The 72,089-nt window shown below is 31.1% G+C and overlaps 3 protein-coding genes and 2 pseudogenes across 3 annotated transcripts; 1 reads left to right on the forward strand and 4 right to left on the reverse strand.

Moving 5' to 3' along the window:
- Positions 1 to 1,712: 1,712 nt before the first annotated feature.
- On the reverse strand, positions 1,713 to 3,217 carry LOC111292153 (putative galacturonosyltransferase-like 1 pseudogene; annotated as a pseudogene).
- A 6,314-nt stretch (positions 3,218 to 9,531) lies between these two features.
- LOC111292154 (uncharacterized) lies at positions 9,532 to 10,966 on the reverse strand. The gene is made up of 2 exons (XM_022884395.2): positions 10,810 to 10,966; positions 9,532 to 10,342 (listed from the first exon to the last, which is right to left on the reverse strand). Exon 2 carries the CDS (start codon positions 10,329 to 10,331, stop codon positions 9,663 to 9,665), a length of 669 nt encoding a protein of 222 aa, XP_022740130.1. The 5' UTR covers positions 10,332 to 10,342; positions 10,810 to 10,966; the 3' UTR covers positions 9,532 to 9,662.
- Positions 10,967 to 23,526: 12,560 nt separating this feature from the next.
- On the forward strand, positions 23,527 to 24,658 carry LOC111292570 (fatty acid elongase 3-like). Its single transcript, XM_022885014.2, has one exon. The coding sequence runs from the start codon at positions 23,697 to 23,699 to the stop codon at positions 24,549 to 24,551; it is 855 nt and encodes a 284-aa protein (XP_022740749.2). The 5' UTR covers positions 23,527 to 23,696; the 3' UTR covers positions 24,552 to 24,658.
- Positions 24,659 to 52,218: 27,560 nt separating this feature from the next.
- On the reverse strand, positions 52,219 to 54,835 carry LOC111292472 (calcium uniporter protein 3, mitochondrial-like). Its single transcript, XM_022884878.2, has 2 exons — positions 54,143 to 54,835; positions 52,219 to 52,906 (listed from the first exon to the last, which is right to left on the reverse strand). The coding sequence occupies exons 1-2, from the start codon at positions 54,734 to 54,736 to the stop codon at positions 52,421 to 52,423; spliced, it is 1,080 nt and encodes a 359-aa protein (XP_022740613.2). The 5' UTR covers positions 54,737 to 54,835; the 3' UTR covers positions 52,219 to 52,420.
- A 9,593-nt stretch (positions 54,836 to 64,428) lies between these two features.
- Positions 64,429 to 67,113, reverse strand: LOC111293266 (pentatricopeptide repeat-containing protein At2g01390 pseudogene; annotated as a pseudogene).
- Positions 67,114 to 72,089: the final 4,976 nt, after the last annotated feature.

The raw sequence follows: 72,089 nt of genomic DNA on the forward strand, positions 1-72,089 counted from the left end.
CTACCTAATTATAGTGGCTTCTGAACTGCAAGGTTAGGTTAAAACTCAAATCCTCAACCCCTTTCTTTGTATTTTCCTTTTACACAAGTCAATTTGAATATATCCTTTTGGTACGATCAAATAGACTATAGTTGTTTGGAAAATCAAAGTCTCAAACAAACAAAAACAAAATATAGATTGTGTACATTATTGACTTATTTGGGTGGACTTTAGATTCTGGAAGTGCTTATGAACCGATCTAGTTTAAAATTGGAGATTATTGTGGATTATTATTGGCACATACGGTGGTTAGTGAAAGATTTGACCGAGTTGTATGATAAATATTTCTTTAACAATTTATTAGATTAATTATTTATTCTTATTAAATTAATTAATGCATGATATTTAAAGCATATTAAAATATTTTTTTCTACATTGATAATATTTTATTAAATTAATAACATTCTCCCCAAATATTTATTTAAATTATAAATGACGGCAGCATAACATGATAAATTGGGCCAAAATAAGCCCTTAGTAAATCACTCATAAATATATCAAATTTATTATTACATTATAATATTGGCATATCATGTCATCTACATGCTATATGCAAGATAAACTAATATATATGCGAATATAAGTTTACCTAATAAGTACTAACAAAGACTATTAGCTGTGAAATGATATTCCTAGTAATTTCATGTCACTCAAAATCAAAAGAGGCCACTTGCCTAAATTCAATACTCTGCTAATTAAGTAATTTGGCCACCAAATAAGAGAGAAAAGCTTTCATTCTTTCACCTGCAATCTTAAATTTTGTATCAACATTTTAGTTGGTGCCTTTTCTGATAAGAAAATTCAAATTCAAGGCGATGTGATTAAAGGCTAAATGGAAAATAAAGAAAAACTAAAGGCCTTGGGACCCCATAAAATTTTGCTCACAATATCAGCTTAATTTGCGGTGTAAAGAGAGATTTGGGAATCACCTCGGCAGGAAATGTGCCTTGAATATGTAAATGATGCCCTCGAATCCGCTAATCATAACGGGAAAACGGTAATCAAATTAGATTAAATGAGAATAGTAAGTATTTTTAGACCGTCTTTAATTGATATATAAAATGCCGTAATTTGAATAAAAAGATTATAAATTTAAATTTTATGAAATGGTATCTTTCAAAAACAATGTTATAAAATTAAATTAAAGATCAAAATTCTATTCTTAGGCACTTTTTGTCATACGCTACTTAGCCCATCAATCATCATCATTTTGGTCAAAGTATCGAAGTTAAATGTTTGGCTTTGACATGACAATAGACACCAAAAGGAAAAGCAGAGGAAGCAAACAAAAACCATTAAAGCTATAGTAAATGATTTCTAGCTACTAGTCATGACTGTATGACTGTATCCCAATCCCATCACAAAGCTTCCCCTTAAAATTTGGAAACGGCGAGAAATATATAAATAACAAAGTAATGGGGTGGAGGTAAAAAAAAAAAATGGAAATCATTTACTGCACGTGGATGTATTTCAAACCTGTCTCAAATTGTGTAGTAAAATAAGGTACAGATGTACAGTTCAATTAGACCGGACATTGCACCAACATCATAGTTTTCAAAATTTTCATAATCATAATCAATGCCCGGGATTTCTGCATATTATTATCAGAAAAGAAAAAAAGAAGATATATAGATGCAATTATATCAAGCAATTCAACAGACAAAAAGGGGAGATGAACATGGAAATTGAAAATATTTTGATATTGTTTCTCTTCTTTTGTAGCCGTAACTGTGATATATACTGTTCTCAGATACATAGATTTAAAAAAAAAAGGATTGTAAGATTGTTAATAGTCTGCTCTGCTGTATAATCTATGAACACCTCCCCACACTTCTCACCATCTGCAGGAGAAAAGATCTTGATTTTTCGCTCAGATCTCTATTCTCATAAGTCTATGGTTTCATTGAACCTAAAAATCTCAGCCCAGAAAGGGAAAAAAGACACCCCCTCCCCCATGAAAAAGAGAAAGATTTATTTTAGAAAATAATATACCAAAATTCTAAGACTCCATAGCAAAGGGTGTTTGCAGCAAATCATAAGGAGCCCATAAAGCATCCAAAGGACAAGGCCTGTTGGCATCTAGTCGCACCCATGGCTTCCCTTTCCCACTCCAATGTAACAAACTGACAGGACCAGGATGTAAATCTCTACATAATCCTCTGTAATTGTCTCCTCCAAGCCCATGTTGGTTCCATCTATGATCAACAGGCGCTATGTTCCCTGCAAAGACCAGCAAGAACGGTGGCAAGGACCCTAACTCATAGATCCTCATCCTCTTTTGAAGCTCCATCCATTCTATAATCTTTGTAGTGTAATCTCCTTCACGCCATCTTTGCAAGTCTATCACCATTACCCCAGTGTTGAAATAACAAGCTTTGCGCCCAGCAAATGTTAAAGATAATGTAGGGTTTGACCAGAAAGTTGGGGTGAAGTAGGAAGTGAAGTTGGCGTTGCAATACTCAGGTGCAGCTAAAACAGAGTGGTCGCCTAGTGGGGTTGCGGCGAGTTTAGCAATGTCATCTACGAGGACGAGGTCGGAGTCTAAGTAAACGACTCGGTGTAGACATGGAGGGAGGACGTTGGCGAGGTAGTTGCGGGCGTAGTTGAGAGGGCAGTCGAGTGCTGAGCGGATGGAAGTGGAAATAAGGCCCGACACAGCGGAGGAGTCGTAAGGGTAAATTTGGAATTTGAGGGAAGGAAAAGAGCGGGAGATTATGCGGCGGAGGTGATGGTTGTTGGTGGTGGCAGAGGCAATGAAGTGGAAGAGGATGTTTTGAGGGCAAGAAGAGTGCTGGAGGGCGGATAAAATGGCGGCCATTGAGCCACGTAAGTAGGCGACGTCAAGGGTCATTGCCACATGAACAGCTTCATCAGAGCACATTTCATTAATGCCACTTGTTTCAATGGAAGGGCAGGTTGGAGAGTTATAAAATTGTGGAGCTTCTTTGAATCTTTGATAACCAGTGCTAGTAATAGCGGCGGCACGGGTAGCATTGGTGGCCGAGATGAGGAGGAATAGGAAGAGGAGGTGGTGGTGGTGTCGGTGGAGATGATCCTGTGGTGAAATTAATGCAAGTTGAGGCATTTCTTCTAGATGGGAAAGGATGCGGATGTAGAACTTAGAAAGATTGTGGCTTTTAAACTTTTAGATTGGGGCCGGGGAGGGTACACCTATTTGAATTCTACACCCTTTGTCTTTGAGCCCATGTTGGCCGAAAAAGGTTTTTCAACCAATTTCAAGTCTTCGGATTCACATTTCTTTCTTGCATTTTTAAATTTACTCTCTCATTCATCTTAATTGACATTATAAAATGGAATAAAGTTCACTTGCAATTTTTTTTATTATAATTTTGCAATTAATAAATTTAAAAAAATTTTATATAAAAAATGTACTACTTAAAAATATAGGCTATACTTAATTTTTTTTATAAATTTTGCACAATATTAAATTATAATTAATTAATTACACTACAATAATTATATATGATATATTTTAAAAAATTAATAGTGTGTAATTGGTATTCTAATGGGTGTAATTAGTTTTAAATATGCTAACAAATGAAATCTTTGCAAGATAAAATAAAATAAAAGCCACATCATCCCCTACACGTAATTGGAAGGTGAGTTGAGAGTTGAGACCAACAAAAAAATGCCACGTAGCTGCAATATGTGGGCCCATAAAGTGCCACCTAAGCAAGACATAGTTACCAAACAGAAAAATTGGATCCTGGCTTGCCCCTTGGTAGAAAGTTTATTTTGAATTAACAAGAGATAGGGACATGGAAACAAGAAATTGGTGGAGAGTGCTTCTCTTAACTACACATTTGCCCTCATCTCTCTCCTTATCTAACTTTTGATTGTGTGACCAACTTATGACCTTGTTCTTGTTGCTTAGATGAAAAAGAAAGGATTACGTTAATGAATATTTATATATAGACATTGGTTAATAATAATTAAAATATTAATTCCTTTAAATTTATATTTAATGTATTGTTAATGAGATTTTGGTTTAATGATAATGAATAAACCTTAAAATTTTGAGGTTTTAACTTCAAGTTCCACTATATAAAAAATTTGATTGTCTAGTTATGTTTTAATTTATTAATTGATTACTTGGTTATACATTATATATAAATGTAATAGTTGATTATAATTATAACTTCTCTTGTATTTGTTATTTCATAAAGTAGAAGATTACAAATCAATTACTATTTTAAAAAATCAAATTTAATGCATTAGTTTCATTAAATTTTTTTTTAAAAAAACACACATTAATTACAAATTTTTTCTTAAATATTAGATCAATCCATGCATCTAAACACCCCTAACATTTCCCAAAGAAAAATCTCATGTAGTTTTCTTATTTTGAGAAAAGAAATGCAATTTGGCCATAGATTTTGGTCCACCATCTTCCATAATAATTTTCTTATATAATAGTATATAATATAAAAAAAAATCATAGCTTGTCATATGGTCAAAGATCCAAGCAAACTCTTTCTAAGTTTTCATTAATTTCATCTTTCTCTTATACCCCAAAATAGCCAACAAGCCCTTCTATTTTCCTCTTTGCTTCTTATCCAAATCCAACTATATATGACATATTAAGCTTGTGTACGTATGAATATAGTTGCGAAAAGCTATAAATTTTTTTTTACAAACGAGGCCGTATGGAGATAAGGAATAAATTTACTCTTTTGCTTATGTGAGCAATCTTAGTTAACTTTTAATCTTTCAATTGAAGCAATTTTACCATTATACTTTTATTTTGGAGCAAATTTATTAATGTACTTCTAATTTTAGAGCAAACTTGGTCAAAATATAATGGTTGAGAAATATTTTGTAAAATATTTTATTAAAAACTATTTTATAATTCAAAAAATATCTTTAAAATAACATGATAGAGAAAAAGTGTACGGTCTACTAAAAAAAATATGATGTGTGGTACTATATTTAGTAAAAAAATGTCATGATGAAAGAAGAAAAAAATAAAATAAAAAATGGATTATGTAGCATTATATTTTGTTAAAAATGTCATGATAAAAGAAAAAAAATTAATAATAAAAAGAAAATTTCGTATTTTAGTTTCATGATTGCTTTTTCCCTACCAAATAATTTTTAAAATTATTTTATATACTGTGAAACAGTTTCTAATAAAAATTTTACTGAATATTCTTTAATTATCTTAAAATTTGAAGTATAATGGGAAATTTGCTTCAAAATTAGTTGAAAATTTGGTGATATATTTTGAAATGCTCACATAAATACAGTGATAAATTTACATCTATTCCAGAAATAATTATATGAGTTCAAAAGCAACTTATTCATGATCATTTATAGCAATTAGCTCAAACATTCAATTCATCAGGACATTTTTTCACTCTCTCATCAATATGTTCAAATATATATAAATTACTATGGAATAAAAGATGAATTTATCAACATTGCTTGAAGAATAATTGATGCATTAGTTGGTGATACTCAACTTATAGATCACCATATATCTCAAAGAGAGAATTGCTCATTTTTCATGGGAAAGGGACACAATTTTTATATATCAATTTGGATTTCAATTTCGTTATGAATTTAACACTTACCGGGTTAAGAATGGTTGAGATATCATTTACTTGCATAAATGAGGTTTCTCAAATTACAAATTGACTTAGCTAATGAAAACTTGAAACTAGGGTACTCCAAAATAGGAATTTAATTAAAATATAATTTCTTCGGAGCTTAATTTCTAACAAACCAAAATTTAAAAAAAAAAAAGAAGTGGATGTTTATGTTAACATGAAGAAATCAAAAGAAGGAAAAGAAATGGAAAAAGAGAGGAAACATGCATATGTGAACCCTCAAGTAAGTTATTTGCCCTTATCAACAGAAATGTTGGGAAATGCATGCTTTCCCTTTCTCATTATTGGAGTTTCATTGAAGCAAAAAAAGTTTTAAACCAAACATGCATGCATGTGCTGCACGTGACAAACTCTCTCCCAGCCTTCTCATTAGTGTTCCCTTTTTATTTTCTTTCCCCTTCTAATTTCTTCTTTGCTAGAAAAAGTTGAACCCCATGCAACACTTTTCAAGTGATCGGCAATTTTCTGCTGTGTCGGCACTACTGGCTATCACAACTTAGTTTTGAAAATTAAGTTTTATCAGTAACGTCATATGAGAATTCGAATCCTGTTTTTTTCTTTTTCAAACTTTTTTTCACTATGGATTGACAAAATATATTCTGTGTTGATAACCAGGGCCACACGGTTTGTCACCGACAAACAGCAGATGATGGGTGAAGAGAGATAGAAAAGAAGTAAAAAGAGTCGGCTTCAATCGGTAATCCCAATAGTCTCTATTCTCAAGCTAGCATTGTCTGTTTGCTATATATTGACATTACAATTTTCATATACGCGGCATCTAAGTCGAATATTTCGTAGAGGTTTAGATTTTTTATTATATATATTTTTATATCTTTTGCTACCCTTTTCAATGTAGTAATAAAATAACATCAAGTGCGAAGCCTTTTATAAACAAAACATAGGTTTTTTTTTCTTTTTTGGCCATGAGAAACAAAATAAAGTTCAAGTTCTACAATTTTTATATAGTTTTCAACATTATTTAGACCTTTTAGCTAGTGAATACCATAAAAAGTTCATGATGTTAGCAATTTGATTATGAGAAGTATTCGGGTTAAAACAAAAGAGTACTATTGAAAGGTAGGATCAATGATTAAAAATCAGATCGGATTGACGATGAAATCGATGGAATCAAGAATCGAAAGTTCAATAAAACAGAATTAAGTTTTAATGACCATGTCAAGAATCGGTTGAATCGGATTAAACCGATAATTGAAACGGTTTTAGAAAGTGGTGGGATTTTATTGGACCGATGAATTAAAGTTATATCTCTGCCCTTACCGCCCGCCTGCATGCTGAATAAATTCATATTACTTTGACAAGACAAGTCCGCCAATGTACAGTCCATTTAAGTGACTTTCCATTCAAGAACTAGTTTTTTTTTTTTGGGGGGGGGGGGTAGGCATTCAAGAACTAGTTGCAGTTAGGCATAAATGCAGCATAATAAATTTGGTTAGGGCCCCTTGAATCATATATATCAGAATATATCCGTACAATTTAAAGATACAGACAGATACGAAACTACAAGTCAAAGAAAAGACTCGAATTTAACCACACAGTGTAGCAGAAGACATGGAGATCGGCAGCCCCCAAGAATTAATTCAAAATTCCCCGGTCCTTGCGACTGATTTTGACACGGTTTGGAATACGAAATTTCTACGAATATCGATCCAATGTGAACCAGCTGACTAGTTTTGTCAAATACTGTGACAGAACTCAGTCTTTTAAGCTTGATTAAAAGAAAAGAAAAGAAAAGAAAAGATCAATTAAAATTGCAAAGAAAGGCACCTAAAAGCAAAACTTTTACGCAATTTGATGGTTCAGATTCAAAATAATTAGAGAGTACGGCCGCTTTAATAGGTATATTTTTTACAGGTAAACTGAAAAAAAAAAGTGACATTTTATCGGCCGCAAAAGTGACACTTTTCTGAATATTATCATGGTGATAAAATGAAGTCCAACTGATTAAAGTCGGATTCGGGCACAAGGCTGCTTTAATGCTTTGCATTTTATCACTAAACTTGTGCTATGCTGCAATGTTCTATAAAAACCGAATCGCAAGTTGAACCCATGGAAGCTCAAAGATTAATCTCCGATAGAAAAGAAACTAAGAAATGTTTTTCCAGCAGGCTGCCTTTGACGTGTAGGCTGAGGTTGAAAACTTATGGTCCATGAGAAAATAACCCTTGACAAGGGCAACAGACCCCTTAACCATCGTGTGATCGGAGGCAGTACTTTTCTGTATCAATAGTGCGGGATCAAGCGTTAGACTGAAGCTGTTTTGTTAGGAGCTTCTCAACGACGACAATAGAAATCTAGAAAGTGAATTCTAAGCAGTAATTCCTAGTGCAAGGAGTAATCTTTTGATTTCAAAGGACCAACTTTAATAGGATTTCATTTTCTCCATTCCTGAGAGATAACAATAAATATGTTCCAGAAATTCTTATTACCAAGGCCATTTTTCGATGAACGAATCAACTGAGCTATTACGTATTTCCCTGCCCTACCATGTGGAAACGTGCATGCTATAACATCAGAACCATCAATGATTCAACAAAATTGTGGCTGAAAAGAAACTCCATATTTCAATATTAGTTACTTGTTTGAACGCGAGCGCTTATCATATTTCTCGAGTATTAGAATTGGATAGCACCAAAGTATAAGGGGAGACACCTAGCTTTGAAGAACATGGAACTTTTGCAGACAGATATACAAGCACTTCGGACAGCGCAAAAATACCACACAACTTTGAAACATTTTTGGGCTGGCATTGCTAGCAGCAATAATGTTCACTATCGTTCAATTTGTTTTTAAAGGCACTCCAATTCGAGTCTATTGCTCGATATTGGTCCATAAACCAACGTCCCCTTCCTTTAAAAGTAAAAAACTAGAGGTTTCAGTGCCAGACGCAAACTCATGTTCAATATGGTTATCTGATGAATCCAGGATGTCCAATAATTGGCTAATCGGAGGCATGTATCCATGTTCAACACCTATTGTGTCCAACCAAAGATGTCCAACAATTGGATTGCCCAAAAGAAAAATACCAAGTAAAATTTAGCTGTTCCTTTTAATGATTCTAACATGATTCACACCAAATGACAATTTAAGAATGTCTCAACATTTGATCTGATATACCGCCTGATCATGTTTGACTTTATAATGATCTATAAGACTTCGGTTAAACGAATTCCAAAACCTTAAACTAGCTATTAATAAATAGATCCACTGATGTTGAGGAAGTTTCTATTATCAAAAAGGTATGTTGGAGAAGGTGAAGCCATACAAGGACAACAAAAAAAAAAAAGAAAAAATCGTCAGTGCAACACCATATGTGGACTATAGCCAAAGGAGATATAATTTGCGAACCTTAAAAGGTGCCAAGATAAAAAATGTCATTCTCCCCACCATTGACAACAACATTCTCAGGAATGTCACCTGATTCAAACTCGGTTATTGGACAAGATGATACACTTTAGCATACGACTTACTAGAACATTTCATTTTCACATATAGAGGAAGAAGAACCAGTTTTCCATGCCACAGTATAATAGGCTATGCACAACCACTTCTTCAACTGCTAGTTTTTCATTTCATTTTCACTTATAGAGGAAGAACAACTAGTTTTCCATGCCACAAAGTATAATAGGCTATCTACAATCACTTCTTCAACTACTAGTTGTGATTATATTCTACCAACCAGCTACATATGGAACAGCCAAGCAGCCAATCGACACAATGTCTCCATGTATGTATATATATATATATATATATATATATATATATATATATATAACCTTCACTTGTTTTATTTTGGAAAGAGAAATTAACACTGGTGTAAGTTGTTGCAGATGCTGATGCTAAATGGAACAAAAATAACAAAGTATCATATAGACGACTTTTTCTCAAGCCAAAACATAATTGCCAATGCAGCTAACATTTACACAGAGACAGACACTAAACAACCGGCACTGAGGGCTTAACTGGCAAACTATTTCACCAACAAAGCAGAGCAAGAACCACAAAGACCCCAATCAACAAAAGAAGATTTTTCAAAACATTGTCTGCCTGCTGTCCCCGAGTAGTTGGCTGGGGAAACCCTTGAGCATGACCAACATGAACTGTATTGAAACCATGAGGAAATCCAGAGGTTGTTCCATACACAGTGGCATCTGGAAATCCATGAGACTGAATATTAAACAAGGATGGCAATAGGCCTCCAAAACCCATTGTGAAGTTACCAATCCTTGCAGTGGCCATTGGAACAAACCCCCCCATCGATCCAAACCCGTAATTGGCAAACTGATTTCTTTCTGGGGGAGGAGGAGGAGCAGTTGCCGGTCTTTGCCCTGCTGGACGATTTGGGATTTCTATGCCCGGATATGATTTTGAACGTGGATCAGTCTGATTTTTACCCCTGCCATAAAGAGGAACGAGTTTTTCCTCTTCTATGAGGGCCTTGCAAACCGGGCATTCTTGACAATGCGAGTGATGGTGCAACCATCTGTATAGGCATGGCCAACAGAAGAGATGACCACAAAGAGTGATGATCGGGTCTTGAGCTAATTCGAAGCAGATATTGCATTCGAAATCACCAGCATCACTACCCGAGCAAGAAGGACTTGGGGGCGGTATGCTTGTTGATTCCCCAAAACCACTGGTCATTCTCTATATACCTAACATAAAAAATCAACAGAATCATAAATAAATAAATATATAATCATTTGGGAAATACACAATTAAAAAGGCAAAATGAGAAATCTAAAAATTCAAGTTATGGAATCAAAATCACCACTTTCAATCAACCAAATAAGCTAACTTCAAAACCCAATTCCCAGTTTTTTTTTTTCAAAAAACACTAGGAAATTTGAGATGCAACTAACCATATAACGATAAAAGTCCTAAAAATCGAATCTTTCTGAATATTTCATCAAATTATCCCGCAAACGGCATTAATCAAAAACCAATCCCAACAATTTTATTAGTCTAAAAAAAGAAATCTCAAATCTAAATCAGAAAATAAATCAAATAACAATCAATTCAAAACTCAGGAAAAAAATGTAAAAACAAGATCGCATATATTATAAATATAATCAACAAAATATCAAAATTAAGATCCAAGAATTGGGTTAAAAGAACTAACCTGAGAATTGAAAGAATGAAATGGATCAGTTTTTTTTTTTTTTTTGTTAATTGTTTGGGAAGGGTTGAGTCAAAGGAGATAGCAATTGATGGGAAGTTAGCAACTCGGGAAAGATTCGAGGGTTTTCCACATTTTCCTTGTTTTTTATTCTAAAGCCGAAGGAATTGAAGATTATTTGTTTATTATTTATATTTTAAGAAATGAAAAAGAAAATCAGTTACTGGGACAGTGGGGACACGTTGTATGTCTCATACTTTTCGCTTGGTTTTGGAATTACCTAAGCATTGAGAAAGTAAGGTACGTTTGCGTTTTGAATAAGTCATAAACAATTATCGCTTTATATTTAAAATTTATCAAAATATTACGTAGAGATCATATTTATAAGTGATAAATTTTTATATAATTTTTAATTAAAATTAATATTATACATATAGGCTAATACTTATCAATTTTGAGCAAAAGTGATATATTTGGATTAATGTATCGATTTGTTTTCCGTGTTTATTCATATTGATTGCTTTAAATTGTACAAATTATATCAATTAATAAAAAAATATTTTTTGAATTTTTTAATATTTTTATTTGTTTTATTTTTAATTAATTCTTAATGCTTTTTTTCATGATATTTTTATATTTTTATAATTTTATCTAAAATAATATATATTTCAAATTATGTTTTTATAATATTTTTATATTTATTTAATTTGAGGTTTGAAATTTTTGGATTTTAAATTTGAATATAAACTTATAAGTGTGTAATTGAGATGTATTGGTACATGTACATGTATTTTATTGGTAAAGTATTAGGTAATGTCGGTAAACTCAAAACGATATGCTAAAATAAACATACTGTTATGCCTACAAAAACACTATTGACATCTTTAATTGTGATAAGATCATTATAATATTATAATAAAAAAATATTGTTAATTAGATGAAAATAGAAAAATAATTAGAAAAAAATTTTAAAAAATTTTGTGAGTTAGTATTTGATTGGAAGAAATAGATTGAATTTTTTAAAAAGACTTGAGTAGATTTGACACTACTTTTGCCAATAAAATTATTTGCCTGTGAGGGTGATTAAAAAAGGGAAAAGGAATAGAAAAACACCCAACCCAATAATTAAAATAATATTCGTTGGAATATTGCAAAGTAAGTTAGAATTAGCAAACGCTGGGGAGTCTTCCGAGAGCTATACTCTGTAGAAGTAAGTCAGTCTTGTAAGTGCAAGTGGGTAGATCTCAAGGCAGCTTGAAGGTTGATCTTTGAGGTTTAGTCGGTTTACAATAGAAGGAAAGAGAGTCAGCACATTTACTATGAGTACAGCAGAGGATCTAGACTATTTCTGGCAGAACCTACCTCTAACAGAAGAAGAAAGGGAGGGGGTTGAAACAACTATGGTTGAAACAAGAAACAAGGCAGAATGAACGGAGGCATGGATGGTTACTAAATTGCTTACACAATGATCGTTCAACAAAGAGGCAATGAAAACAACGTTGAAGCTGATATGGAGGATTGCAAGGGATGTGGATATAGCAGATCTGGAAGACAATTTATTCCTGTTTAAAATCTCCTTAATGGCGGACAAAATGAGAGTTATGGAAGGATCTCCATGGAGTTTTGACAAACAGTTAATTTTATGTAGTAACTACAAGGGGGAGCTAAAACCTGAAGACTATGTTTTCTCACAAGCACTATTCCAAATTAGTGTTAATGGCCTGCCTGTTGGTATGAGAAATTAAGAGACAACAAGGAGTATCGGCAACAAAATAGGTACTTTAACAATGATGGATTAAGCCTGGAGAATGGAGTTTGGGCAAGATTTCTGAGAATTAGGGTGGAAGTGAATATAACCAAGCCATTAAATACGGGGCTAGGAACGAATGAGGCATGGGGCAGTCTCAGCTACAAGAGATTACCTAGCTTCTACTACATATATGGGAGCACGTTGACGATGACTGCGAGAAAGGAGGATAAGAAGAGGGCAATGCAAAACTGATGGCTTAGCAATATGGAAGTTGGCTCAGAGCCTCACCGGTGAAGAATAGACAAACAGCATAAGAGAGAAGACCAATAAGGAACGGACAAGGCATGAGAGAGGGTGATCGGGCTAGTGGTAGTACGGTCACGATGGCGACAGCCGGCGAAGGGGTGGCTCGGAGGCCAAATATGGCAGGAATTAGTGATAATCATAAAACGCATGATTTGCGAGATAGATCGGTTATAAGATCTGGATTTTGTAAAGGAAATCTTGCAAAACAACGTAACAGGTGGAGCCAACCAATGATGGCATCAAAGCATGTAGATCCAGCTGGTGAATTGGGCTTAGGAAACAGACCAATTGGGGAAGAATTAAATTTAAGGGCTATAGGAGTATAGGACTCTGGTATATAGGGGAGCCCAAAAGAAATGGGCCATAGAGATAGGAAGGGAGACATAAATCCCATAGGTCTTGTACTCACAAAAGCCCACCCATTTCAACAGGATTTTAAAAAAATGCATAAAAAAAAACATAGCGTGAAAAGAGTATAGAAAAAATAGAGAGGGAATTGGATTATGGGATTACTATGAGTGGGATCGAGAAAGTATAGTAGATGGCACATATAAATATAGTAGCAAATAGAAAGTGTTCAGTTAGGTCGAATAAACTCACATCGATTAAAATATCTTAGCTCCGTCAAAATGACTCATTTTGGCTAAAATAGCTCACCTTGATTAAAAAAATCATCTTGATTAATTATTTTCATAAAAGCTTAACTAAGTTACATCGATCAAAAGAACTTAGTTTGGCCAAAAGAGCTTAGCTAGGTCGAAAGAGCTCATCTCGACCATTTTAGTCAAATAGCTTATCTTAGTAAATTGCAAACATAAAGGCTTAATTGGGCTACCTTAGCCAAAGTGATCAACTTGGCTACAATAGCTCAATTCAGCTACAATAGCTCAATTCAACCACAAGAGCCCAACTTAACCAAAAGAGCTAATCTCGATCACATCGATCAAAAAGCTCATCTTGGTGAATTATCTCCATAAAGGTTTAGTTGGGCTACCTCAGTTAAAAGAACTCAGCTCTACCAAAAGAGCTTATCTCGATCAAAAAGCTCATCTTGGTGAATTGTTTTCATAAAAGCTTAGTTAGGCCATCTCGACTAAAAGAGTTCAACTTGGTCAAAAAAACTCAACTCTATAAAAAAAAAGCTCATCTTGGCAAAAGAGCTTACATTGATCAAAGAGCTCATTTCGATAAATTACCTTCACAAAGGCTTAAATCGACCACTTCTATTAAAAAGCTTAACTTTACCAAAAGAGTTCACCTTGATAAAAAAAAAAGCTTACATTGGCCAAAGAACTCATATTGAAAAATTGCCTTTATAAAGGCTTAACTAGACCCCCTCAGCCAAAATAGCTCAACTCTACCAAAAGAACTTATCTCAACCAAAAAAGCTTACCTCGATCAAAAAGCTCATCTCAGTAAATTACCTTCATAAAAGCTTAGCGTGGCTACTTCAGCTAAAGAGCTTATCTCGGTCATTTTGGCCAAAAAATTCATCTTGATAAATTACCTTAATAAAAGCTTAGCTGGATCATTTCGGTAAAAAAAGCTCACCTCAACCGAAAGAGCTTACCTCGATCAATGAGCTCACTTTGGTCAAAAGAGCTTAGGGCAGTTCGATTAAATTTCTTAAATAAAGTATTAACTCCACCAAATTTCTTTCATAAAGGGTTAGTTTAATTAAAAGAACTTAGCTCAGTCAAATTTTATTAATAAAATATTTATTTTGCTAGCTTAATAAAAAATACTCAGCTCAACCAAAAGAGATTAGCTCAGCTAAAATAAATTAGCTTAGTCAAAAGAGCTCGACCTAATCAAATTTCATTGATAAAATAACAGTTTTGCTATATTTTCTTAGCAAAGGATTAGCTCAATCAAAGAGCTTAAATTGACTAAAAAATTTCAGTTTGATCTAATTGCTTAGCTTAGTAAAAAAACTCATTATAACAAAAGTTGCCTTCAAAAGAGCTCACCTTGATAAATTTTTTTTCAATAAAGCTTCACTTAGCAAATTTATCTTTATAAGAGTTCAGATTCACCAAATTCACCTCGATAAAAATTATCTCGGCATAAATTCATCTCGATAAAAATCACTTTGGCACATATTCACCTCGTTGTAAATCACCTTGGCACAAATTCACTTTAGTATAAATTTTTTCAACACAAATGAATTAAGAATCTTATTATAAAATCTATCAAGTATCACATCGATTATTAGGTAACTAACTTAGACAATGTAAATACCTTCATATCTACCGTCTATTAACCTTGACCAAAATTAAATAATTAGTAAACAAAGTCAAACAACTATTAAGATACCAACAATCATCCATGTTTGATAAATCATAAAATGATATCTCATCATGTCGGTATCTTAAACCATCTGTGTCATTAAAAGGTTAGACGACAAAATCAATATTCAAAGTCTAAACTCGAATATATCTTTGAATTTCAACAAACTGACTAAATCCAAAGTAGATCGAACATTTTGGCTCATCCTTCATCTGACTCTTCAAACTATTTTTTGGGGAAACATAATGTTGGGAGCATTTTTTGGTCATAAGGGTATAATTTTCTTTTACCCTAAAAGAGTAACTCACAATTAGACTAGGGGCATTTTGGTCATTTAGTTTGAGATAACTTGTATAAATACTTCCACTCCCTCTAAGTAAAAGAAGGCCAATTCTTATTCAAACTTTCTTATACTTTCCTTAGAGCTTTTCTCTTCAACTTTTTCATTTTTATCAAAAAGCTTATCTTCGAGCTCTTCCCCTCAATCCAAACTTAGCACAAACAAATTTAGGGTGAATAGAGGGAGAAAAGGAAGAATATTTAGTTGTTGATAAAAAATAATAAAAGCATCTATGTACCGAATAAAATTTAGATGAGTTGAGTGATAGTCAAATTGTGATAATTAAAAATTGAAATGAATAAAAGATGAAATGGAAACTTTAGACCGGCCATGAGCAAATCCCAATATACGTAAAACTGATATGGCTCCAGTCTATCAGTGACTTGGTCTAAGGAGTTCAACGTTGTTATATTATACCCTTTTTTGGAAAAAAAAATGGTACCCAGAGCACGAACATGATTGCCAAGCACATGTTAAGATAGTCTTCTGGATTTGCCGTGCCCTTTAACTCGCTCATGACATCTTTAGGGATCACGCAGAGGTCACACGAAGAATATACAAGAATATCAGTAAGCTCGTCTTGCACCACAAGACTCTCTTTTTTGTCATCACTTTCTCTAGTCGAGGTGCTTCTTTTTTTTTATTCCTTTTTGGAATTTCCCTTGTCAGAAGAATTTGACTTTTGGGTAAAAGACAGATCCTAAGAGAGAGTAGTGGATAAAAGCAGCTCGAGCTTAGAGAAAGAAAGATGAGGTGGAAACCTTTCAGGAAAGGATGAGATGTCTAAAAAAATTGATTAAGAGAAGAGAGTAAAAGTAACAGAAGGTGGATGAGATCAAACCCCAAAAGGGAAAATGATCAAAGAGGAAGGATGGTCAGCCATAGAAGATGGATCGACTTGAGAGACGAAAAAAGCGAGTGGATGTTAAGGATTAAAGCCAATCTAAGCACATAGCTTTTTCATGCTCAAAACTCATTCGCCTTTTGCCTGAGCATTCTCTTCATTGTGTTGTTCCCTTTCCTCAGACATTAGGTCGAACTAATAAGTCGTCTTTGCATAGTTATGGCCCTCAATAAGAGAGGAGATCAAGTCATCATCTTGTTGCCCTCGCTAACCTCACCTTGGCTATACTCTATAACTCTCAACCTCTTCAAAACTCATATTAAAGGACATGGTTGGAAATACGTACCGAAGTGGGTGTGGAAAAAACTTTGAAGGCTAGAAAGTTGTTGAGATCAACAATTGTAGGTAGGATTAAGAGCAAAGAAAAAAATGTGAAAAATTAAAGCCCTACTAGCCTTTATATAAATGTGTTGTAGATTAGATAGACGACACATTTCGCGTCATGTGTTAGAGCATGGGTGAGAAAATGTTTTTTTGACTTTTCACTTTAAATTTTCTTGCTTAAACTACCTCTCACCTCATTTAATGATGTTGGATCAGCCTAACTAGATAAACCTCAGGTTAGACCATTTAAACCAGATAACCATCAAGGGTAAACTGAGCGCCTGGTTCACCTCTAAGGTCTAAAATAAAGGCTCAAATCTAAATTTTTGAAAGAAAATATAAGTCTCACCACGACCAGACGAACTCGAACACTAATATCGTATCACCTCAGACAATTATTACCTTGGCAACATTTAAACTGATTATACACTCAATCCAGAACACACGCTCGAAATTAGATAACCATCAAGTCAGATCGTGGGTCAAAGCTAGTCGTCGTCCAAAATTGACCTCCTTCTACAACATCGACCTTCAACAAATCAAGCTGCCAATCTGTTCTTTTAGCTAAAATGTCCTACACCAGATATATTGGTAATAAACTTAGTGATTTGATGCTTAGATTGCCTGATGGGGGATAAAGTGATATGAGCATTTGATGGTCAAAAGGATATAGTAGTCTTTTTCCCTCTCAAAACTTTCAGTAGATAACCAGGTGTATCTTTATCATTTGTACCGACTTGACCTAATATGATCAGTATCACCTCAGCTTAGTCCTGTCCTAATTATCTCCATACGGTCCCCTCAGCTTACCTATAACTATGAAAACTCAAGCACATTGAAAGCAGGTTCATCCCACTCATTTCTCTCTCTCTTTCCTACTTTATTATCGACTTGATCTTTACTAACTTATGCGTCGGAATACAAACGTAAGAAACACCTTTTGTTTTTGGCTCTAACCGTTCTTCTTTTTTGCATCCACAGAAATACTCTCAGATTAGAGCTTGACACCAACAAATATCTCATTGAACCTTCGTAGCCACTCAAAACACCACATTGACATAGATATTACGGATACAGAGGGAAGAAGATGGAGAATGACAAAGTTCTATGGAAAGGTAGCTACTAGAGAGAGAGGCTTTGCAGGGGATCTGTTAAAGACACTAGGAGGACACAACAATACTGCATAGATCTGTCTAAAGGACTTTAATGAGATAATGTGGAGCAATGAGAGGGAAGAGCGACACGACTAAAAAAGCAAATGGAAGAATTTAGAATGGTGTTAGAGGGGACGGAAGTAAATGATTTGGGATACCAAGGGTTTTGCTTTACCTGGAAAAGAGGGAGGTTTGAACAAAATCGAATTTGTGAAAGACTAGATAGAGCAATGGCTACGAATGCACGGACTGATATTTTTCCACATCATTTGATGAAACAGCTCATATGTTCTGTATCAGATCATAGGCCAATCCTCGTGGACACGCTAGGGACAAGACAAAAGTGGCAGAACAGATACAAGAGGACAAGGAAGACGTTTGACGAAATGTGAACATGTAAACCATAATGTATGGTAATAATAAAAGAAAGCTGGTCAGATGTGGGGTACAAGAAACTAAAGGAGAAAATAGAAGTGGTAATGGATAAACTCAAAGACTGGAGCAAGATGAGATTTCATGGAATCAGTACAAAAATCAAAAACCTGCATGATGACTTAGGCAAAATTCAACAAAGAAGCACAAACGGGGACACGTTGGCAGAGGAAGAGAAATTGAAGGACCGGTTGAACTGATTATTAAAACAAGAGGAAGTCTACTGGAAGTAGTATGCAAGAACAAATTGGTTCTGAAAAGGCGATAGGAACATAGTTTTTTCACACACAGGCGACAGAAAGGAAACGCACCAAAAAAATATATGGGGTGGAGGACGATGATGTAGTATACCTTGAGGAAGAAGGATAGATTTCCAACCAGGCAATGGGATACTTTAGAAAACTATTTAAAACACAAGTGCAGCGCATGTGAATGATGCTATCGAGACAATTATACGTTGTGTAACAAATGAGATGAACGGGTGTCTAGTATCCGAGTTCACTGTAGAGGAAATCTACATGGCAGTGAAACAAATACATCCAACAAAGGCCTTAGGACCCGATGGTATACCGGCGTTGATTGAGAACCAGATGGAGGAAGTACAGATGGATCTAGCAAGCTTTCTTCATTGGCAATGCAGACATGTCCAGAGTGAAGCAAACCAGGCAGCGCATAAACTAGCAAGAATTAATAGCAGTGGAAAGTATGACAAACAGACACTGGTTGAATGAATATCCAGTTGATATAGAAAGCATTGTAATCCATGATGCTATTGACTAATCAATGAAAAAAAAATAGATATTCTTTTCATTGGTGAAAAAAAAATCAATTAAAATGAATAATTAAAGGGAAAATATCCTTTTCTTTGGTTAAAATATTAAAAAGCTTTTGAACTATTTCATTTTTCTTAAATAAAGTTTTTATATTTTTATTGTATCAAAATAAATATTTATACTTTAATTTGTATTTAAATAAGTTTTTATTTCAAATGAAAATCTTATTTATGTTAAGAATTTATTTAGGTACAAATTAAAATTTTAAAGACTTGTTGGGATACAAATTAAAGATTAAAGATTTATTTAAATACAAATTAAAGATTAATCATTTATATAAATATAATAGAAAATATAAAAACTTATCTAAAGAAAATTATAAAATTCAAAGGGTTTTTTTTAATTATTTTAACCCTTTTTTTTCTTTTTGCTTAATACCAGGTTTCATTTTCTGTGGACTGGAGTCACTGGACAAGATCGTTGGACGTTAGTCAGTTTAATGGATTCTACAGGGCTTTTAAAGCTCATTGTTATATGTAATTCAATGAGACAAATTTTGGGTCACAGGTTAGCCCACGTCTTAACGCAACGAAAAAAAAAATTCTTTCGTTGAACTCGTCCAGGCGATGGCATAACTAAATAGATATATATATATATATATTATAGAAAGGTTTCTAACTCAAAATTTATTCCAATGATTCATGTCGTTATGTTTAATAAATTTGAGATTTAAATTTTAATATTTATAATTTTTTTCTCTATTTTTATATTAAAATAATTTTTCTTAAAAAATAATAATAATAAGTAGCCAGATTTGGAAGGTTTGATTAATTTGCTTTAAATGAAACATGTTCCTTTTGCATGACCCTGAATTTCGGAAACAACTTTTTATTGGATTGGCTTTGAGTGTTAGGTCAGTTGGCACAAAATAATACTTTTTTGCATAGGTAAAACTTCCATGCACTCAGCAGAAATTCAGTGCTGTTTAATTCTATTTACTTCCATTCTGTCTTATGAACTTCATAATAACTGCTCTTTGCCCTTTTCTACAACTTAGTCATGATTGACAAGCGCGTTCGATGCCGACGTTCCATAGGTTATGGTATTCTGCAATTTATTTGTTGTTAACTCATGATTAGTGTCATATACAAGTTTGAATGGGAATAAGTTTAATTCTTTTAAAATTTTCTTCATATATATTTTATATTTGTGCGATATGTATTGAATACGAATATTTAAAAAAAATAATAATAATAATATAATACAAGCTATTTTATTAATAAATTATTTTTCTTGTTTAATTCTTATTGTCTTATTCTGGGTAGGTGAAGCAGAAAACTTTGAAGAAAACTATGATTGATTTCATACGCATAGGTCTAACCTACCAATTTTCTTACTGATCTGTCTTTGTTATGTTTTATTAGTCTCATTAATCACCACATAATTATTACAATCCGTTGGTTGGATTTTGCTTAAATTTTAATTAGAGCTTGACCAATAAATTGTCTCGATAATATTAGAGTCAATTCTAAAATTAAAAATTTCAAATCGACTTTTTAATTATAATTCAAAAAGATTAAAAAATTTTAATTGCAACTTAACCCAGGTTCAACAAAAAGGTTTTAATTAGCTTCTGTTTATTTCTGACAAGAAGATGGATCCTGCTTTACTTTACTAACTGTATCAAATACTATAAACTTAAGGTTTTGCCAAATGAGAGAAGAAGCTTCTAAACGTACACATCAGGGCATTAATTCCACGTGCTACCGGTCGTTGGAAATTTGGGCGTTGAGACTTATGAGTACTAAAACCAAAGGCATTACTTTCCAATTTTTTTTAATGACTAAGGTTTTTTTTATTTTATCTAATATATTTTTTAGAAAAATTAATTAAAATAAATTAATTTATGTTGAATTTAATGAATTTATAAAAAATTATTTTTTTTAACATTCTCGAAACAAATTTCAGTCCTATTAGTCAAGGGAGTAACAAATTCACTTATAAACCGACATTCGTTTCTTATTTTCCAATATTTTTCAAAAATTTTGCCAACAAATGTACTTTTTTTTTCAAAACCGGAAAACCCCGTTGAGAAAACGCAATTATAATTGTAAAATAATTTTGCTTTTTTATAAAGTTTTTCCCTTTATATAGTCCACAAACAACAGCCCCAACATTGCCGTCAAAACCATTCAAATTCCAACTTTTTTCAGCCCGTTTTTAATGAAATTTGAACGATCTTAATTCTGACATATGTTTCCTCAACAAGAGTTATTGAAACTTGGATTTGTACATGTTTTTCGCAATGATCACATTCAACAAATGGTGTTCTTTTCTTCTACATTTTGGAAAGCATTTTTCTTTAGATTCAATGAAAAAACTAATCATATTTAACTTGCTCCAACCTGATCGTCATTCCACCTCTCACTATATATTAATGTTTCCACTCAATTCATAGGACACCAATCATTGAGTAACACCATAACTATATATATTAGATCATATTTCGCACGTTGTTACAGATTTAATGCATTTATTTGATATATATGTATTTATACTAATTAATATAAATATGTTAAACTTAAATTATATTAATCATTAAGCATATTTATTTATAATTAATTAGATCATAAATATCATAAATTCAAAAATAATCAAGTACGTGAAAAAATAATTAATTAATTGTAGCTTTTGCAAATGAATAAATAATTATTTATCAAAAAAAAAATTACAAAATGATAGCTACAAGTCGGAAGACGGCCCCCATTTATTTTATAAGCTTTCAAATATTGTTCAAAGGAAATTGCTTGCAAATTTGAAAAAGAAAAAAGCTAAATAGGAAAAAGCTAATATAAATCAAAACAAAAGCACTCTTGAATAGGATATAAGCATTACGCATAAGCATTGATCATTTTCTAATTTTCCGGAAAACTGTATATTTATATATAGTGATTATTACCAGGATGGTGATGTGATATTTTTAATGCAAAAAAAAAAAAAACTTTAATTTGAAAATTAAAAAAAAAGGAAAGATATACCTAAATTTTACGGTTCCAATAATGCCACATGTCCCAACAAACTTGCAATTCACTAACAAAAATTGAAACGAAAAGCAGTTTTGGAGGATATATCGAAATTGAATAGCAAGCGATAAATTGTACTGAAAGATCGTCGGCACGAATTCGTTGAGTTCCTTTGATTGTCATCACGTCTTCTTCTCTTTTTTTTTTTTCTAATTTGGAGACTTCATTGTACAATTATGCACTTCTCTAATTTATCCATGGTTCTTAAAAGAAGCTTTAAACTGTTTTCTGTCTCGATCTAAGGTACTTATTCTGGCCTATTTTTAATTTCGTATGGACAACTAATAGCATCTTTCCTCTCAAAGAATGAGATACTAATTGAAGAACTAAATATTAAAATTTCATTGAATTTTGTCATTGTACTTTTAATTTTATTGATATTTTAAAAAATAAAGGAAATAAAATATTTGACGAAATATTTTGTTAATGCAAATTGTAAAATTTGTCATCTAACTTCTAATTTATGTTAATTTTTAAACAAATTAAAAGTAACCAAATTAAAATATTTTACGGAATATTTTATTAATTATTAATAAATTTTCATCAATTTCAGTATTTTATGTAAAAAGTTCAACAAAATTTAAAGTAAAATAAAAAATTTTAATAAAATTGAAGTACAATGAAAAAAAAAAATGGATGTGGAACCGTAATACAATGATAAGTTTGACCTTAATGGCTTGAAAGAATATCCAAATATATAGCTGATGAAATGGGTCAAATAATATATATATATATGATGAAGGCATTAAACACAGGGATAACTAATCTAATCATATAGTATGTCTTTTTTTACAATGATGCCATGCATGAACCAACTATAAGCTTTTTTTCAAGGGGTTGGCTGTTAAAATAATTAAGCAAAGTAAGAAATCCAAATCATAATTATTTTCTACTTTCTAGCCGACTAGTTTATAAACAAATTAGAGAAAAATATATATATATATATATATTTTGCTGTTAATTTTGTTTGTGGTCTCAAATGAGACTAAGTATGAACATCAGAAAATCTTCAAGCTTTCAATTTTTTTTAACCATCTTAAAAATATTTATTAAAATTAACCATTAATTTACGTAGCTTTCTTTCTTTTATTTATTTTTAAATTTTTTATCTTTCACTCAAATAATGGGTGTTGCATATTCTAATTTTAATAATCTGACTATTCTTGGAGTTAATATATACATATATATATGTTACTTTACTAAATATTCTATAATAGTGAAATTAGTTATTGTTTGACCAAGAAAAAAGAAAAGTAGGTTACTATTCACACATGTAAATTCGACAAATCACACGCCCATCGAATCGATTTCGACCACCTCATACGACAACAAACTCAGTCTCCTAACACCTCAAACTTCATGGCAACCAGAGGTTCCCCCATCCCAATTTAATAATTAATACCCCTTAAAACCTCAGCCCCCACCATTATTTTACCTTAAAAAACCATCACTTTTTTTGTTAATTCACAAAAAACATGTGAAATAGACAGACAAGCTCAATCCCCAACCTCCTGCTCCTCCGATCAGCCGCCGTTATGACCGCCGTTGTCACCTACTACCTCTCCCAACACCCTTCCATCATCACCTTCCGTTGGAGTCATACCCAATCATGGGGCTCCACCTGGTCATTCCTAGTCACCTCGATCGCCCTTTACCTCACCCTCTCTTCCCTCCTCCACCTCTTTTTATCCCTCCTCGTCAAACGTGGCAAGCCCGTTCCGCTCGGTCCAATCCCCGCCCTCCACAGCCTCATCATGTCTCTCGTCTCCGCCGTCATCTTCGCTGGAATCCTCCTCTCCGCCGCCGCTGAAATCAAGGAAACCCGATGGTTCTGGCGCCGTTCTAAAACCCCATTCCAATGGCTCCTCTGTTTCCCTCTCGGAACCCGTCCTTCGGGCCGTGTCTTCTTCTGGTCCTACGTCTTTTACCTCTCTCGCTTCCTCCACATGTTCCGTACAATCTTCACAATCTTCCGAACCCGAAAATTAACTTTTTTCCATATTTTCAACAACTCCATACTGACGATCATGTCATTTCTGTGGCTAGAGTTTTCACAGTCGTTTCAGGTTTTGGCGATCATGTTTACGACCCTGGTTTACTCAGCGGTTTATGGATATAGATTCTGGACGGGAATAGGGTTACCAAGCGCTTGCTTTCCATTCGTTTTGAATTGCCAAATCCTGTTGCTAGGCTGCAACCTGGTTTGCCATGTCGGGGTTTTGATGTTGCATTTAATGAAAGGTGGGTGCAACGGGATTGGAGCCTGGGGTTTGAACTCGATTTTGAATGGGGTTATTTTGTTACTGTTTTTGAAGTTTTATGTTCAGAGCAGAAGAAAATATGGGAAACAAGCTGAGGTGAGGGAAATTGTCAAAGACAAAGATTTGTGAGTGATTTAAGGTTCTTGGGGTTTTTTTGTTAGTAAAAACAAGTTCTGTAACTAAATCGCTGATAGTACTATAACTATAATTAATGATATATACTTCTCCATTTCTCTCTTTTCGTGTGTTAATTATTTACTTGCTTTTTGCTACAAATTCCAAAAAGCCGCAGATTGATATCTGAACCGAAAAGATTTTATCAGCAAATGTTATGTTTAGTGGAATGAGAAATTAATGCAACTGGAGTATCTTTAAAAAGCACATATAAATATAATGGATTATTTTTAATAGAATTGTCCTTAATGGCCAAAAAGTGATTTGTGGGTAAAATATCACATTTGTTGTCCGGTGATGTCATAAATTCTTTTACCAATGATTAAAGATATAGAGGAGCGAGAAAGGAATATCCTATGCTGGCCGCAATTCACTGATCAGGATAATGCTGTATGGTGGAATTGAGTGTTTTGGTATCTCAAATGCAATCTTAGAGGTTCACCTTTTGTGGAATAATAGAAGTGTCAGTATCTTGAGGGAGGGATCTGATCTCACTGTTTGCAAATGGTTGCACATTATATATAGGACACACACCACACTGACTTTCTGTGCAATTTTCAGACTTCAGGTGGAACTGGGTAAGAGAAATGCTTTTATTACAAGTTCCAATTTGTAGTGTGGAAGTTAATGATTTGAACTTTTGTCTTGGTAGCCAATAAATCTTATTTCGTTTTTTTTTTTTTTGGGCCATCAATAAATCTTATTTCTTCAAACACATGGAAAGTACTGAATTTTAGCATTCTCATACGAACGAATGGTAATGAGTGGTGTATCCGTGTCATGAAACTTTGAAGGACTTGGCAAAGTTAAATTTTCCTTCTGTTTCTTGGGAAATACTTGGGGTGAATAAAGGAGAAAGGATTCCTGGTTGAAATATCTTCAGTTAAATGTAAAGTGCAAGTACCGTTGACACAATGTTTCAGCCACAAAGTAATGTTAATTCTAAATTCCAATGCATTTTATTTTTAACTAACCTTTCTCCTAAAAAAAAAAAAAAAACTAGGTTTGATTTTCATAATATGATGGTGATTTGAAGGATTTGATATTCAAGCTATTCAATTTGCAATGGCACAAACTTGGCTTCCATTTGGGCTAATAAGATTAACAAGGAGTCCAACATCTACTGGCACCCAGATCTAGAAAAGTTTGGGGCTAACCAAATAAACTAAACCCTGATGGCCGGAAAACAAAAGAACTACACCCAAAAAGTCCTGACGGATTAATTACATGGCTTTAGTCTTGATTCATTGCAATTCAAGTGGGCTAAGACCATGCTAACCTTTCCTCCTTCCCCATTCTCTTTCTAAAGGGTGTCTTGCCTCAAAACCTGATCAGTTATTCAGTTATCAATTATCATCAAACCCTTCCTCTTTTTCTATTTATTTCCTTTTATACATGTAATGTTAACCATCCCAATATGGAGGAGGCTAATTGTTATATGCTAGCCCATGTTTCCTAATTAACACATTTTCCTTCTTTATTCCAGATACCAAAGGAAAGAAATCTAACCATATATAAGAACATACATAATATACGCTAAATTCTTTGCTTGAAACATATAAAGTAACCCTAGACCAATTAAGTAAATATTTTTAACCTTGAAATACCAGTAATGGAAACGATCCAGTCATAAAATATTGTACCTTCCAATGTGGCGAGAGTCTTTCAATCAGATTCTCAGATGGATTTTTAGTCAATAACTTTAGTTCCAATCTGAGTCCTTGAATTCCACTAAATTTGCCAAAGTTCTACTTACGTTGCTGTTGTTTTCATGAATTCTGACAAAGAAATTTAGACAAATAAAATTTCTTTGTTTTGCAATTAGTAGTATTCATGACTATTGAAAGAGAAAAAGGGCATATTGGGTTTCAAACATACAGTAGCTTCATCTATTGATATTTGATAATGACAAGCACGGCTAGCTGGGAAAAGTGGAAAGTGCAGAAGAAAAGAAAGAAGCAAAAAGAGATGAGAAAAGCCAAACCTATGACGATAGTAAACACTTCGCCCACCCAAAAACAAAGAGGTCCAAATGTGGCAAGAAAGAGAACAAGAAAATATCTATGCGCATGAAGTCATAATTTAGAAAACATAAGAAGCACTTACATGAAAAAGAAAAAAAATGAAATAGAGATAAGAAGCACTTACATGAAAAAGAAAAAAAAAATGAAATAGATGTTTATACAAGAATCAATTTTTTTTTTATCCATTGATCGATCTTTAAGAGAAATATTTCGAAAAAAATTTTTTATATACATTATATTGATGTAGAAAGTGCGCCCTTAACATCATATTTTTACTTCTTAAGAATTAGACACTTGAATATATTAATTTCTTTCATGTTTGAACCATTCTATAATAAGGTTTCATAAAGGAGGTTGGAATCAAAATTACTTTTCACTTGTAGTTTGATGTTATCATTTTCATAGAAGAAAATAATTATTTAATTAAGATTGTCTATAGGCTTCCTCCTCTTTTCCCCTCAACTAGTTGATTCATTGTTAGCAAATATGTTCATTTGTTTGTCTCCAATATTTGCCTACTAGTGTGCGGGTCCATTAGGTTGAAGATTAAATATTTTTTATTTTAAAATATAAAATATTTAATTTTTTATTTTAATAGAAATTATAATTATTTAACTCACTTAATCATTTAGTTTTGAATTGTTTTTAATAAAATGTCACATGTAAAATTCTATAAAGCAATGGCAAGGATATTTTAATAATTTAATATGTGATTAATTTATATTATATTAAAATTTAATACATAATTTTAATTAGAGCATTATAGTAATTTTGAAATAAAATACCACATGCCAACTTCTTGTGAAGTACTCATAAAGACATTTATATAATTATGGTATAAGAAACATTATAGTAATTCTGACCAATTATGATAAAAGAGATATTTTTACAAGTATGGTATGAGAGGTGTTACAGTAATTTTAATTAATTATGGTATAATAGGTATTTTTGTAATTATAGTAAAAAATGATGCTATTGTAATTTCATTTCAATTATATTAGGAGGGACATTTGTACAATTATGATAGGAGGACATTATAATAATTTTAAGTAATTATGAGAAGATGAGTATTTTCGTAATTATGATAAAAATATATTATAATAAATTTAGATATGTGTCAATATTATATCAAATAAATAAATGAGCATTATAGTAATTTTCATGGGAATTATTTTAATATATGTTATTTAACATTTAATAAATAATTTAATAAGGGTATTATAGTAAATTTTAAACAAAATTTCATATGTCAACTTTTTATAAAGTAATAGCAAGGGATTTTAGTAATTTAATATATAGTTAATTTTATGTTAGCTTAAAATTTCATAATATAATTTAATAAGGATGTTATAATAATATTTAAATAAAACGTCACATGTCAAATTTTTAAAAAGCAACAGCAAAAATATTTTAATAATTTAATATGTGATTAGTTTTATGTTATGTTAAAATTTAATATATAATTTAATAGAGATATTATAATAATTTTGAATTAAAATGCCACATATCAACTTTTTATAAAGTACTAATAAAAATATTTCTATAATTATAATATGAGAGATATTATAGTAATTTTTTTCCAATTATGATAGGAATAATTTTTGTAATTTTAGATGAAAGAGCATTGTAATAATTTTAGTCAATTATAATAGAAGAAGTATTTTTTATAATTATTGTAAAAGAGTATTTTAATAATTTTAGTTAATTATAAAAAAAAAATTTGTAACTATGATAAAAAGACAGTATAGTAAATTTGATTACATGTTTATATCATATCAAATAAACAAAAGGTTATTATACTAATTATCAAAATGATTGTTTTAATATATTTTATTAACTTTAAAATAAAATGTCACATGCCAACTTTCTATTAAGCATTTATAAATGTATTTTTGTAATTATAATAAGAGAAGTATTATAAAAATTTTGATCAATTATGAGATGAATGTATTTTTGTAATTATAATATGAAGTTATTTTAATAAATAATTATAAATAATGAGTATTTTAATAATTATAATATATGAGTATAATACTTAATTTGACTATGATCAATTTTTTATTATAAAAAAAGTACTTTGATACTTTATAGAAGAATTTTTTTCATGAATTACCTACATGTGCCGACATGAAATGACCCTGCATGGAAATAGCATGTAGGGAAAGGTGAACCATCCAGTCGGGAAGACTGGAGAAGTCGGTTCATGTCTTCCTTCTGAGGTTAAACAACTCTATAAGATTTGTTCTTTGGTTTATGTTGCTATAAGGCCGCATAACCTAAATTGCAAGTTCCACGTGCTTTATTTATGTTTGCTTGTTGTTTTTCTTATTTCGGTGAAAAAGTGACAATTGAAATTTGTTTTTAAAGCCCTCTTATAGGCACATCTGTTTCTAATTGCTACAAAAATTTGCTACTTACGAGGCTAAAGATATTAACTTCCCCAGCAAGCAAGGGGCATATCTTATTGGATCGATATCCTTTTGGATATGCATTTCGTTTTTCTCATACATTTATTTCTGATTTCTATTCTGAGTATGATTTCATGTTTTTTTTTTAAGGGTTGTCTTTAATAAGCACCTCGAATTTGGATTGGTCGGCAGAATTCGGTAAATTAATTTTACGGTGATAAGTGTAGACACCATTCATATATATATATATATATATATATATATATATATATATATATATATGCTATATTTTTTTCTTTTTCTTTCTTTTTTGACAGCTTTTATGTTGGCCGCCTTTGCCAGCAACTTTGAAAATTACCTGCAACCGCCTTAATTTTAAGCTACCAAAATCTTAAATTTTTAAAGATTTTAGTCTTTCTTTTGCTCTATAAATAAAGTAATGAGATCAACAAAAGAGAGGAGAAGGCTTGCAAAAAAAAAAAACATTGCCAGAGTAAAAAAAAAAGGCTTTATGTGAAAAAAAAAAAGAGGAATCAAAACACAAGCGAAACAAATAGTCCCTGGAATGGGAACCACAACATCGATAAAAAAAATTCACAAAAATAAGAAAAATCAATTTGGCCGAACTTTTCAGGCCAGATTCCTGTTGTTCAAAGTCTTTTTTCGTAAAACTAGACTCAGATTTGGACTTAGGAGGCTAGGAACATTATTTAGTGAATTTTGAGATTTTTTTACGAACGACAAACAGTGGCTAACAACCATCGACAGTAGTCGGCACGGGACAGCAGTCGTCAGATTCTGAATTTTAGAGAGAGAATGAGAGTGTCTGAAAGGAAGAAAAAAAAAGAAGAAAAAAAAACTAAAAAAAAAAAAAAACTGATTTGGCCTTTAAATAGGCCTTTAAAATGACGCTGTTTAGGCAACAAGCAAAATGACATTATTTTAACCTAGAGAATCCGCGCATCAACCAGCAACCCGACCTGGAGTTTGCGTACCCGACTTGGTAACCTGTTCTCCCTTTGACTCTCGATCGGTCCAACTGAATTGGCCCAGACTGACATCGAACCGTCGAACCGACCAGACCAGATTGGTGTTGATTGGACTGTTGATCAGATCATTGACCGGTCTGGTTCAGGTAATTTTTTTATTTTTTGAATTATTTTTATTTTAAAATTTTATTATTGGTATTTATGCATATTTAAAAATTTTAAATTTTGTTAGAACAAATTTTTGTTGAAATAATATAGATAAATAATGAAATACATAATTAAAATTTTTTATACTTTTTGTTTTTTTAAAAAATAAAATAATAAACTTTAAAAATAATAAAAAAATTTAAGGAAAAAAGAAAATTTTTATCCGATGATGAGATTCAAAGGTATTTCGAGTAGTGATACCTATAAAATCTCTAGGTGAGAAGATTTTTTTAAATACTATCAGTATATTGACGTATTTATAAAAAAATTTTAATACAATAAAAATTTTCTTTTTATAAAAATAGTAAATTAAAAATTAACTAATAACTTAAAAAAATGAGAAAAAAAAATTTTATCCGATGACAAGATTCTAAGAGTATTTCGAATAGAAATGCTTTAAGAAATCCTTAGATGAGAAGATTTTTTAAATATTACCGGTATATTAGAATATTTATAGAAAATCTTCAATATAATAAAGATTTTTCTTTTTTTCAAAAATTTAAATAATAATAATAATAATAATAATAATAATAATTAATAAAAATCAATAAAATTTCTAAAAGAAGTAATAAAATATGTGCATTAGCATATTAGCTTTTTTTTTTTATTGTATGCACAACATGGTTTTTATGAAAAATAAATTTGAATTTTCGAGGATGAGATTCTAAAATATTTCAAGAAGCGATGCTTAAAAAATCTCTAGGTGAGAAAAAGTTCTTCTAATGTTATCAACGTATTGAAATATTTTACGAATTATTTCAATAAAAAGGTTCTAATTTATTTTTTTCAATAAAAAATGAAACAATAATAATAAAGGATATAAAAAAAACTAACAAATGAAAAATCAAGGAAATTATTTTCAAACACTGAAAATAAGATTATTTTTATTAAAATATATGGATAACACGTAATTGATTAGTACCATTTTAAACGGGAGTTGTGGGAATGCTAATCCTTCCCCACACGTAACCGACTCTCGAACCCAAACTGTTTTGCAGACTCTTAAATTATTCTTTTAATAAAATTTAATTAATTTTAAGATTCGTTAAAATGATAAATTTTAATATGTGGCCAACGCACCTAGCCAAAAAAGATTAGTGGCGACTCTCTTTTTTGTTTTTTTTTTCAAATTCATCAGACAGACACAAAATCGTGGCTCACAACTTGGCGACTCTACTGGGGACCCCATTTGTTTTTTAGAGTCAAGTCAAAATTAACTACGTATTATCCTCAAATTTTGATTTAAACAATCTTAGTTGATTTTTTTTTAATTCTTATATTATTTTTACTTTTAAAAAAGCCAAACAAATAAAAAACAAACCAAAAAACAAAAAATTTTCATACGTGTTACTTTTTTTTTTCGTATGTATTATTTAAATAAATTAAGAAACATGCACACACAATTACACGATGCATCTCATACATGAGCTTTATACCCGAGCTCCATCCCTTATAGGAAGAAGTAAAGTACCTATGCCATCATGAGGTGATAACCTCCATAATGGCAAACGAAATACTTTCACTCAAATTAAACCATTTTTGTTCATAGCCTGTAATAGGTGAGGATCGAAGTCCCTTACTAATCCAGCATAGACGACAGTAAGGAGCAATTTGAGAACCCCTAGAAAGCTAACCTTAGGTAGAGCCTCGCCCTCCCTCTTGTAGAAAATATCTAAGTTCGAAACGTGCAAGAATACAAAACAAAACAAAAAATCTCAAAACAAAAAAGAAAATTTTTTTTATCTCAAACCACATCCTCACACTAACTCAATTTTGTTTTCCTTTTCTTTTTTCTTTTTACATTAGTCACATAATACAGTTCTACATCAAGATATTTGCTTTAAGACATCTTTGTCCTAAGAAGTCTTCATGGATCCCATAGAACTACAGATTTGCTTATCTTCTGTCAGTGTCCCATGTGAGCTGCATAATAAAGTACATGTTTGGTCAAAAGAAGCCCAACAAAATAGTGGAGATTACTTGCCTACTGGTTATGTGTTTGAGTTACTCGAGAAAATGCATTTAGATCTCACGTAAAATGATTTAGAAGACTTAGCCACTATTTGGGGTCAGTTAAATGAAAAAAAAAAAAACTTCTACAAGAAGTACGAACATATTGCATCTCTTATTTCGATAGTGATACATGAAGAGTTGATTGGGGCAGCTATACAGTTTTAGGATCCGTCTTATAGATGCTTCACTTTTAATCAAGAAGATTTGATGCCAACTATTGAAGAGTATTTGGTTTTGCTTGGGATAAAAGTACAATGTTCGAATAAAGTGTTTACTCGAAAGCCAAAATAAGGTTATCGTAAAAAGTTAGCCAAGCTTATGGGGGTTAAAGTGGAAATCATTGATTCTTTGACGAAGCCTAAAGGTGAACATCTCGGCATTCATTGGGACTTTCTCTGAAACTTTATTTGAGAGCATTTAAATGATGACGAAGGCATGGCTGTGTTTGCTCTAGCATCGTATGGCATGGTAATCTTTTCGAAAACTTTGGGTTACATTAAGATAACTGTGGTAGACTTTTTTGAGCAAATTGAAACCCAAGCAATTAATTTCACATTAGTAATCCTAGCTGAAATCATCAGGTCATTGAATTTTTATCGATGGAATGGAAATGAATGGTTCATAGGGTGCACATCACTATTATATGTGTGGGTTAGAAGTCATTTTAAGTGTGAAAAGAGTGTATTCCTAAAGTCGTATATACGAAACAAAGCACAAATTGAAGAGTTTTATAAAAGTCGATAGCCAACATTGAAGACTAAAGAAGAATGGTCTTTTTTTCACAAAGATTTATCGGGGATAAAATTAAATGGATGGTACCTTGGATGCCTCGTGTGCCTTTATTATATCGTGGAGGAAACGAATAGTGGATACCACTATTAGGGCTATGAGGTGTTGTGAGTTACACTCCGTTGTTAGTGCTTAGGTAATTTGGTGCAAAGCAGTTTGTTCCTGCCATTCATGGCCTGGTCTAGGTAGAATTCATTTACGAGGAACCAAATCCACCAAGAACTTCGAAGCAGTTGATTCAAGTATGGGAAAAATATGAAAAATGATATTAGGGCCTTTCATTGACAAAGTCACCCTTAATTATCAAATTTGAAAAGTGAAGCAGCTCAGAAACTTAGTATTTTCTCCTAATAATGGTTTATATCAATCAGTTAACCTTTCGACAGAAGTGCAGTTATCAGAAGTCGAGCTTATTAAGAAAGAATTAGAAGTTGAAAAAAAAGAAATAAGAAGAGAAAACTTGAGACTTCGTGAGAAAGTGGGACGGTTGAAATATGAAGTAGAGATATAATGGAGTAAATAAGAGAAAGTCATTAAAGAACGGGATATGACCAATAATGATTTGAAAGATCTGCACCAAGAAAACAAGAAATTATAAGTTCAATTTGAAACTGAAAAAGTCACCAAGTCTTACCTCAGTCGACAACATAAAATATATGAGCTTCGAAACGAAATGAACTAATGGAAGGGTAAAGCTAAAAAAAAGTAAAAGAAAGCCACCAGAATTTCTCAAGAATGCCAAAATTATGAAGGGTAAATACTCTACAGCTTCAGCAAGATTGGTGGAATGCAAAAAAAAAAAAATGTTGAAAGCCATGTTCGTAAAAGAGAAAAGAAAGCATCTTGAAGTACTAAACGAAAAAGAATCACTTCACTAGGTAATCCAAGAGTTGGAGCTGTAACTGCAAGATTATAAGAACCATATTTCAGCAATAATAGATGAGTGACAGAGAAAAGAAAAAGATTGGATCTTCGTATGTGATTCAAAAAGAAATACTTGCATGATATGAAGAGCAGAAAAGCTTAGGAAGGTAACAGTATATAGAGTACATGGCCAATCAAGTTTGCAAGATAGTGAAGAAGGCATAAGAGATGGTTGAAAAAGGTAAAAGCATTAAAAAGAGAAGTCAATCTCATAAGAAAATGTGAACAACGACTAATAAACTTTCTAGATGAAGCCAATGATCATTATGAGCAAGTTAAACGCTTTTATGGATATAATTCTAGGATGATAAATCTCATGTAACAAAGTTGTATGAAATTAATGAAAATTTCTAATGTTAAAATTTGTCCAAGAGCAAATATCTTTCACTTGTATTCATGTATCATGTACACCATTTTTATTTTTTTTAAAAAAATAAAATCTTCAACACATGGCATTTGATTTTTTTTAATTTTTATGATAATAAAGGTTCAAGAATAGCTCACTCATTAAAAATTTTGACTCAACCTGCTCGTCATTCATACAACATGAGATCTCAAACAAGAATCATGAAACAGTAACAGGGCAATCAATTTGAAAGGATTGAAAAAGTTAAAAAAAAAAAATTAAAAGAGGATCTTAATAGGATAATGGACATGCTCAAGAATCTGGATAAAGGAAAAGTAGTGGAAGGAAATCCTAGCCTCTAAAAGCAATCACCAGACATGACGAATCCTATATACCCTCTAGGGTTTGAGCCGTGGCTAACCCAACCTTTTGAAGGAATTAGAATTCAAATTCTTATTCCCAAAGGATATTCCAATTTTTATCCAGGAGTGATATTAACATCTGTTCTGAGATAGTTCCAAAATTTTTCTAATCCTGTTATGATGGAAAAACCACCTGAGCCAATCTTGGTTCCTAACTTAAATGATCCCAAGGAGAGAGAAAAGCTAGGGATAAAGATACTTGAAGAAATAGAATATACTAGTGTTTAGAAGAATATGAAGTTATTAGAAGAAAGGCTTATGATCATAGAGGGATTGAATTTTTATGGTTCCACATATGCAACTGAGCTTTGTTTGATCCCAGATGTGGTCATTCCACCTAAATTTAACATCTTTGAATTTAAAAAGTATGATAGAACAAAATACCTAATAACTCATGTCATCATATATTATTGTAAGATGACGGTACATGCTCATGACGAGAAGTTGTTAATGCATATATTTCAGTATAACTGTATGAAATCTGTAGCTCGGTGGTATGTTCAACTAGATAAAACTCGTATTCATTCCTAGCAAGAGCTCACAAAGACATTTTTTACACAATATCAGCATGTCATGGATCTAGCTCTAGATCATCTATCTTTATAGAGAATGAAAAAGAAAGTAACTGAGAGCTTTAAAGAATATGCACAAAGATGGAGAGATATGGCTACACAAGTACAACCTCCCCTCATTGAAAAATAAATAACTGTCTTTTTTGTAAATACCTTGAAAGTACTATACTATAAGAGATTGATAGGTAATGTAACCGAGAACTTTACAGATATGGTGATACAGGTGAGATTATCAACAATGTCATAAAGAATGACAAGCTCGATGCAAGAAAGATAAGTAGAGTAAAAAAAAGTGGAGTTCAAAAAAGAAAAAAAATGAAGCTTAAGCGGTGAACTATATGGGGCAACAATTTAGAGGTTTCATGTCTTACCCTGCACCAGTCTACCAAACCTATTACCCTCTTATAAATAATATTACATCTATTCATCATCCATATCAGCCATACTAGCTATTACCACAACCAGCTTATCCACCTCAGTTTTAATCATCCTTTCGGACACTTACATATTTCTACAACCATTCTGCTACACTTACAAGAGTAAAATAGAGACGTAGTCTAAGTAGTGATCCGAGAGCCCCAAGAACTACCCAAGAAAAAACCACTTTCAATCCCATACCAATGACATACATGAATCTGTACCCCTGACTTGTTGAGAAATATTTATTAACCTTTATTATTGTTGAGCCTTTGAAATCTTTGTTTCTTAAATGGTATGATCCCAATGCACATTGTGATTATCACTATGAAAACCTAAGTCATTCCACTGAGAACTGTATTATTTTAAAGTGTAAAGTACAAAGATTAATCAACGAATGGACATTAAACTTTGAGAACAGCCAACAAGAAACTCTAAATGTTAATGGAAACTCTCTACCAAACCATACCAAACCATTAATAAATGCCTTAATTGATGGGCAAACAAGCCACATGAAGAAAAAGATAGATAAAGTTAATACTATGATGGCTAAGGTGTTTGAAGCTTGGTTAAAGCTGATTTGTTAAAGTCAGTAGAACCTCAAAATTACTCTAAAGTGATTAACTCAACTGAGAGATGTAATTATCATAAAGGTGCTTTAGGACATTCTATCGAAAGTTGTTACCAATTCCATCAAGAGATGCAAAAATTGATGGATATGGGTCGGATAGAGTTTTACAAAGAAAGAGAAAAGTTGATTAAAGCTAAAGTGTCTACCATTGATTCAAAGAATAAGTTTACGCATAAACCAGCAACAATTTATTATGATGAAAATTTGACACAAAGGCTAAAAAAGCCCATCTCCTGACCAGTAGTGACAATTAAAGTTTCTAGCCCTTTTTCATACTAAATTGATAAAGCAGTACCATGAATGTATGATTGTGATGTTGTAGTTAATCTAAATACTATAAATATAATGGGTGTAGGAGGAATAACTTGAAGTGAGAGGTGTTATACTCCTGAAACATTAAAAAAAACTAGAAAAGAGAAAGTAAAAATGGAAGAAGAAGAAGGGAGTCAGAATAATCCTATTGCAGCCTCAGAAAATAAATGTCAAAAGTTGGTCTCTGAGAGTAAAGTTTGTGAATTTTTAAAGCTAATAAAATATAGCGAGTATAGCATGTTAGAACAGTTAAACAAAATGCCAGCTAGAATTTCACTATTGTCATTTTTGCTTAGCTTAGAGTCAAATCATAATGCTTTGCTGAAAGTGCTAAATCAAGCATATGTGTCCCATAATATCTATGTTAAATACGTAAAATAACTTGTTGGCAATCTGATAATTTTAAACTATATATCTTTCAATGATGAATAGGTTCCTCCTGAAGATCAATGAAGTACCAAGGCTCTCCACATTACTATAAAATACAAAAGTCATATATAGGCTAAGGTTTTGATCGATAATGGCTCATCCATTAATGTTATGTCTATGACTACTCTAGCAAAACTACCTGTTGATGGATCTCATATGAAGCTTAGTCATATGATAGTTTGAACCTTCGATGAAATTCGAAGAGAGGTGTTGAAAGACAGAGAAATGCCATTGTAGATTGGCTCGTGCACTTTTAACATGAAATTTCAAGTTTTGGATATCTCTATCCCATGTAGTTACTTATTGGACAGGCTGTGGATTCATATGACAGGTGCTATTCTATCTTTATTATATCAAAAAGTCAAATTCATTGTTATAAAAAAGTTGACATGTATGGCAGGGGAAGAAGATTTACTAATAATTCAACCAGTAAATACTTCTTATATGGAATCGATAGATGAAGCACTAGAATGCTCTTATAGATCTTTCGAGATTGTCAATGCAATCTATATGGTTTAGGGATCTAAGTTATATTCACTGTACTTATCTACGACTACTAAAATGATCATTAAGCAGCTCATCAAAATGGGATGGCAACCTAAAACTGGATTTAAAAAGAATCTATAAGGAATCACGAAGTCGTCAGTCATTTATGAAAAGAAAAATAAATTTGGCTTGGGTTGTAAACCGACAAGAGGGGATAGAATAAAAATAATGAATGAGAAGAAAAAAAAAGAATGGCTAATCTCGAAGGATATGAACTAGAAGCAGAGCTCATAGTTATTTCATACCTTTATGATTCTTTCCATTCTGGAGGATACATCTACCTAAATTCGCTTGAAGCCTTAAATGCAGAATTTATGGAAAAGTTTTTAGAGCTAGCCATTCAAATGGTGGATGATGGAGAAAAGAAAAGTCGAAATGAAGAGCTATTCATGCACCCTTGTCCTTCAAATTTTGAGCTAGATAATTGGAAAATGATAGAGCTACCTGTTATTTTTAAAACTTTTAAAAAGTAATGTACTGTGAAACTTTAAATCTCTAATTGCTCTCTACGAGCGTTAGAGATACTTTGTGATGTATTTACGTTTGTCGTTTTAATAAAAGGCTTAGAAAATACATTTGCATTTCTTTTATTTGCTTTCATATTCATTCATTCAAATTACTTCTCCTTTCATTCTACCTTAATCATTTTTTTGCCATTTCATTTTTGTGTGCCAATGTTCTCTTCATTCTACCCTTCGTAGGATCTTAAATAATGAACACGAAGATAATCATGACAATAATCTCATATTCGATTTTGAAAACTCATTTCATGTTGATGAACTTGATAATGAGAAAGATTCAGATAATTACACACTGCCTTCTAATTTGTTATAGAATATGAAGATAAGCCAATTGAACCCCACTAAAAAATTATCGAATTAGTAAATTTAAGAGACGCTGAGAATGGAAGAGAGGTTAAAGTTGGTACATCTCTTTTACCAATTGAAAGGTAAAAGCTAGAAGAGTTGCTTCGAGAATATATAGATGTGTTCGTGTGATCTTTCAGGATATGCATGAACTCAGCACTGATATTGTAGAGCACAAGTTACCTTTGAAACTAAAATGCAAGTCGGTGCAGCAAAACCTAAGGCACATAAAGTTAGAAATGCTGTTAAAAATTAAAAAAGAGGTAAAAAAGTAATTTAATGTTGGATTTTTGAAGGTGGTAAAATATCTTGAGTGGGTAGCCAACATAATGTCAGTTTCCAAGAAGGATGAAAAAGTAAGAATGTGTGTCGTTTACTGAGACCTGAATAGGATGAGTCCTAAAAATAACTTTTTTTACCCCATATCAATACTCTAATGGATAACACTACTAGCCACTTCATATTTTCTTTTATAGATGACTTCCAGGCTATAATCAGATCAAAATAGCTCGAGATGATATGGAGAACATCACATTTGTGATCATGTGAGGGACGTTCTGTTATAAAGTTATACCTTTTGGGTTAAAAAATACTGGTGCTACTTATCAAAAAGTAACGATAACTCTCTTTCATGACATGATACATAAAAAGATAAAAGTGTATGTAGATGATATAATTGTAAAATCTCGTGAAGGAGAGGATCATGTAGTCAATCTTAAAAAGCTATTTGATAGGTTGAAAAGATTTTAGCTGAAGTTGAATCTGATCAAATGTACATTCGGTGCTAAATAAAAAAAATTATTAGGTTTTATGGTCAGTGAAAAAAAAATCAAAGTAGATCTAGATAAAACACAAGCCATTCAAAACTTATCTCCTCTTTGTACCCCAAGAAAAGTATGAGGTTTCTTAAAAAGATTGAACTATATTGCTCGTTTCATCTCTCAACTTACCTACAAGTGCGATCTTATTTTCAAGCTTTTTGGAAAATATGATTCGAGAGAATGGAATGATGAATGCCAAAAAACTTTTAACAAAATCAAAGAATACTTATTAAATCCACCTGTATTGGTGCCACCAATCTTGGAAAAACTTTTGATTTTGTACTTAATAGTGTATGAAAATTTAATGGGATGTATATTGGGGCAAAAAGATGAAACTAACAGGAAAAAAAGAGTAATTTACTACTTAAACAAGAAATTCACTGATTACGAGTCCAAGTATAAACCATTAGAAAAGATGTGTTGTGCATTGGCCTGGATAGCTTGAAGGCTCTGACAATACATGCTTTATCATACCATTTGGCTCATAGCAAAGTTGGATCCTATTAAGTATATTTTCGAGAAACCTTTATTGACAGAGAGAATAACGCGATGGCAAGTTATGCTTTCAGAATATGATATTGTTTATATGACTTAAAAGGCTATTAAAGGGAGTACAATAGTCAAATTTCTTGCCAATTGTACAATCGAAGATTATGAACCAATGAAATTAGATTTTCCTAATGAAGATGTGATGGCCATTGAAGAAAATAAACTTGTTAGAAAGTCTTACAGAATGTATTTTGATGGAGCTGCTAACACTTTAAGTCATGGTATTAGGATAATTTTGATATCTCTCGATGAACATTATTATCCCATCACAACCGGGTTAAATTTTAATTGCATAAATAATATGGCTGAATACAAGACCTGTGTTATAGGTCTACAAGTAGCAATTAAAAAGAAGATCAAAGTGTTAGATGTATTTAGAGATTCAGCTCTAGTCATCTATTAATTATGAGGTGAATGAGAAATAAAAGACTTCAAATTGATCCCTTACCACAAATACATCTCTGAGCTAGTCAAGCAATTTGAAGAAGTTTAGTTTAAGCATTTGCCTAGAGAGGAAAACCAAATTGCTAATGCACTAGCTACTCTAGCTGTAATGATAAAAATATATGCAAACACTAAGATCTAACCCATCAAGCTAGATGTAAAAGATGTACCAACATATTGTTCAGTTGTCAAAAAAGAAGTTGATGGGAAACCATGGTATCATGACATTATGCAATATATTAAAGGTCAGCAATACCAGGAGCATGCAACAGAAAATGATAAAAAAACCATCAAAAGGTTGGCTATGAATTTTTTTCTTGATAGAGTTGTCATCTATAAAAAGGGTAGAGATCAAGTGCTCTTAAGGTGTGTGAATGCAGCTTAAGCGAAAAAAATTATTGAAGAAATACGTGACGGAGTCTATGGGACACATGCAAACGATCATATAAGGGCTAGACAAATCATGAGAACTAGTTATTATTGGTTGACAATGAAAAGTGATTGTATTGATTATACCAAAAAATGCCATAAATGCCAAATTTATGCTCACAAGATTCACGCTCCTTCAATAGCATTACATGTTTTGGCTCCTCTATGGCCATTCTCTATATGGGGCATGGATGGCATCGGTCCCATCACTCCAAAAGCTTTGAATGGACATAGATTTATCTTTGTGATGATTGATTACTTCATAAAGTGGGTGAAGCTGCATCATATGCTAACGTAACACAATTCGTGGTATACTTGTTCATAAAAAAAAAGATAATATACAGATATGGGTTTTTAAAAATGATTATTTTTTATAATGCCAAAAACTTAAACAGTAAAATGATTAATGAAGTGTGCACTCAATTTAAGATCCATCATCGTAATTCGACACCATATCATCCAAAGATGAATGAGGCAGTGGAGGCTACAAATAAGAACATCAAAAGAATCTTGGAGAAAATGACTGATACTTACAAAAATTGACATAAGAAGTTATCATTTACTTTGCATGCTTATAAAACATTAGTCCGAACATCTACTGGGGCCACCACATTCTCTTTGGTATATGAAATAAAAGCTGTGCTATGGATCAAAGTGAAAATTCTCTCGCTCAGAGTCCTGATAGAGGTAGAGTTAGAAGAAGTAGAATAAGTTCAGAATCATTATAAGCAATTAAACCTCATTGAAGAGAAAAGACTTATAGCATTTTGTTATGGTTAATTATATCAAAAGAGGATAATGAGAGCACATGACAAAAAAATTCATCCCTATCACTTTAGGGAATGAGACTTAGTGCTAAAAAGGATCTTTTCAAAACAACATGACAATTGAAAAAAATGGACACCAAATTTATAGGACCTGTACGTGGTGAAAAAAATATTTTCTGGTGGGGCATTGATTTTGACAGAGATGGATATAGGTGATTTACCTACTCCGATAAATTCAGATGCTATAAAAAATATTTTGCTTAAAAAAAGAACAAAAAAAAGAATAAAATAAAAAGAATAAAAAAAGTGAAAAAAAATGACATATCTGAGCTAAAAACTTGAAAAGGCAACTTGGATGCTAAAGAGAAGCATCATCAAGAGAAGATCTCACAACACAGGGGCAAGTATAGTTTGACAAACTCTAAAGAATCAAAGAAGTCATCTGATTTAGTTTTAAAAAAAGAATTTCAAAATATTTTGTTCATGATTATCTGGTAATCATTATATGGGTATCTTTATTCTTATCTATACACTTATTATCAGTCTAATGAAATATGCTATCTTTCTTTTGGAAATAAGGCCTATTCATTCCTTTATTCTTATTTGATATTTTTGTTCACCTTACAATTGAGTAAGAGAAATGTGTGCCTGCATTTTGTTTGTCTTGAACTTAAAATGATGAAAAAAAAAACAAATACGAAAGATCTCAGCATTACTTTTTAAAAGTTGACAAAAGCAGATAAAAAAAGAGAAGAAAAGCATGATAAGACATTGATGTTGCAGACTTTTGAAAAAGAAAATATTGTTAAAGAAGAATACAATGGTCAGATGTTAAGAATAGATTAGTCATATGGCAATTGTTGAGAATTCTGATAAAAAAGTAAAAAAATGAAAGATTTTGAAAACCTTTTTACTACAATGAATAATTTTAATTGCAATAAATACATTGCATTTAAAGCACTTAGTACATGCATCCATAGTAGTTATAATAAGGACAGAGACTTTTTTTTTCTAATGAAAAATAAGATTTTGATATTCGGATGAAGATAATAATTAAACAAAAGATTTTAAAAGAGAGAAATTTACTTGTTCAAAGATGAGAACTTGGTTTCGAGAACATATAAGATTTTTAAAGTTATTAAATCTTTGTTTAGAGAAGCTTTTTCAAGATGATTTTTAAAGTTATTAAGCCTCTACTTAGAGGAGTTTTTTCAAGATAAAGTTTAAAGTTATTGAGCCTCTGCTTAGATGAACTTTTTCGAGATAAATTTTTAAAGTTGTTAAGCCTTTGCTTAGAGGAGCTTTTTCAAGATAAATTTTAAAATTGTTGAGCCTTTACTTAGAAGAGCTTTTTTAATATGGATTTTTAAAGCTGAATTTTAAAGTTATTGAGTCTCTATTCAGAGGAGCTTTTTAAATTTTCAAAAGTCCTTGAGCCTTTGCTTAGATAAGCCTTTTTAAAATTTTAAAAGTCGTTGAACCTTTGCTTAAAAGAGCCTCTTTAAATTTTTAAAAGTCGTTAAGCCTCCGCTTAAAGGAGCTTTTTAAATTTCAAAAGTTGTTGAGCTTTTGCTTAGAGAAACTTTTTAAATTTACAAAAATGTCGTTGAATCTCTGTTTAGAATAGCCTTTTAAATTTTTAAAAAAAAAATTTATGTTCAATGTTTCTTCTTTCTGAATAACATGGTTGTCTATTTTTCTTTGCTTTATTCCTTATTCTCGGAAATAGGTAAAAAAAAAGGCAACTATAGACACTATTTTTTTATATTTTTTTCTTTTTTTTGGCAATTTTTCTATCGGTCACCTACAGTTGCCAGTGGCTCTAACAGCCATTGGCAGCTGTTCTGACAGCCAGTGGCAGCCCTAATCTTAGGCCACCAAAATCTTAGATTTTTTGAGATTTTGGTCTTTCTTTTGCTTTATAAATAGAGCAATGAAACTAGTACGATAAAGATGAGGAAGGCTTGTAAAAAAAAAGAAAGATAAAAAAAACGCTGCTAGAGTAAAAAAAAAGAAAAGGCTTTCTATGAGGAAAAAAAGAGGAATTAAAACACAAATAAAACAAATAGTCCTTAGAACGGAACCATAGCGCCAGTAAAAAAAAACTATAAAAATAAGAAAAATCATTTTGGCCTAACTTTCCAGGCTAGATCCCCGCTAGCCTTTTTTCGTAAAACTAGGCTTTGATATGGACTTAGGAGGCTGGGAACATTTATTTGGTGAATTTTGAGATTTTTCAATAACCAACGAACAATGACCGACAACCATTTACGATGATCGACACGGTGTAGCAGTCATTAAATTCTGGGCTTTAACAAGAAAGGGAGAGTGTCTGAAAGAAAGAGAGAAAAAAAAAAAGAAAACTAAAAAAACAGCTGATTTGGCCTTTAAATAGGCAACAAGCAAAACAACACCGTTTTAACCTAGACGATTCGCGCATCAACCCACATCCCGACCTGGGGTCTACGTACCCATTCGGTGACCCGTTCTACCTTTGACTCCCGATTGGTCTAGTTGAACCAGTCTAGACTAGGGTAGACAGCTGCTGAACCGTCGAACCAACCAGACCATACCAGCATTGATCGGATCGTTGATCGATTCGGTTCAAGTATTTTTTTATTTTTTATATATTATTTTTTATTTTAAAATTTTATTATTGGTATTTATGCATATTAAAAATTTTTTAATTTTGTTAGAACAAATTTTTGTTGAAATAATATAAATAAATAATGAAATACATAATTAAAATTTTTGATAACTTTGTTTTTTTAAAAAAATAAAAGAATAAAACTTTAAAAATAATAAAAAATGTAAGAAAAAATTTTTTTTATCCGATGATGAAATTCGAAAGTATTTCGAGTAACGATACATATAAAATCTCTAAGTGAGAAGATTTTTTTAAATGCTACCAATGTATTGGAGTATTTATAAAAAGCTTTCAATACAATAAAAAATTTATTTTTATAAAAATAGTAAAGTAAAAATTAACTAATAAATTAAAATAAGGTGATAAAAATGAGGAAAAGAAATTTTATCCGATAACGGGATTATAAGAGTATTCTGAGTAGACATGCTTTAAAAAATTTTTAAGTGAGAAAATTTTTTAAATATTACCAGTATATTGAAATATTTATAGAAAATATTTAATATAATAAAGATTTTTTTTCTTCAAAAATTTAAATAATACTAATAAAAATTAATAAAAATCAATAAAATTTCTAAAAGAAGTAATAAAATTTGTGCATTAGCATATTAGTTTTTTTTTTTTTTTTTGTATTGTATGCACAACATGGTTTTTATGAAAAACAAATTTAAATTTTTGAGGATAAGATTTTAAGGTATTCTGATAAGCGATGTCTAAGAAATCTCTAAGTGAGAAAAAATTCTTCTAATATTACCAATGTATTGAAATATTTTAAGAATTATTTCAAATAAAAGATTCTAATTTATTTTTTTAAATAAAAAATAAAATAATAAATAATAAAGGGAATAAAAAAAACTAACAAATAAAAACTTAATGAAATTATTTTTAAACAAAGAAATAAGACTGTTTTTATTAAAATAAATAGATAATACATAATTAATTAATATAATTTTAAACGGATGTTGTTAATATATTAATCTTTTTTAATACGTAATCAATTCTCGAACTCAAATTATTTTGTAGATCATAAAATTATTTTTTAATAATTTTTAATTAATTTTAAAATTTTATTAAAAAAATAAATTTTAATAAATAATTGATCATATTTAATAAAAAAAATTAATAATAAAATATTTTATTTTTTAAAATTTATCGAACGAACGCAAACTCGTGACCCACAATAAAAATCACACAAGTTCCAACGCTTTTTTCCTGCCATCGAACAAAAAGTCAAACTTGGAGGTCGTCAGGTATTACTCTGTTAAAAGTCTGAAGGTTGGAAAATGTGGACGACCGAGTTTCCTGCTTCCTGGTAGCTTCGGCTTCTTACGAGGCTAAGAGAGGAGGGAGGGACCATTGAACTTGGACCTGACAGGTGTCACACGATTTTTGGACAGGGTCCCAATGCGTCGCACTAATACAAATAACAGGTTGGGTCTGTCCGGGAGAGCCTACCCTAGTTCGGCACTAAACAAATAACAAGGCACGAGCCTAGTTATCTTTATGAAATGGCGATTTTGTACATTTTAAGACAACTTGTGTTTTGATCATGTGGATATGTAGTTGGCCAGCATCATGTGTACGTGGACAGATTATGGAGTACATTGACATAGGAAGAAAACTTAAAGGAGAATTACAAGGTTTTGAAGAAATAATTTGGCTCACCTAACCGGTTGCCATGAATAAACTTAAATAAATGAAAAACTTTGAGGTTTGTCGTTTGCTGGTTGCCAAGAATGAGGGATGTGTTCGGTGAAATGAATGGGTATGGAATTGCGGTAACGTTCACTTCACTGTCAAACAAAAGAAAGATTTGGAGGATGCTGTTACCTTGGGTTTATTTATTGGCTAGAAGAATTAAGACTTAACCTACAATTAAATATAGCATGTTATCTGAATTTAAAACTTAACTCATTGATAGTTTATACATTCACTTAAAAAAAATATTTAATAAATTTAAAATTCAAATTTCATTATTTTTAATTCATTCTTTTATCTTCAAATTACGATTGATTTCTACCAAAATTGTCAAAAATAAAACGTCATCAAACAAATAGCTTTCATAAATCTTGGCAAAGGCAGTTATCATAATTCAAAGTTTGACACTAAAACTCGTTCAATTTTGTCAGGTGCAAGTGGGGACTCCAAAATTGACTGGCTTTCACAATCACCTAATGGATACAAATGGATGGCTCAATTGCATTGGTATTCATATTTTAGGCATTATTTAAAAATGCTTCCACAGGAGTTGTAAGCCTGATTTCTAAAGTCTAACTTTTGGAAATAGATCGGTAGAAAAAATTTTAGTTAAATGTTGAGCTAAATCCTGAAATGAACAGAGTAGAATTTATATGATTAGAGAAATTTGTTTTCCTATGTGTATCATATTGAACCTAAAGCACTAAACATAATAATACAAAATTAATATATTATAATAAATTTATAGTAATAGGTAATAATCAATAATTAACAAAATAAAAAAAATAAAATGCACTAAAATTTACGTAAAAAATCTTTCAATATAAAAGAAAAAAACTACATACCACCAAAAAAAAGTTTCATTATCAAATAATAGATATATAAATTTCTTTTTTTTAGCTAAAACAAGAGCTAATTAACAACTAGAGAAATAATTGAAAAAATCTCACTAAATAGATGACTTAACAAATATACCTTAGATTTATTTTTAAACATCTTTAAACTCAATCTTCACTATTCAGAATGTAAAAATCTGAATCATAAATCTGTTAACAAAATTTCAACTCAATCGGATAATAGATCGACATCCGTTTAATCAACTCTCTTTTTAATCTTTTTTCTCTATTTTTTTGGCTTTTTTCCCCTTTTCTTTTCTTGGTTTGCGACACCACCTTCTTTTTCACCTTAAAACGGTCCCTACCTTTTTTATTAAATAATAAAGTAAAGATTAAAGCCTATGACCTTTGATTGGTCTAAACCTAATTATATGAGGCTGGACCTCACTTTTCTAATAATTTTTCCTTCCAGTCTCATTAGAAGAAGATTCATCACCATAACAATTTCATTTAAAATTTACATTGGCCAAGGAACCCATTCAAACCAAGTTATTGCATAGTTTAAACTTCTCACTGAAAAGTGTTTTAGTTAACATATCTATTATATTCTCATCAGTATGAACTTTTTTCAATAGTATCCATTGTTTCTCAATCATTAAACATAACCAGTGATATCTAACATCAATGTGCTTCATTCTAGCATGGTATATGGCATTCTTATTCAAATCTAAAGTATTATGACTATCACAAAATATCACATACTCTTTTCGATTCAACCTCAATTTAAGAAGAAAACATTTTATCTAAAGCATTTCTTTACCTGCTTCAGTTGCTACAATATACTTAGCCTTTATAGTGAACAAAGCAACATACTTCTATAACTTAGATTGTCAAGATACAGCTTCTACTGCAAAAGTGAACAAATATCCTGAAGTAAATTTTTTACAATTAAAATCACCTACCATGTCAGCATCTATAAACCCTTATAGAATTGGTTATGAAACTCCATAACTCAAGCACATTTTTAAAGTGCCCCTCAAATATTTAAGAATCTATTTCACTACTTTTCAATGAACTTTTCCCAAATTAGAAAAAAATCTGTTCATTAGACTAACTGCATGAGTAATGTCAGATCGTGTACAAACTATAAGATATATTAAAAGAATCGATTGCAGAAGAATAAAGAATACTAAACATAACTAGTTGCTCTTTCTTAGCCATCGGACAAAATTTTTTATTTAGATGAAAATGGGTTTGTAAGTAGACTGCTAACTAATTTAGCATATTGCATGTTGAATCTATTAAAAACCCGTTTAACATACTTTTCTTGTGACAACCACAACACTTCAGCTCTCTTATCTCGGATAATATCTATACTAAAAATCTACTTTACTAGACCTAAATCTTTCATGTCAAAGGACTTAGATAATTATTCTTTTAACCTATGAACCATATTGGCATCTTGTCTAACAATCAACATATCATCAACATATAATAAGAGAATAATGAAGTTACCATCAAAGAATTTTTTGATATACATATAAAGATCTACTACATTTTTTTATAACTATGGCTCATTATAAAAGAATCAAACTTTTTGTACAACTATCGCAGAGCTTGTTTCAAACCATACAAGTTTTTTTTTTCAATTTACAAACTAAGTGCTTTTTTTCTTTCACTTCAAAACCCTCAGGTTGATTCTTATAAATGTCTTTATATAAGTCATTATATAAGAATACAGTCTTAATATCAAGTTTCTCAAGCTCAAGCTCAATATTCAAACTAACTGATAATCTCAGTACCATTCGAATGGAACTCATCTTTATAATCGGAGAGAAGATCTCATCAAAGTCGATATTTAGTTTTTGAAAAAAAATATTTCACCATCAATCAAGCTTTGTACCTAACTAGCTTGTCACCATCTTTTTTCAACTTAAACACCCATTTATTTTTCAATAGCCTCTTCTTTTTCAAAGGTTTAACAAAATCATATGTGCTATTTTTTTGTAATGACTACATCTTTTGTTTATTGCTTTTAACCAATGCTTTCTATCCGAAGTAGCTTGTACATCTTGAAAGCTTTTTGGGCTCCTCTCACTGATAACTAAAATAAAATCTGAACTTGAATACTTGGTAGATGGTTTTTGCTCTCTAGTAGATCTCTTAGACTGAAACTTTACATCACCTAATGTCGAAGGTAGCTCCCTCCACTCAATACTCTTTGGTGAAGAGAACTGCTCTCCCTACTTAAAATTGATTGCATTTAGCTTATCACTAATTGTGGTTGGCTCATTCATATCTCCAAGTTCTATCTCTTGCTTATTTTCACCATTTATGGCTATTTCTTTTGAAACCTCTATCGGTGTTGAAACATCACACTCAATAGTAACTTGTGTAATCTTTTCATTTTTTTCGAGGTTTACTATGGTTTTTTTTTATAAAAGACTATATCTCTGCTTTCGACTGTTTTTCTTTTCACTGGATCTCATACCATGTAGCTAAATTTTTTATCACTATATCCTATAAACACATATTATGTGACTTTACTGTCAAGCTTTGACTTTTTCTCTTTTAGTATATGCATGAATGCTTTACACCCGAAAACTTTCAAGTGAGAGTATGAAGCATCTTTTTCTATCCACATTCTTTTTAAAATGTCAAACCCAAAAGAACTGATGATGATCTATTAAGCAAATAACAAATTGTGTTGACTGTTTCATCATAAAATGACTTCGATAATTTTCTTATCCTCAACATGCATCTGACTTTTTTTATAATGGCACAGTTTATCATTTCAGCTGCACTGTTATGCTACGGTATTTCAGGTTCTATCATTTCATGTTTTAAACAATACTCTTCAAAGTCTTTGGATGTGTATTTCTTTTCGTTATCAGTCCGAATATACTTCAAGGGTAGTCATGTCATCTTTTTCATCATGGCATAAAATTTTTAAAAATATGACAATACTTAGCTTTTGTTTTTCAATATATACACCTAAATCTTATGTGAAGCATTATCAATAAAAGTAATAAAATACATGCTATCACCTAATAACTCAACCTCAATAAAACCATATATGTTAGAATAAATCAATTCTAATCTTTTTTTTTTTTTTGAAAATCGTTACAAAAAAAATTTTATGATGCTTATCAAACAAATAATGGTCACATGAATCGAGAGATATACCTTTGGTCAAAAGAATGAGAGACTATCTTGTCAAAATTTGTAACCCTTTCTTGTTCATGTGTATCAATCTCTTATGCCCCAAGTTTGCTTAAGCATTATCTTCAACGACATTTATCTGGTTACTGTTCAATTACATCCATGTCTTGTACATTGTGCATGATAGTTTTCTTTTTGCAACTACCATAGATCTTTTGAATATACCTTACCTTATCAAGAATATTAATAGCAAGCAAGTTCATTATCATATTCAGAATGTGTTTGATATCCCTCATAGTCAATATGTAGGTCATACTAGTTTGTACAATAATATCACCAATCTCAATAAATTATGACACACTATTGTTTTTCATCTTGGTGTAATCAAAATCTCTTGTTTTGTAAGTTGTAAACAACTCTCTTTTAGGAACATAATGATTGTTGCTCTTATGTCAACTATTCACTCAATACCAAGATCACGAATATGATTATAATCACTATATGTATAAATTAAAGTAATTGAATTACTATCTGAATTTACTATTATAACATTACCATCATCTGAACTCTTATTTTTCTCATCTTTTCGCTTTTACTTCAAAATTTTTCAATATCATTTTATATGACTTGCTTTACCACAATAGAAATACTTTATTTTATCTCTAAACTTGGACTATATTTAGACTTACTACAACTTTTTACGTTTTGACCTCTGTAGATATTTCTATCCCTGTTCTCTGTGATCAGAGTTTGATTCTTAGAGTTTGAATCTTTTCGCCTTACTTTTTCATTAAGAACGTTGAATTAAGAACAATAATAACTAGAGTATTTTAGCTATCTGACAATGAACCTAAAAAAATAATGCTTTCATTTCATCATTTCTCTTAAGCTTTATAGTAGTCTTCTAATTAAATATATCTTGAAAAGTACTCAAATACTTTCTAATCGATCATCCATCCTTGTACTATAAAGTTACAAGTTTGTTAACAAGCATAACTTTATTCATACTTATTTTTTTCTCATACAATGCTATTAATTTTTTTCAAACAATGTGGGCATCTGTCTCATGTACTACATAAAAGAACATGCTGATATCAACCTATTTTTTAATTATAGTCAATGTCTTTCTTCCTAACTTCTTTCAACTTTCATCTTTTATATCTGTTGATTTAGCCAAATCACCTAATATCGGTTCATATAAATATTTACAGTATAAATGATATTCCATCATAGGCTTTTAAATTGAATAATTTAATACTGTTAATTTTATCATGAAATCTATATCGCCCTTCATTATCTTAAACAAAATTTATTTTTATCTTAAGATGCTTTGGTATCGATATCTCAAAATAACCCTCGTTCTGATACCACTTATCATGAGCCAAGACTCAAGCTCCAGGCTCATATAGCTCTAAGACATGGGTATGGACTCATCCGACATCTTAGATCAGTCTAACTATCATGGTTCACATCAACTTGTAAAGTATTGTCCGTTTTGACTTCCTTAAGCTCACGATTTTATCTTACAAAAAGCGTCTCACAAGTAAAAGTGACGTAAACCCTCATATCCCAAGACCAACTCTAATATATAACTAATGTGGGATTCATGGCTCATTTCCAAGACTATGACATTATCTTTCACTCCAATAAAGGCCCATCGTCCTCGATGGCACATCATTAGTACTCTTAAAACTGGCTTTGATATCACTTGTTAGGCCTAAAATTATAAACACAACAACATAAAAGTAATATATCACAATAAATCTACAGTAATAAAACAACAATCAATAATCAACAACGCAAAAAAAAAAAGCACATCAAGATTTGTATGAAAAACCCTTTAATATAGAGGAAAAAAATCACGGATCATCAGAAAAAAAATTCCACTATCAAATAATGGATATACAAATTTTTTTTTAGCTAAAACTAGAACTAATCAACATGTAAAAAAATAATTGAAAAAATCTCATCAAATAGATGACTCAACAAATACACAATAAATTTATTTTCAGACAGCTTCAAACTCAATTTTCATCGTTCAAAATATAAAATTTTGAATCATAAATCTGTTAATAAAATTTTAACTTCTATTCAACAACTCTCTATTTTTTTTTTTTCTCTATTTTTTTAGCTTCTTTTTTCCTTGTTCTTTTCTTGGTTTACGAGACTATCTTTTTTTTCATCTTAAAATAATTTTCATATTATTTTATTAAGTAACTCGGATCCAATGTTAAAAAAAAAAACTAAAGCCTCGGACCTTTGATTGGTCCAAAGGGTTGGATCTGACTTTCTAACATAACCCAAGATTATATGTATAAAAAAGTCAATTTTTTGGACTAACTTCTTTAACTATGCTATATAGATTTTATAGCCTGTGTTGGATCAACCTTCACTTCTGAACATATGTTTAGCCAGAGGACTGAATATATGTTTAAACATAGGAAAGAGAGAGGGGAAGGAGTTGTTAGGTTTTTTGTGAAAAAGAAAAAACTCTTGACGGAATGTTACAGAAAGCCGCTGTTACTCCTAAAACAAAATTGTATTATTTCTATTCGTCTTTCCTTCAGTATTTTCGATCATCATTGATCTAAACCACCAATATGCCTCTTCTCAGAATGATCAAAGGAAGCCGACGAGGCTTCTTTTGATGATGAATGTGGATAAAAAATTCCCTCAAGCTCGTTATACCTCTCGATATCAAAATTGTAAGCCTTGATGAGCTGCTTTTGCTTTGTGCTGAACCTGCTCTGGTAAAAACCTTCAAAAGAAGGTTCTTTGGATGTCCTGAGGAAAAATGCATAGCCAGCCATGAAATAAACGGATGTGACATAGAAACAAATGGGTTCCATGACATCCCATGAGAGTTCCCAAAATGTTAGTCTCATGAACCCGGCTGTTTGAACCACCAAGTAGGCTAGACCGAGCCAGAGTTCTCGACGGACCAAGGAATCAGCTTTTTTATCAATGGTGGCTTTCTCCTTCTCCAACTCTGCCAATTCTTTTCTTCTTGGGTCATTCGGATTGGGTCCTGGTAAAGGAATTAGATCTCCGAGAGCTTTTGCTACCTGTAATCAGAAAATCCAGAACACGTTTGGGTAAAACATGGCTCAACCTCAACCTACATTCTTTTTTCTGACGAATGTTGGGACTTTTATTTTTTTTTGGTTTTATGACAACTCAAAAAGAATCACCATGACAACAATCAAAGAAACAAAAATTGACTCATTGACAAAAGCAAGTAGTAATAAGAAATAAAAAAAAAAAAAAAGGAATAATGCTCAAAGTCAAAGATGAAGCCTATCCTTATCAAGGCAAATCCAGGTCCCTCTGTAATAAAATAAAAAAAAGTGAATGAGAAACTACGGTTTTGCCAACAAGTTGGATTCTTATCAAACAGATTGCAAAGAATCGTGTATCCTTAACACCAATCAGAGTCCTATTTCCCCCACCAACCTCCTTCCTTAATCGTCTAAAATTAAACTGATATCAACAACACCTTTCGGCTTCAACATTTCGTATTCTCTTCCACTTTCTCAATAATTTTGTAAATATTCTCAAATCTAATCTTGACACCCAAATACAACCTTACCCATATGGTTAGCACTCAATATAAGCCTCCCATCGTAATCATCACCCACCCCCCCCCCCCCTACCAAAAAGTAGGGAGGAAAATATATACATAATTGTATCCAACCAAGTGTCTTTCCCATCTATTTAAAAATTTTGCCTAAAATGTTTGATTTTTCACTGTTAAAATATTACCTTTTAATGAATTAGCATCAAATTTTTTTTTTTTTTTATTGGGTTTAAAAAATGGGTGGGGTAAAGGCAATGGGTATGAGGAAGATCCAATCCCATGGCCTTACTCCTTAAACCCCACGAGATGAATTGGAAAACCGAAAAAATTGTGATCTTTTCGTCACTGTTGAAACATCGAAGGGCTTTTTTTTTTTTTTGGGTCCTTCAGTTCTCAGAAACCATCTCTAACGTGGGAACCTTTTACACGTTTTTAGAGATCTGTCGTAAAAAATCCTGTCGAAAAGAGAAAACACAAAACACAAAAATACCCACAAAAAAATCATATCAGTTTTCAGCAGATTCCAATTAAAAAATCTGAAAAAAAGAAAAAAAAAAGGGAAAGTGCTGAATAAATTCGTGAATTTGAAACCTATCTTTTTTTCGACCACCATATGCATATGATGATTTTTATGCATTCTATAATCTGAAAGCCAAAACACAAATAAAATCCTATCTGCAGAAATAGAAATTTCTAAGAAATAATTAATATAAATTTTATCTACCTGTTCAGGTCGTAAAACGACGACGTTTCCCAAAATGACGACGGTTCCAGATTCGTCCAGTAATTTCGCGAACTGCAAACCTTGTTCCGGATCCGAACAACTTCCTCCACAGATCCGAATAAAGTCCGAATAAGAAATCCAGGTTTTCCCGGTCTCTCTCAGCCTCGTTTTGACCGCCTCCAATTGGGCCACCCTTAACAACTTCTTCGCTTCTTGAACCGACAGTGCAGGCACCTCCGGCACCTCCAAATTCGCCGCCAAGTGCGGGCTCAATCCGTCCAACCGGATCCGATCCCTGAAACTATCAAATTCCCTTAACCTCTCCAGTAAATTCTCTCCCATTGGTAACTTCCTCATTGTCGGTGCAACCATAGCTCCTTTATGAAGAAACCGCCTGAACATGCCATTGCCGGTACCTTTACCGTTACCGTTAAAGTCTCCAGGATCATGCGCCACGGCTGTTGTAGCTTTCATCTCTTTTTGCGAGATTCGATTTTGAATCGTCGATGAGGAAATCCGGCAGTTGGTAAGAACTTGCGAAGAAATTTTCGAAATATTGAAAAGCTTCTCCGCCATGGTTTTCTTAAACGCCATTGCAAGAAATTAAAGAAATTAAAAACAAAAAATAATAAAAAGAAAGCCTTTTTTTTTTTTTTGTAAGCGAGCTGTAAAGATTTGAAATCGTTTGGCGTTGATACAATCCATGGAGGATTTGGCCTCTTTTATAGTGTCCAACAATGAAGGAAGATGAACAGTAATAGGAGAAAATTTAGAAATTAAAAAGAAAAAAAGAATTTAAAATAACGCGAGAATTCGAGAGATTTGGAAACGATTTTTTAATTGGATGCCTGCCTGCCCTACATTTGAGAATATTCTTGGAATTATCTTATTAGGGCAAAATAATTGAAATAAAATTTGAATTTATCGGAACGAGAAATTGGAGATGTGAGTTCACGAGAGGAAAAATCTTAGGGCATAACCTACCGACACGTGGATGCTAATCTTGAACCACGATGTTGATTAATTTAAGCCTAGTAATCAGGATTTTCGTCCAAATAAAATAGACGATTAATTCCTTTAACACGTGTAATTTTCCTAGCTGAAAAATCTTGAAGGTCAGAGTAAATACTACTCGCTCGGTTACATGGGAAATTTTCTCTGTATTTGACGGCAGCTAAGGCAGAACTGAAACAAGTTGCCATTTTGCTGTTTAGTTTGATGACGATACGTTCACGCAACGTGTCACCACATTTGTTTTGCTCTGTTTAATAAATGTTTGAAGATATCTCTTCAAAGTTGTTCGGCAATCACGAAAATACTTTAACAATTTTTTTTTCCTTTCTTCGGTGAGAAAATTTTCAGCCTCTGCCACCTGGAAAATATAAATAAAATGGCACGTAAGTTATATCTGATGTCAACCCGATTAACTTTTCATGAAAATTTGTTTTTTCGAAAAAAATAGCTGTTGAAAAAAGATATTTAATTATATCCACTTTTAATCCCTTAATTTTTTTAATAAACTCTTAATCCTTTAATTTGGTAAACAAATAAACATATTTATTTTTTTCCCACAATTAATTTTTTAATGGATGACAGATTCTAACTCAATTTCCATTGAACGAGCATATGTAATCATTCTTATCCAATCAAAACTCATGTTTTTAAGCAATAAATTAATATTATTGAATCAAATATTTAAATACTCTAAAAAATCTTAATTAATAGGATCAATTGTATAGTCTTTGCATGAAAGAATTGTTTTTTTACCAATCATATTATCATCTGTAGGACTTGCTTTTTATAATATCATTTTCTTATTATTTAATGGATAGGGAAACTAATTATTAGAATTTGATCATATTTCCAATCATTTAAAAGTTTTAAATTTAAATCTTAAAAAAAAAACAAATTTATGGGATGAAAGATGATTATTTTATCTATATCAACAGTTACCTCTAGAATATCTTTTGAACGTGGATTATGAAAATTTGCAATCTTCTTCAAGCTTTGTAGTTACATTTCTTCAACATATGCGTTGACAGAGTTTTTTTTTTTTTTTTTTTTTGAGATTTTCTAATATCTTAACTTTATTTCTCCTCCCTTGTAATAAAAAAAGAAAAAAGAAAAATGGATTTACATCTTTCATCTGTTTTTTTCTCATTGAAGTATCAAAATATTTATTCTTTTTTTCTTTTTTTAAAAAAAAGAAATCTTTATAAACAAAAGGGATGTAAATTGTTTTGTTTTCTTTTGAAATGTGGTATTTGCAGCTATAACTTCAAAAAAGAAAAAAAAAAAAAAAAGAAGGTATTCAAAGTCATTGATCTTTATAGGTAAAACTAATTGTTACCTACCCGTCCAATGACTGGACCTTGAACAAGGTTTTATAAGCCCAGTCCGACCTGGCTCGGGCTATTTTTTTTTAGTAAAATTACTAATGAATATCAATTAAATAGTAATTTTAGCTGGATAAATCTACATAACTAATGACTACCCTCCATGTTTTAAGATGAATATAATTTGTATATTGCAGAATTCAAATGGATCAGGTATTTGATATTTGGACTTTTTCGATGCCTACCCAATTTGATTCTGGCTTAGCTAAGTTGTTCATTCAACATTAATTTAACAAAATAAGAAAAAAAAAGAGTTATTTGATCACATGATTAATACTTTCTTTTTTAAAATAATATTTCTCTTAATATTAATTTAAGTAATATAGACCGACTCCTCAAGTTGGGTACTCTAAAGAGGCAAAGAGTTTTATATATATATATATATATATATATATATATATGTATGTATGTATTCTTCTTTTTGTTCTGCGTTTCTAGCATCCTAGTCAAAAATTCTACCCCATGGACCTCAGGCCACAAAGTCCAAATTATTCTGCAATAATATTAATCAAGTTGAACAAATCAAATGTGACATGAACCAATTAAGATTAATATCTAAAATGAACTATGTGGCGACTACTTTTTTTAATAATAGTTTGGATGAAAAGAAATTTGAATCCAAAATCTTTTTATCCCTATCAATTAGATACATTAGCTATTAAAAATAAGTTAATTGTGAATTTAAATTTAATTTAATTTATTCATACAATTATTCTTAAAAAATTATATTTATATATCTAAGATTTAATTTCCCTCATCTTGCGACCTCATTTGCCAAAATAAAAAAAAAAAAAAAAGTTAATTATTATCACTAATAACTTATAAAGTTGAAATTTCACTTGAGTATTGATTAAGAGTTAGTTAAAAGAGGAGGCTTTGGATATGAAGCTATATACCTTCTTATAAAAACAAATGCTAATAATCCATCGAGATGTCAATGACAAAATCCAAGATTAGATAAATGATTTGGACTCGTCATTTTAGCATGTGTCACAAAATAATTAACAATTAATTGCGAATAATTAATTAGTTAATTTCTTGTCTATGATGTGAACTAAGAATAATAATTCTAATAAAATTTCCATGTCTATCATACAATTAATACTAAATCATACTATGAGTGCCGTATAATCAATACAATTAAGGTGCAAAACTCATTTCCTTCCCACTTAACCATTGATTTGATATATTATTGAAACCTAATTAGCATTTTTTGACTTGTTTACAAATTATAAAATTAGATACATTATAAGAAAAACTTGTCACATTTTTTGCAAAATCTTTATTAATATTCATACCTTTGAATTTCACACAGTTTAGCTAATAAGAAAATTTTGTCAAAACATATAACTTAAAACTAATTGATAGTGAGTGGAGGGATCCAACTTAAATATAAGATTACATAAAATTAGATATTTATTAGATATAAAATAACACCACATTAACAAGTCCTCATCAGTGTAAGTGAAGATGAAAGAAGCCTATTACGTAACGGATTTGGAAATGGCAACAAAAAGAAATTTTGACTTTGATATTATATTAAGTATCCAACTTAAAATTAATTGTTGATAGTTTAGAATGTGGTATATATTACATTAAATAGAAAGATTTATTTATTGATAAATAAAAATAATTTTGTATTAATTGTATTCATATTTTAAATAATTATGTTTGAATAAAAATAATTATCATATGATAAACAGTCATAACTATTTGAATATAAATATATTATTATTCATAAAAGTGATGATTATACATAAGGTCATAATCATTTAAATAAAAATTTATGTATGTTCATTCATTATAAATAAATCTTTCAGTATAATCATTTTCACTGCTTCTAATTAGAGAGTTTGAAACTTTATTATATCCTAAAAGTATAATTACCTTTAAAAAAATATTTTTCACACCTCAAAATCAAAATTCTTTTTTATTATTCCTCTACTCTTATTTATTTTTTCTAACATTAATTGGCTATAAGTGAAGGGGCTCAACTTAAATATAAAACTATAAAAAATTAAATATTCATTAGATATGGAGTAACACTACACAAACAATTTTATTTTAGTCCATTACTTGATTAAGGTTTGCATCCTGCAAAATTAAATGTGAGAAAAATAAAGAGTTTTTCATGATCCATCTCTATCATATGTCTATCTTCAAATTTTCAACTTAGAAATTAAAATTCATGTCCACAATGAAGATGACGTTTTCAACAATCCTTAAAAGCAAAACTTGATGAAAAAATATGGCCTATCAGTCTGTATGTTAAGGATTTCAACTTTAGTAAGATTTTATATTTTATTACATAGAAAATCGCAACATGAAAAGAAAAAAGTTACAAAAGTTAAAATTTTAACTCTAAATTTGTTGAATATTATTTTTTAAATTAATTGTATAAATTAAATAAATTAAATTTTTATAATTCAACAAGATTTTAATTTAATGATGAATATATATTTAAAATCTTTCATTATGTAAGCAATAATATATATTCTCTCCATCCTAAATTATTTGAGTGATATTGATTTTCATGGAATAAAAAAATGATTTTAATGTATTTAATATTAAAATTTACATTGTTTTATAAAATTAAAAATTCATGATTTTTAATATCAAAAAATAAAAAAAATCATAAAAAAATAAAAATTTTAAATGTTAAAAAAAATAGAATATAACTTTAAGATATTTTAAAAAATGGATAAAAAGAAAGGTCAAAGGGAATATTGTCATATACAACTCATCACATAAAAAATCATGAACTTTTTTCAAATTTCAACTGCTCAACACTGCCTAACTTGTTTTGGTAATTAGATTTCAAGAATTAACACATTGAAGTATTTGTCAATTTGATTTTTCGTACGGAATGTAATTATAACATTGAAAATTTTTTGCTGCAATACTAAAGGTTTACGTAAGCAATTACATAATACTTTTTATTATTAGAGTACTTTGAAAGTTAATGTGTTTTTTTTTAAGAATAAGTCCGTTAGAAATTTCATCGTAACATTGAAAAATAATTACCAAAGCTATAGGCGTAAGCATTAATATAATTATACCAATTAATTTATAAAATTATCTTTACCAGGTAATATATAGATTTAAATTTTAGTAATTATAACTTTTATTCTTATTTTTATGCTGTAATTTTTTTTTATAAAAAAAATCATACATAAAATAAAAAAAAACGAAGACCTAACTTTTTTTGTCATAAAAAATTTATGATAAAATGAGGCTTCTTCGTTCCTAAATCAGGATAGATCAAATTAAAAGTATAAATGATATATTAATACTCGTAAGTTATTCAGGTTCGATTCGAATAAAATTCGAATTCGATTCGATTATTATATAGTTGAGCTCGAGCTCAAGTAACTTGATTCATCAATCGAGTTGAGTTCGAGTATTTTTATATCTGGCTCGAATAACTCGTGAGTCTAATCGAACTTTTACATTTAAATATTTTTTATTATTTTAATTAATAAAATTCTCGAATTCGAATTCGAGCACAAATAATTGAGTTATTGTCGAGTATAAAAATCGAGCTTATTTTTACATATTAATTTAGCTTAATCGAGCTCACTCGAGTAATTCGATTTCGATCACGAATCGAATTCGAGCTAAGAAAATAAAACTCGATCAAGTTCAAGTCGCGAGTTAAAAGTCGAGCTCAAATTCGAATTTTTCACTATATCAACTCGACTCGATTCGACTTAACTCAATTACAACTCTAGACCAAACCATAGATTGCAAACAAGATTTACATCAAATTTACAAAGTACAAGAAATCAAGGACCTATTTAATGCCCACTTTTTTTATTACCTAATTATAGGCTTCTTTTATTTCTTAGTTTGTATCAACATTATTTAGGTATGACATTGAAAAGCCTACGTTAAGAAAAAATTTCATTAAGTAAAGGGATTAATTATAAAAGTAATAGCATAACAAGGAATAAAACAAAATCCTCTAAACCACACAATATATCAAAATTTAAATATCAAGGTGAAGGTACTTAATTTATATCTTAATTCTAAACTAAAGATAGGTTTAGAATGCATCACACTTCTTGTAGAGATACACTTGTTATGAAAAATAAAATAAACAACAGTTTTTAAATCCAAATGATCTTGTGATACGTTTTAAATTTCATCATTTGCTCAGTAGAGGCTTAAGCTTTGATTTATCACCATTGCAATTATTTTTATTTATTTATTTTTCACTTCTCTTCTTTTAACTTTTAGTAACCTTTAACTTTTTTTTTGACTTTTTTCATCATGATTTTAATTTAAAAATTATAAAGTATGTTTATTAATTTGATATAAAATTAAAATTTAATGTATAATAAATTAATTAATAAATAAATTTTATTATATAATCAATTAATAAATATTTTTGAATTATTTATTAAAAACTATTATTTGATTTAAAAACATTGATTTATTACTATTGATTTTAATTTTATTGTTATAATAATTAATTTTATTTTTATCATTATTTTCAATCTCATCGCTTATTCAAATAGATCCTAAAATATTGGGGTAACGATTTTAATTAATTCCATGTTAGTGTTTTTCAAAGGGAATGGTATTTCTATACAAGAATCTAGAGTATATATTAAAGGAGATGTGAAGTTATGCTCAATGACCCAAGCATCTTCAGTTAACCTCACAAAGTGCAATGACTTAGAATTTTAAATACTTTCATAAAGAAATTAATAATAGATCGATATCATTCCTTTTCTTGAGATAGAAATAATAGATAATATGAAGAATATATTAAGTGATGGTTCATAAATTAGAACACTAGCAAGCTTGTTCGACATCGAAAACAAAACTTGAGCTAGTCTTTAATATTTTGACTAACAGTCATATGATATATTTATAAAGTATTGAATTTTCAATTTCATTAATTAAAGTTTGATTATTGATAATTTCAAACATCAAAAAATTTATCTAATTGAGATTGTTAATGTCATCCAAACTTAAATATCGATCCGTGCCGGGGCATAAATTCTTTTTTTTTTTTTTCACCATAAAAACGATGTACTTAGGTTACGGTATACTCATTTGTGAACTTAATTAACCTAACAAAAGTACTAGTACTATATATCTCACCTTTTAAAAACTTTAGCCTAGAGCATATAATGCTCGATTGCAGTCCACATAAGTTGTAAATTAATAAGGAAATTGGATGGAAGGAACCCCTCAACGTCCAAGGAAATAATAATAGAGGGCATGTCTTATCCACAGGAAAATGGACATGAACCATGCACTATATTTTTCTATGTTACAATTCATGTTCATGGTCGACCCTTAATCCGTTTAGTTGATGAATAGCATATATTCTATTTGGAAAATTATTGTCCTACCCTGCATGCATGATGTGGACTGTGGGCATAGGGAGTTGAGGTTCTTCTCTCATTTTTATAATTTCTTTTTTGGATAAATGAGAATTTCATCAAACACGTATTTCCTTTGCAATGCCAATACCAAAAGCATTTATCCTAATTTTTGAAAGTTTGAAGGTTGAATTCTTTTTTTTATAATATGCATGGAAGGTCCAAAGAGAAAAAATTCAAAGGGCTCCAATCCCATAATAGTATTAGTTGAAGCTGAGGAAATAGGCAAACAAAGAGTTATGTTAGCAAGTCTGCGTGGAATATAACAAAGTTGATGTTCAAATTTTAGTACTTACATATTTTTTAAAAAATTTTTATACTATGATCTCCTAAGAAAAAAATAGATAGGTTTCATTTGATGCAGCCTCAAGTCCTCGATATGTAAACAGCTGACCACATTCATAAGAAAAACCTGGAAAATTTGGAATTTGATTAAATGAAGGAAACTGAAACAAAGATACGCTTATTTATTATCAAGGCTGTAGTATGTGTGAACATTGATGAAAAATGCATAAGTTGGATTACTTGATCTTTGCTTGCATCTTCCTAATTTGTTAGGTTTGCTTAACATTAATTAATAACTGTAGCTGACTTGAGTAAACACGCCAAAAAAAAAAACAAAACCTAATTGTATTTTATTATTGATTAATTAATTAACTATTAAAGTTTGGTCAAATGTGTAATGGCGTTTTGGTTATGGATGCTGTATCACTCGAGGAAAAGGATAGCTTGCTAGATTAGCTAGCGAAAAATAGTGCCACAGAATTCTACGGTTAACGACTAGTTCCTACTTTTGCAAGCTTAATTGCCTGTATTTCATTATACTTTTATGCTAGAAAGCTGGATTGTTTTTTTTTAAATGGTTAGGATATCTCTAGATTTTGTCCTGAACTAATCTCTTTCCTTCGCAATCTCAAGGATGTATTCTCCTGTATCGATTTGATACATTTAGAAGCTAGCTTCTAGAATGCTTAATTTGTACTAGAACCAAACCCTCGTTAATTAGAAAGGAGATTCCTCCCCTTAAGTTGATTTCATTTACAACACATTTTAACTTGTAGATTGACAAGAAGATTAGCAGGTTGCATAACAGATTTCGGGTAGCCTGTTTGCTTGAGTCTTGCTAAAATACTTTACTTCAATAAGGTAAGTCTGGGGATATTAATTTGTTTGCATTTTAGCGCCTTAAAAAAAAAAAAAAAAAAAAGAAAACATAAACATTGACAAATTGCATGTGATAGCTCTCTGCTTATAGATGACAAATCCTATTCTTGAATAAAGTTTCATTTATTGGCCGAGCAAAAAAAAAAAAAAGACAAATCTTGCAGCAAAAGACAGCCCCATCTCATTGTTTCCATGGTCAAACAAGTGGCCTAAAGCATGGAAACACAGTCATTCAAAAGATGATTCGGACGTGGCACGAATTGATTTGGAATTGTTATCTCGTAGACGTTAAGAGAGCTATGGAATTGGATGATAACCTTCCTTTGAGCAGGCTTAAATTCATTTTTATATTTCGTTGGTTGTTTAAAGCTAGACGTTTCAATTAACCATTGATCTTATTTGCGATTTAATTTAAATTGGTTCACCACCTTTAAAAAATAATATTCAATACACTCAAGATTCAAATCACTACAATTATAACCCTTTCCTCTTTTTTTAAGTTATGATTTCCTTTATTAAAAAAAAAATCTTTGGTGGAAATGCTCATTTTAGGGAATAAATAATTTGGTTGCTGATCTAAAAAGATCATGAAATGAATTAAAAAATCATTTAATTTTCGTTTGTTGAATCTTGTCAAGTTATTTCTCACCTTCAAAATTCATGAAAATCTTGTTTAATGAGTTCCAATAATCTCATCTAACAACTTTTGATACGCAATTTATTAGTGCTAGCCATTGAATGAGCACATCAATCTGTCATTTTTTTTTACCCGGCAGACATGGAAGGAAGAACGGATAAGCTTTTGCTACCATGTGCAACAGAACTTTAAATATATATATATATATATATATTTATATGAAGTAACCCATTTTGGATATGATGGAATATTAACACTATTTTTCGATTTAAATCAAGATGTAAAAAAAATTAAGACCATAAAATATTTCCAGGAATAATCCTGATCATTCCGGTATTGTTCTTTCCTTGTCCCTTTGACCATCTCTCGTCTCCCCAAAACAAATACTAAGTGCGTGCATATATACTCCGTGCAGAACCTCAAAATGCTTAAACAATAAAACTTTTTAGAGAATAGATACCTAATGCATCCATAATTGAAGACATTCGCCGGTGTGTTAGTTGTGACAGTTGATAAGTAACTAAATATTAACTTATAATATATATATATATACAGGCCCCTGGATTTCTTTATTTCTGTTCAATCATGTTCATATATCACATGGAATGTACTGCATCATAAAACTTCGTTGCCTTCTGTGGCATGAATACCTAAGTCATATCGATCTACCAATCATATAGTATTTTTCTAAGATTTGAAAGTTAAGGCTGTAAAGCATCTTCCAAATCCCTGCAGTTCAAAATGCTTTTAGCCGTTTAGATTGGGAAAATGAGCTGAAATAAACTGTACTTTATTCATGTAATTGTAAAAAATCAGCTATTGCAGTCAAACGCATTTAGAAGATTTGTCAATTTATTGATCAATGATCGAGCATAAACAAGCACAGACCATAGAACCCTTTGTAGATCACACACCTTTGTTCAAGATGTCAGCATGAGAGTCCTCTCAGTATGAGCAACACCAAAGACATTGAATCTGTGGACCAATTAAATCCTTCTAGCCGCTCTTGCCTCGTATGTTTTCGGTAATCTTCAGTTTGAAGCACTTCGTGAGTCAAGCCCTCCCCAATCAAATCATAATTACGCCATACTTGGCAGCTTTCCTCAAAATGAGTCTGCTAATAAAACCTGACCAGTTTATCAAGACACCACATCCCTAGCAAATAGGAGATCACATAACTTTTCCTAAATGGGAATGGCTTCACGCATCCTTCTGTAGGATTTTCTTTTCCTTTCGATACGTTTCTGCTTTGGAGACTACCAAGTTTCTCAAAACCAGCTAATAGAACACGGTATGTGCCTAAAGAAGGATAAATCCCTTTCCCTCGCATGGTTTTGTATATTTTAAGTTTATCAGCAGCCCCAGCAGCAAAGTAGACACCAATCAAAGCAGTGTAGGTAGCAACACATTTCTTATCATCAGGCAGTAAATTAAAAATCTTTGCAGCACAAGTGGGTCTTCTAGCACATCCAAGCCTATAGATTAGGAGTGAACCTAGATAAACTCCAATGGATGTCCAGCACTAATAATTTCCGCAACAATCTCTACTATATTAGTAAACGAGTTTGATCTTATTAAACCGCCTATCACGCCAAGATATGCAGTTCTTTCATGATTTATACCAGTTTTAACACTGTATTTGAAAGCCAATAAAGCACGGTCTAGCCTATTATGGTTACAGTTTATATGAATTATGGCACAGATCATTTCGTAGTCCAACTGTATATTCTTATTTATCATCTCAGTAAGTAAACTGTCAATGGCAAGAAGATTTTGCTTTTTCAAAAGAATCCACACTAGTCCTCTGTCTAAACTTGAAGGAGCTTCAGAAGCATTACTTGTATACTCAACTTCATTTTCACTTCCAAAGCTTTCAACAGAGATATGGTGATGAAGTTGCCAGGGGAGGATACTGCTCTTACCAGTAATTTTAAAAGCTTCAAGAGCTTCTAGAAATATGGGGTACAGAGGGACAAGCTAATTTTCTTTCATGTACTTGAGGATTTGTATCATTGCCCTTGTCTCCCCTGCTTTGCAACATTTGCCAACCAAAATATTTCATGCAGCTTTATCTGGCTTAACTCCAGCTTCTTGCATTTTGTTAAAAATCTGACGGGCCTCTTCATATTTTGCCTGGATCCACCACAAAAAGAATAAACATCTTCCTTCAAAACATTACACTCTAACATAGACATCTATACGCAGTTAAAGCTATTTACAGTAGCATTCAGCTCAGTTAGAATGCCAAACCACCAAAAATGCACACGCATAGAAAATGTCGAAAAGAAAAAAAACTGCTTTTTCCAATCAAGGACAATTATTGTCAAATTCGGATACAAGCTTTGACATTAACAGTACATTTGTAACCAACTAAGAAAACTATAAAATGGTTAAGTGGATATGACAGAAATCTTCCCTATGTACTTTTACCTAAATGCTGCAGCTTTCAACAGCTTTAGACAAAGAGTAGCATTTTCTCTCTTCTCAAGGTCGCTTCGATATGAGTTTCAACCAATAGCATGCATTGATACAAAGCATGAAAAGAGTCAAGAAAATAACATCCAAACAAGCCTTTTTGAACTACGTAAGGAACAGAGGACGGTTATATGGATTATGCACAAAGTGAGGTTCTTTTTTAGCTGTTTCCAACCATGTTCTCTTAGGCTTTCCTCTCCCTCTCTTGTCATGGGTACTTTTTATCAACTAAAATTTTATCACACAAGCCAAAGAGAGTTAAAAACAGAACTTTCATCAACGATTAAAACACATAATGCCATGCAATAAGCGTGCCAATGTACCCAAACCAACCAGAGTTTATTCTGATATACTCTTTGCCCATCAACATCTACACTCTTTGAAGCCAATGCAAAATCGAAATATAAGTAACAGCATCAATTTTAAATCCTTTTTCTTGCATTTGCTGAAACAAATACTTAATTAATGAAACCCTCCCAGCTTCTCCAAAAATGTCAAGCATTGTTGTGTAAGTGAACTGGTCATGCCTAAAGCCTTTAACTTTACCAACCCAATCGAGAAAAAGCCATGCTTTTTCCATTGGTGGGTTGGTTTTAAGGACTTGGTTGATCGTAAAAGAGTCCATTTGATGGGTAGCTGCTTCAGTTGGGTTTCAGCTGAGTCCCAAGTTGAGTACTTGAGCATCTTGTAAATGTTTGATATTGTGTCTTTCATTTCAAGTTTTGGCTCAACATCAAGTGATTTCATTGATGTTTTTATGATTTTGGTAAATTTATATTTGGTGGGTGTTTTGGGTTTGTGATGACGAAGGGAATGTAAACATTTGATGGGGTGACTCCAATGTCTGAATTTTGTCACAAGTCCATGAAGATACTTCATTATTAACATGTATTGAGATCAGAGCTTTTTCATGGAAAAGATTCTGCTTTGTAATTCCTGTAGCTTCAAGTAAAAGAATAAAACCATGGAGGGGCTTAAACAGGGATGACTGGGGAGAACAGAGGAGTCGATGAGGGAAATGTTCAGCGCAAAGGATGGACCATGAGAAGTTTGGTAAGATATTTGAGACTTGAAGGAATGAAAGTTATGGAACCATTTGAGGAAAAACACAAAAAGAAATTTGAGAATGACTGGGAAATGATCGCCACTTGAATAGAATTTTAGGTTCAGTACATTCAGCTCAATCAAAGCGGAAATCTAAAAACCCAAAGGTAGTAAAATCGAGCCCAGGTTGCTCGAGCACATGTAAATGCAATTGGGATCCAGATATTTAATTTAAAGCATTTGGAAGTTTTAAGAAACACATCCCCTTTGATTGTTTCGCGAAAAATTATTTTTAAAAAATAATTTTTATATTTTCAGATATTTATTTGATAAAAAATTGATTGATCAAAGAAAAATAATTTATTGATCAATGAAAAATAAAGACATTTTTTTTAAAAAATTTTTTACAGATTTAAAAAAAAAGATATTTTTTAAAAAATAGCTATCTATGAATAGAACTATTTATTAATATTTTTGAATATAATTTTACTGATAAATAATATTATATTAATAAATCATATATTAATAAATAATATTATAATATATTAATAAATAATATATTATTAATAAATAATATAATAATAAATATTATTAATTTAAGTAATAAATATTATAATAATATATGAACAAATAATATACTATTAATATAATATATCAATAAAAATTATTTAATAAATAATATATTAATATATTAATAAAAAATATAAAGAATAATAAATAGTTTTATTTTAAGTATTTTTTATATTAAAATAATATTTTAATATTAAATATTATTATTAAAATATAATTATTTTTTAATATTAATAATCTTAATAATAAATAATTTCAATGTATTTTAATAATAAATTATTTTAATATTTTAATAGTTATATTAATATTATTTGAAAAAAAAAAAAAGATTTTTCAAAAAACAACCAAACAATAGAAAATATTTTTCATTAACTTATCCAAACATTAACTTATCCAAATAACAAAAAATCTCTTTCAACTCAGAAAATGTAAATATTTTTCAAAAATCATTTTTCGAAAGTCATTTTCTATAAAACAAACAGAGCCTTCCATTCAGTTTGAAGTGTTAAGATTTCTTGGAGAACTCTTCACCTTTCAAGTTTCAATCGTATTCTCATGCTATAACGCAATCTTCTTTTTTCCTTTCTTTCCTTACCATAATAATATCTGCATAGTCTTAAATTCCCATAGCATTTAAATTTTAAATCATTTTCTTTGTTTTTCCTATTTTTTTCTTGGATGTTTGTTTGTTAATATTCTTTTGCAAGGTAACAAAGAGGTTCAATTCGTTAAAGAAAACCAAACTTCAGGGAATAACTAGTCATCACTTCATACCAATGTCGTAGATAGCACTGAACATGGAATAAGACTATACCTACTAGGAAATAAGCATGGAGTAATGATTCGATCTAACTCACATAGAAGCATTGCATCATATATCAAATTACAAAGCTCAATGCACGTTTTAGATTCTTCATATCTCAAAAATTGTGATACTTTGTGAGTCTAGACTAATAAAATCGGTATAAGAAGTTGTTTGTGCTAATCTGAGCTTAAGGGGGGCAAAACCCTAAAATTACAAAAGAGATAAGGATAGAAAACGGTTAGGAACAAGGGTAAAGTATCCTAGCGTTTGTGTTTCGATGCTCAAGTTAGAGATCAGCTGGAAAGGATAATAGGAAAGAAAATAAAGAAAACATGAGAGTATAAGACTCTATTTGGTTTGAGAAAACATTTTTTGTTTTTATTTTATATTTTTTGTTTTCTAAAAACTATATTTGGTAAACAAAAATAAAAATAGTTTTCTAAAAATAAGAAAATAAATAAACTATTCAATAATATTACTATTAATGGCATATAATTATAAATATAATAAATATATATTAATTAATAACATTAAAAAGTGTTTAAATATGGTTACATGTAAAACACAAGGAAAAAAAATAATGTAGATCCCTTATTTTCACAATTGAAAATATCTTTTTTTTTTATTTTCATATTTCAACTCATTTTCATTTTTGTTTTCTAAAAATTTATTTTCATTTTTAATTACGAAACATGTTTTCGCTCATGTTTTTCATTTTCCAAGAAAATGAAAATAGAAAATGATTTTTTTTAAACCAAACACTACCTAAGGTTCTTAGATGGTTTGAATGATACATGAATATCCCTATTTATAGTTAGAAGGTGAGGGGTTCTGGGCAGCTTAGGCTACTTAAGGTCAGTTCTATGGTCATGGGTGACTTAAAGGGCTGAGTTGACCTAGATATTGACCATCCATTTAGAGAATGATAAGTCAGCATTTAAAGGGGCCCATTGGGCATATTGGTGAGGTGGCTGAACTAATGTGGCATTATGATCTCAGATTGGTTTGATTTGTTAGGTCAGGCCAAAAGTCTATAGGTAGTCTCTAATGAGAAAAGATGACCAAAATACCCTTTAGACCTAAAAATATTCCTAATATTTTATCTCCCCACTGAGTAGTCTAAGTATCAGATTAACATATCATAGGTTGAGTCAATCTGATGTGTGCTTGGTAGTATTAAGCTTAAGTTTCTTAAGCGTGGGCTTTGAAGATTTATTTAGTTGATTCGACCTTAAGTCACCAAGATGAGAGGTTGTGGGTGTTAACATAAGAGAGGGTTGGATCCAGTAAGTATATGGTCAGCAACTGACGTGTTTTATGTGCCTAGCATTGTGTGATCGTAGTTAATTGGTCTGCTGTTACAAAGTTCAACATTAGACTTTATGCTTTTCTTGGTTTGTAAATTATTCTTTTGCATTAGGCCATAGCTAACCTAACTAATATGACTAACTTTGTTAAGGTGACTGACATGTCTTTTTTAAAAATTGATTTGTTGTTAGAAATTGAATTCGTATTTAATAAAGAGAAAAAAATTTGGTAGTTAAATGAATTTAAGTTGAAAATCTAAAAGGTTATCATTGGTAATCATTTCTACCATATGACGTGATATGAAGCGTCCATCCAATCTCTGTGTTGGTTATATAAAGGGGCCCTAAGGTTTTTACCTTACTTTATAACCTTTTTGCTTGACTGCTGACCTAATTTGACTACTTTTCTAGCCCTTTTTCAAGCTTTTTTTAATGATTTTTCTCTTTTTAACCTTCTTGATACGTTTTTTAACCCTTTCTCATTATGTATTCTAATTCTAATGTGCCTGGGAGTTTTAGGGAGGAGCCAAAGGGAGGTTAGCTTAGCCGTCAAGATTTTTTAGATAAAATAAAGCATCTTTTGTCATTACAAAAAAAAGATTATAGTCAAGCAGCTTTTTGGTTAAATTTGATATCTACTAAAGATTAAAGAAAACTCAAGAAAAATGCTCGTACTAGAGGAGAACGAGTTTTTCATTGCATGGATAAGCTTCTTGTTGCAATAAACGTTGCCTTTGAAAATCTTTCAGCCTCAAAGTTAGGCGTCAGTCCAACTTCTTCGGCTTACCTTTCTTTTTCTTCTACTCCCTTATTCTTCTCAACCTTAAACTTTTGTTTCTATGTTCTCTCAATGTCCATCTAGACCAGTCTTAAGGTCTAATCTTAGTATGTATCACGAGCTTGATAAGTCTCTTACCTCTTCTTCTTGTTCTTCCAATGTGATAGAGATACTTGTTTTTGTTCGGTTATAGGCCTTTATTGCCTCTTTGGAGAGCGAGTCATCAGACGATTAAACCTCCAAGAGTGAGCAACTTATAAACAAGTAGGTAAAGGGGTCTAACCAAGTTGAGAAAGAAAAGAGGGTTAAAATGAGGAAGATATCACCTCAAATGGTGATATGTACGACCTTATCCCTTTTTATACCCTTTGTGACCTAGGTATAACCCTAAAAGATGTGATGCAGTGCTTAAAGGACATGGTCAATCCCAAGGATTGCTCTAACATGTGCTTGGTGCATCATTCCTATGTTTAGACACCCATTTTGTTTAGGAAAAATCAAATTTCTTGATTTTACTCTAATCTGATTTTGGATTTTATATTAGGCTTAATTAGATTTTAGCTCAAATTCAACTTTGATTCTTTTTATTTATTTAACCTTAATTTTAGTTATTATTCTTTTCTTTCCCTATTTATTGTCTTTCCTTTCTTTTTTCTTTGGTTTAGTCCTAGAGTCTTTAGTGCATTAAATGCACTGTCAGACTCTGTAGCAAAATTTTTAAAAGCTGAATTTTAGTGGAAGAAATTGGTAATGGCCACCATTTTTTCGTCTTCAAGTACCATTTTTTTCTTCTTTAAATCTTAAAATATCATCTTCAAATGTCAAAAAATCTGGGATTTGATCTTTTAATGTCTTTATAAATAGAGCCACACAAGGTTACAAAGATCAAGAGACACAGAACCCAAAAAATACACATTGCCAAAATCAATTCAAACATCTTTATCAAAGAATCCAACACACACACACCACTCATACCCCTGCACACCAAACCTTTCATCAGCACTAGCCTAGCACTAGCCCTGCATCAACCCATAATTGACCTCACGCAAGCCACCTTTGCGCGCACTAAGACTACCCATCCAAGATTCCCACCAATAACATCAAAATCTATTCTACCAAAATCAAAAAGAAAAAAAAAACAAACCAAAAAGAAACCATAGCCTTTGGTAGTGGGGAACCACAACGCCGTAACAAAAACAAAAAAATATATATGTTTGGCTAAAACTTTAGGCCTAAATCTATGTCATTTGAGGTCACTTCTTGCAAAATGGAGGTTGAATTAGTGTTTAGGGAGTCAAAAAGAGATTTTTAGATTTTTTTGAAATTTTTTTGGCCACCCTTGACGGTGGCTAATAGTGGCGACATTAGGAGATCA

This window comes from Durio zibethinus, chromosome 10 (assembly GCF_047325235.1).
Source record: "Durio zibethinus cultivar Kanyao isolate XHJ-2024 chromosome 10, ASM4732523v1, whole genome shotgun sequence".
Classification (NCBI taxonomy): Eukaryota; Viridiplantae; Streptophyta; class Magnoliopsida; order Malvales; family Malvaceae; genus Durio; species Durio zibethinus.

Excerpts from the sequence above, each read along its gene's own strand:
- LOC111292154 (XM_022884395.2), bottom strand. The coding sequence starts at position 10,331 with ATGACCAGTGGTTTTGGGGAATCAACAAGCATACCGCCCCCAAGTCCT.
- LOC111292472 (XM_022884878.2), bottom strand. The coding sequence starts at position 54,736 with ATGGCGTTTAAGAAAACCATGGCGGAGAAGCTTTTCAATATTTCGAAA. Across the intron at positions 52,907-54,142 it reads TCGTTTTACGACCTGAACAG|GTAGCAAAAGCTCTCGGAGA; the intron begins GTAGATAAAATT and ends TTCTGATTACAG.
- LOC111292570 (XM_022885014.2), top strand. The coding sequence starts at position 23,697 with ATGACCGCCGTTGTCACCTACTACCTCTCCCAACACCCTTCCATCATC.